We start from the raw sequence: 72,089 nt of genomic DNA, 5'->3' as shown, positions 1-72,089 counted from the left end.
AAACTAATCTTTTATCTTTTCACCACCAATGCTCTGATCCCCACTTGACCTCAATTCATATGACTAGCTCTTGTCTTAAAGAGGTTCCCTATTTTGACAAACTTCTGAGTCTGACCTTTACTCCTGACCTAAAATTGAAGACTTACATCAAATCTGTTGTCAAGGTAGTTGGAAAAATGGTTGCATCATTTTACTGCTCCAGCAGGTATCTACCTCTTGGCACAATCCTTTACCTGTGTAAGAGCCAGATATGTCCTAAAATGGAGAACTATTACCATATCTGGGTGGAAGCTGCTTGGAGCACCCTATCCTGCCTTGACAAAGTTCAAAACCGGCTTCGAAACATAGTATGTAGTGCCCTTTTCTCTTCCCTCCAACCTCTTTTCCACAGAAGAGACATTGCGAGCCTGTCTCTGCTCTATCATTATTTTCATGGCAAGTGCTCGTCTGAGCTCCAATCTATGGTTCCTCGACGTCAAACTTTCATGAAAATCACTCGTCTAGCTGAAAACACTATCAATAATTTTCCCCGCTCTTTATCTGTGCCTAAGCCTAAACGTAGATTCCATGAACAAAGCTTTTTTCTTAGAACTGCACACCTGTGAAACTCTCTTCCATTTGCCTGCTTTCCAGCTGACTACAATATAGTCATCCAAGTCCAGCATAAACAAGTTCTTAATGAGTCGTTCCCTATCTCATTCTGTATCACAGATGGTTACATTTCCGACACGTTCCCCAGACCAGAAAGATCAAGATGCCTTACTTCTAGATCTATTTCTGACCACAGTTCTCGATGATTGTTTAATGAAGGCACACAGCCCACTTGGGAATGCTGATCACACTGTGGTAATGGTAGAAATCGCTCTAAATTCTCAACCCAAAACTGAAGAGCCATTTCTCAAAACAATTTGGTATTATAAAAAGGCTGACTGGGAAGCCATAAGAGATGTCATCTGATATGACCCATAGGGAAATATCTTTTCTCTTTCCACTGAACAGTGTACAAATGAGACCACTGGATGATTCAAAACTACAAATTGAAGCACATGTTCCCACGTGGAAATTCTATAGTAAGCCCCACTCTCTCCAATGGTTTACTTCTACTTGTGCAGTTGCCATTGCTCAAAAGCAGCATGCATACTGCAAATTTAACTGACATAAGCCCAGTTCAAACAGACAGAAGTTTATAGAAGCTAGAAGTAACGTAGCAGAGAAATAAAAACAGCAAAGAGAGAATATACTTAAACCACCAGAAGACGCATCGAAGCACAGAAATTAGGAACCCAAAATTTTTGGAATATATATCATCCACTGGACAAAGCAGGGGAGTGTAGAGCAGTAGCCCTCAATATATCTACAGCTTTTGACAGGGTATGAGGGGCGTGTCCCTGATCCACTTCCTATAGAAGTAGAGCAATGAAACTTGGCACAGTTATTAGTCTTTCTCTACATAGGAACCACCCAGAGTAATGCATTTCTCCCACCGTTTGATGCAGCTCTGGAGACCGCTTTTGTAGAAAACCCCAGGTTGGTCCTCCAACCACGACGTGACTTCAAAAATCAAGGCTGCATCATCTGGGAAACGCTTTCCTTTCAAAAACAACTTCATGGCTGGGAAGAGGTGAAAGTCAGAGGGTGCAAGGTCAGAAGAGTAGGGAGGATAGGGAAGGATTTCATAACCACATGTCCGTGCTTCTGATCTAGTGACATGCAAGTTGTGGACCTTTGCTGATCTTGCCCCGCCTCTTGATTTTGATAGCTTCCCTTAATTTCCTTAAAAGTGAAACATAATAGGCTCCTGTAATTGTGGTACCTTTTGCCAGGAAATCTGTTATCACTACTCCGTCCTGGTCCCAGAAAACTGTGAGCATGACCTTGCCAGCAGAGGGCTGCACCCTTGCCTTCTTTGGAGGTAGTGAGTCCAAGTGCTTCTACTGCATTGACTGGGCTTTTGTCTGGATCATAGTGATGAACCCAGGTTTCATCCTGTGTAATCATTTTTTTGAAAAACTTTGACTCCTCTTCTTGGCACATCTCCAAATTCATTCTTGAGCACTCGACGCGTTCTCGCTTCTGGGATGATGTGAGCAACCTGGGAATCCATCTGGCAGACACCTTATGCATATGCAAATGGTCATGAATGATAGTTTCCACAGACCTTGTACTAATCTTGACATCTTGGGCTATTTGGCGAATAGTAATGCACTGATCTTCCAAAATGGCAACCTCAACTTGACGGACAGATGTCTCATCAATGGCAGAAGGGGGAGGGGGCGACCAAGTCTGGGAGCTGTTTTCACAGACTTCCAGCCATGTTTGAATTCACGATGCCAGCATTTTACATGGTCATATGATGGGGCATTATCACCATAAGTTTCTTTCATTTCATCAAAAGTCTCCTGTGGTGGGCGCCCTTTCAAATACAAAAACCGGATTACTGCTCGACATTCAACAAAGCTCCATTTCACACCTGACTCAGTTCAAACACCTGTAAAACAGAAACCACAATTAGTTCAGAGCTGTAATTTGCCAACCCGTAGAGATATAAATCATTGCACATGCAAAATTTCAGCTAGATCAGACAACTGTTCCTTGAACGCTAACAATCTGCTCCTTCCCACCAAGCCGCCACTTAACTCCTATATTGCACAGCGTTTGTAGTGGAATCTTTAACTTCCAGCCCCTAACCCTCGCATACTAACTGCTTAGTCATCACTAAATATTTATACATTTCTACCTCTTAGATATGCATTAGAGTTCATTCCTATTCAGTTACATATTTAATAGCCAAAGTATGTACTCGGAAACAAAGCGACCTGCAGTACATAACTATGTCTCCTCCTAGACAGTTTTTTTTTTTTTTACATAGGCATCACCACATTATCAAGGCCAAGAGGCCACTCAAGGATAAGGGTTAAAGAGTGTACAGTAGAAAGAAATTGGACATTATAGTAATCATTAGTAATGAAAATTTGGTAAAGTTGATAACTTATATGGAACGGCTCATCAAGAACTTATTTACTTTAGACTTGAAGACAACCATATTGTAGTCAGCCGGAAAGCAGGAAAACGGAAGACAATTCCACAGGCGTGCAGTTCTAAGAAAGAAGCTTTGTTCATGGAATCTACGTTTAGGTTTAGGCACAGATAAAGAGTGGGGGGAATTATTGATAGTGTTTACAGCTAGACGAGTGTTTCTTGTGAAAGTTTGGCGAGGGGGGACCATAGATTGAAGCTCATTCGAACACTTTCCATGAAAATAACGATACATCAGAGACAAACTCGCAACATCTCTTCTGTGAGATAAAGGTTGTAAGGAAGAGAAAAGGACATCTCCTACGAGGCTACGAAGTCTATTTTGAACTCTATCAAGGCAGGCCAAGTCCTTTCTAGCAGCTCCTGCCCAGATGTGGCAACAGTATTCCATCCTTGGACGTACCTGGCTCTTATATAGATAGAGAATAGCATCAGCAGTGAGATATCTACCGGATCGATAGAAAGATCCCACTATCAGTTTTGCAACGAAACTGAACCGGTACTCATCGTTATGCTAAATGTCCATGACTCTTACTTGAAAGCTGAAATTATCTTCCCTCAATAATAGAAACACACTTTATACCTACAACTTCAACTTTATTTGCATCTACTGAAAACCTGCCCATATATCTATTTACCTAATTATACATGACTCGAAACTTACTGTTTTATCTGTACTATATTGCACTCACATCTCAACCCTCCTGTCATCTAAAATATAGCTTGGGCACAACTCGTAGTTCAATTCGTAATACCTACTCATACTGTAACGTTATCCTAGACCTAAGCTAACATAAATAAAATAAAAAGGGAAAGACTCAAACCACATTATCTCCTCCCTAACAAGCCTTCTTACAACCATTTTTGCTTACACTGAATGAGCTCCACTCACCTCCTTTATCCAGTAACAATGAAATAGCAATGTCCTTAAATCACTTTGAGGAGTGTAACTATTCAGCAGATATATAACATCTACAAACTAACCCAGTAACACTAACCAACCACGCAGGGTCGCATAAATACCTGGATTAGAACCCAGGCGTGGAGCAAACCCTCTCAGTGCTGACGGACCAAATAGATCTTCCCAGATCATCCGTCTAGGGGAAGGAAAACTCTGAAACTAAACCAAAGGGGAGGGAGGCCTCTTCAGTCTTGGATGACAACCTTCCTAGAGCTGGTGACTCAAACAAATTACCGGTTTGCAAACCTAAACTGCTTAAGGAGTAAATAGGCTCTGTCTATCGCCCGGCTTCTATACTCCTTCTTAGCCTATTAGTCAGGCGCAGAGATGCTATCACAGTGATTCGACAGAAACACTCAGTGATAGATCTTGCTTCTTGTCTAGGGCAACGAACTCCGTTTTCCCCACACTCGACACAGCCCACCCCTAAAACTGGGCACTTGAGAGAGCTTGAGTACCATATATGCTTTTAGACAAAAATGGATGGTCACATTCAATGCCGCCAAGACTAAACTAGTTTCATTCAATAATTACAAGAAACCTTCTCTACCGCCTCTGGTAATGACCAACGACTCTTTATCTGAGAGTACATCTTTCAAACTCCTTGGCCTGATGTTCACAGGAAACATGAGTTGGAATAATTACATTGAAGGCATTGCCAGGGCCGCTGCAAGGAAGGTGGGCTCTCTCTACCGTGCTAGAAAACTACTAACACCCAAAAGTATCCTGTACCTCTATAAGGCCACCATTCGCCCATGTATGGAGTATTGCTGTCATATTTGGGCTGGTGCATCTGCTACTAGTCTCTCGCTCCTAGACAAGGTTCAAAAGAGAGTCGCAAATCTCATAGGCCCTGAACTGGCATCTAAGCTTCAGCTTCTGTCCCATCGACGAAACGTTGCATTCCTCTGCCTGTTCTACAAGTATTTTAATAATGAATGCTCTGACGAACTGCATACACTTGTGCCCCCACGACGTGAAGACACTCAAAAAACCCGACAGGCTGCTAATTCACACCCCCACACTGTAGAAGTCCCTAGATGTAAAAGATCTTTCTACTCCAGTAATTTCTTCCCCAGAACCGCTAGACTTTGGAACTCCATTCCAGGTCCCTGCTTCCCCAACTGTACTGACGTGCAGAAGTTCAAGTGCAATGTGAACCGACATCTTGCTGCCCAAATCCGTACATAGTACCCCAGTAGTTTTTGCCCTTGATAGTAGCCCCCTACACCAAAGTGGCAATGTGCCTTGTTTGGGATAAAAATGCAATAAAAAAGACCCCAATAAAACCCTTTGTACCCTCTCAATATAAATATCCCTGACAAACCCAACAAGCAGCTAAATCCCACCCCTACACAGATCACCCAATACTAGATCCACCAACATCTACATCGATTTGGTAGGATCATTACCCACTTCAAAGGGACACACCCACATCCTGACTATCGTCAATAGATTCAGCAGATGGCTTACTGCCATAGCCGTTAAGGATACTTCAGCTGCAACAATAGCCAGAGCCATACTTCAGGACTCGATAGCCACTTTTGGAGTACCCACAGTCATTGCGACAGACAGAGGTTCGCAGTTCCAATCAACGCTCTTTGTGGAATTTAATCAATTACTGGGAATGAACCACAACAAGACTATGGCATATCACCCATCCTCAAATGGCTTGGTTAAACGCTTTCACAGGCAGTTAAAAACCTTGTTGCAATAAGTCTGAATAGCACAGACTGGGCAGACAATATACCCTTGATCCTATTAATGATACAGAACTCTGTAAAAGAAGACTTACAAAGCACATCGGTGGAGGTAGTCTTCGGTTCCACTTTGACTCTACCGAGTATTTGTGCTGTCACTCACTCACGTATTCACACACACACACACACACACACACACACATATGCTCATGCGTAATAAACAAACGTTTATGCATTTCAATTTCCCCGTGCATTTTACACAAAAATAAGTTCTTCCAGCAAGGACATAATTTCAAATACGCCAACACGCTTTTCTCACAACAACAAAAGTAAAATGAACATATTTCTGGCAGACATAGTTGAAGATCACATGACACAAGCGACCAATGAGAAAATTTAGAAGATTGTCTTTTTAACGCTTTTCCAAAAACGAAAATATCAGCAGTAGCAATCTTGTTTTGGAGCCGTCCAAAAAGTATTTCAACGCATCAAACATTCTTTCTTCCCTCCTTTTCCCTTCTCGCTCCAACATGACACGAGAACATGCCCCTCAGTTTCATCTCATCTTCGCTTTCAAATCTGTCGAAACCATAATTACACACACCACGCAGGCACCCAAAAATCACACTTATGCACACACACACACACCCATTCCATACATTTTCTATAAGAATTAATAACAACGGACTACTTTCCTCATGGGACTTTTGAATAAGGCGAACTTCGCCAGTTAAAACATAAACCTTGAAATAAGGACATTATTTTCACACAAGACTTTCACCTTCTAATCTTATTAATTCAACGAAGGACTTTCATCTAACATTCTAATCATAATCATTTCTCAAGAACTTTTACCGATCAGACCTTTGCTTATTCATCTTGTTGTTTTTGTTGAAAAATAAATGTGGTGCATTTTAAACGAGAAGGAGGTGTCATTTTGTTTTATTCCTTTTTTTTTATTATTTTGTTTGGCATAGACAAATTTAATTTCACTTAAACTTCTTTCCCCCTACAAACTTCAATAAAAGCTGTCTAACATACAGAAACCAAAGTGCTCAATTTCGATTAATTTCATACTGAAAAGATACTAAAATAAATTACTTACCCTACCATTGACCAATAACCCTAGGTTTGAATGGCACCTCTCCTTAAAAATCCTTCGTAAAATTACATAGAATCGTCTACGCGAAGTCAAACGATTATCTCGTCAGCCATTGTTGCCTTTTGTGTGTCAGTGAGATAGACTTTATTAAAATGAAAATTCTGAAAATGAAATCTTACATTTTATACGCATTAAAAGTATACGAGTGAAGTCGTTAGCAAATTTAAATATACTACGTTTTTTGTTTTTTTTTCAATTTTTTTCGGGGGAAGTCACCACTTATCAAGGCCCAAAGGCAACCCGAGGATAAGAGTTAATCGGTGTAGCACTGAGCAGTCATCGTGACAACAGCGTCCCGTAGTAATCTCGCCTGTACTCTAACTGATAAGATTATATATAATATGTAAACATTCGCATTCTCATTAATAAATATAACATACGCAAACATCAAGTTACATTCCGTTTATAGCTGTAAGGGTGTGCATGTGTGTGTGTCGTGTACGTGTCTATGTGAATGCATGTAAGTGTATGTATATGTGTGTGTGATGAATGTATGTGTGTGTCGTGTACGTGTGTGTGCCTATGTGAATGTATATGTGCGTCTATGTGTGTCTACGTGTGTGTGTGTGTGTGTGTGTGTGTGTGTGTGTACAGAAGGTGGGGAAAAGTTTAAACATAAACAAGGGAGGTGTGGATTCTTACTTACCCCTTTTCCAAGTCTTTTCTCGATTTCATAATTTTTGGTGATATGCGACTCAATTTCTGTTGTCATTCTTTAGAAATAACGAGTATCTTTGTTTTATTGGTCCCATAAATTAAAAATGGTCAAACTGCGTAACTCAACTGTATCGCAGAAGCAGCTCACGCAGCTCGTCAGTTGAGGACGTCTATTTAAATCAACAAAAACTCTTCAAGCACACTCCTTATTAGCCAGCAAATAATCCTTCCTGTGTGCTCAAGATATATTTAGCAAGAACCAATAAAAAAAAAGAAGTTTGTTTTATATATAAAATATAAATAATATTCAGCAAATTTATATCACGCCAACTTCGTCACAACAACGAATCGGTCATGTTAGGGAGAGAGTTTCGTTTGCCTAGCAACGTGTTTTGAAAATCCAGTCAATGTAAATATTGACTTATTTTCTACGGCGTTTTCTTTTCTTTTTAATTTTAAAAAACATTTTCAGGTTTAAATTACAGTTTTATTTTTCTGACACATAAGGATAAAGAAAAATCCCATTAATTTCGATAAATAAGCACCATTTTCATTTCGAATTTCTCTTGTTTGTTGCTATGGTTAGCAACATACCGGTGTTTCAAATAAAAGTTACCCTTGGACATATTGACCGACCTTATCGACCTTACAGAAAATGGCGAGTTTTGACTTTATCGATATGAAGTATTTACAATTAAATTACACTCCTACCAATTTTTGTTTTCATTGTTTAAATATTATATCTTCTACTTTTGATTATCTTGAACTTTTTAGCTTTAAGGTGACTGCCATTGACATCATATTATCTTAACCAAATTAGTTCTGTTTTTAAAACAATTTGGTTAAATTATTAATTTAATGACCAAATGATACCGTAGCTATGGCTCTCTTCTACCATTTATTTTCACGTGCTGCTGAACCCACACAAACTTTATCATTCTACAAGACTACTCTTGTTGACACACACTCTCGACAACACGTCAACACACTGAATACCTTTGCCCTCTCTTTCTCCTGTAATCGGCTTCCTTTGTTCCGGAACTACTAGTTATATAGGAGAGAAATATAGTGCATTTCTCTCCTAAGAATTACTTAAATAAACACAAGGCCAAACGACATTGCTTTTAACAAAACAATAATAAAGGGTTTATTTAAAAAAGCGAGATTGTATCTCAGACTGGAGAGAAAGAAAGTGTAAATGTCTGGCGGAAGGTGTCATCTGCCATCAGACTGCAGTAGTCAACAAGTAGCAGTGGGAGGGGTGAGTGAGAGAGGTCTGTATAGGTCACTTGCTGGCGTCTCTCTGGCGATCACAACTGAGATCCCAAAGAGCTAAAAAATCCTTAAGGGGGCAGCTCAGTGTGGCCGAATCACTTTAGCACCGGGCATTGATCCACTTATAGTAAATAGTTTGTTAACTGCTACATTAATTCTATTTTCAAACAAGAACACTTCAATTTACTAACCTCTCTCTCTCTCTCTCTCTCTCTCTTGTAAATGACACTAACGAAAATGACAAATAAAGTTTGTTTATTAAATGTTAATCTGGAATGAAACTCCATTTCGTCATTTCGTCATTTCTATATTTGGTGACCCGGAACACGTAACTTTCTGAGCTTTGTTTGTTATTTTCGTTAAGCTTAAAAACAACAAATTTTCAGTAACGCTACATTTCACCTTCCCTGAAGAATTTTATTTTCCTTTCAAAAATTCAATTTGCCTGCATACTCATCACGAACAAAACAAAGAGGAGCATTTAAAAAAAATTAAAACCAAAAAAAGCTGAAACATTTTCAAAGACACGTGTCACATAAACAAAGCTAAAAACATTTTATCGGAAATACATTTCACTGCAAATACATCCCACATTTTCACAGAAAATATATAAAACGTTTCAACTAGATATGTTTCCCCTGAAACAATTTTTCTTTCACAACAGCTACATATAAAAAATACCAGCCTACAAAAAGAGTTAACACTTTCTTAGTGTACGAAAAATTCTAATATCTGGCCTGGACTTTCTCTGCTTTTTATGCTTTCGCTATTACCAACTCCCTGCCTCATACGCGCACGGCACATATTACAACAACAACAAAAACATGGGTCAACTCGACTCCATTTACACACATGATGCAAATATTCGCTGCTACAAAAAACATTTCCCTCTCAAAATTATCTTACAAAAAAAATCCTTTTCACAGAAAAACAACATTTTTCCACAGAAAAAATAAATATCTGTTTACTCAACAGTTGAGTCCAACAAAAACGCGTTACTAGCGACGAGCCATCCAAAACACTCTTCACAGAAGAACACACTCGACACATTTATTTTTTCACAACCTCCACCAAAGTAAACTCGTCAACAAATCAATTCATCACTGCCGTTTAGCAACGAGCAACTTAACGACTTCAAGTTCCACAGGAATCGTTCAAATTTAAAGAAATTATATTCGATTCTACGAAACAAATTTGAACACTGTCACAAGCCACAAGCCCCACAAGCCTAGTGTTAACACAAAAACACCCCGGATTTTACAAGCAACTGTCACAGGCGAATATATTACAAAATCCTCACCACTTCGAATTTTCTAAATTACAACTGACACACATAAAAGAACCTTTCTTTTATTTCGATAAACATTTTTGGTTTTCTTCCAAAAACCATTCCAACAAGGGGGTATCTGTAGCAGCCAACACCTGCTACATCACAGGCAGAGACTACTTCTCATGACTTCGAGAGTTGAAATCCATTTCTCCCTGGCTTGTCCAATCACAAACCAGCTCTCAATCACGTGACTGAGTATATAAAAGGCGAAATCACAAACCTTTAATTCTCTTTCTCGTTGCTTTGCCCAGAAGCACACATCGCCTGGGGCTTCAGTCCCAGGCTGAATGTGAGTACTATGAGCTAACAATGGCTCTTTTCTACCATTTATTTTCACGTGCTGAACCCACACAAACTTTATCATTCTACAAGACTACTCTTGTCGACAACCACTCTCGTCAACATGTCAACACACTGAATACCTTTACCCTCTCTTTCTCCTGTAATCGGTTTCCTTTGTTCCGGCGACTACTAGCTATAAGCACGTGTGAACTGAACTGTTCTCTTCTTCAACCAGCTGGCATGATATTAATTCTATCTTCAAACAAGAACACTTCAACTTACTAACACGTTTCTCTCTTGTACACTCTACTAACGAAGATAACAAATAAAGTTTGTTTATTAATATAGAATGAAACTCCATTGCGTTGTCTCATCTCTATATTTTGGTGACACGGACGTGATGTGAACACAACCCCATTTCAATCTTGTTGTCCCATCTCTGCACACAGTTAATCAACTGAGAACCACATCACTCTATATAAAAGCATATAAGATATTAACAGGTACACACTCGAGAGTCAAAACAATGAAAAGAATATGCTGTTGCCCTAGCCTTACTAATGATTAGACATCAAACTTAACTAACCTGACAAACAGCAAAACCCCACCCCTACACTGTAGAGATCCTTAGCCGTCTACTCGAATAGTTTCTTCCTCTTACCTGCTAGACTTTGGAATTCCCTCCTTGGTTCCTGCTTCCCTGGCAATACTGACATGCAGAAGTTCAAGTGTGAACAGACATGTCACTACATAACTCTCTTCAAAGTATCCCTGTTGAATTTATTCTGAATAGTAACCCCTTATGTCCAAGTAGCACTGTGCTTTGGGGTGAAAAAAACTCTAAAATTTTTTAATTTTCAAATATCATTCTATGCACATATAACCCCCCCCCCTCCGTACCATAAAATCTCAAAAGAAACTGAAATTATTAAATATTTATTAATTGATGTCTCCTATTGTTAAAGTTTGTACGGCACAATCACGTTAACACACTGGTTCTCGCCAGATCACTGAAATTAAACGTTGAGCCTGACCAGTACCGGATGGGTGACCACTTGGGAAGGCTAGGCGTTGTATGTACCTTCTAGGAAGGTTGGCCGTGGGGCCAGCACCTTCACCCTGTAAAAAGAACTCCTCGCTACAAAAACATCTAACAAAGTTGTAGATAGCCTATGCCCCTCCAGGGGCTCAAAGGCTATGGATGGATTGTTAAAGTTTGATAAAAATCAGGGGGTATTTGAATTTTCATGAAGGGCTCCCACCCCTTTTTAGCTTGCTTTGCAAATAACTAAATATAGTTCACATTACCCACCTTTACGTCTAGCAGCTATGTTCCAAAATTCATGATCAGTTAATTAGTTTAGGAATTTATCCTATACACAGAAATATATAAGCGCATACACATCCTTTAATATAAATAGTGATATTCACTAGACTGTATGTGACCTGTTGGGTCAATATTTGTTATATACATTATCTAATAGATAATTAGTTTTCTTAAATTACACATTGATTTTTAACCATTTTAATTTGCCAGATTTTCTGCTTTAATGGCGTCTTTCCTTGGATTGCTTACCTTTGACATTCCCCTTTTGCTTCTCTGACAGTGCCAAGAGGAGGTGGTGGTGGTCAAGTGGTTAATGGCATGAATTAACAACCTGGGTGTTCCAAGTTCAAATCCAGTTCGTTCCACAAAATCACTTTCATTTAGGACGCTGACAACCTTAGGTACCTAATGTCTTTCTAAGAAGAATTCTGAGTTGAAAAATATTGGGGAAACCAATGCCAACAATAGAATCTTTGGATTAATGCAACATGATGATGACCAATACGCAGAAATTGAAGCCCAATTCGTGACCTAGACTGTACCCCACCCTATAAATCTGTCCCCTATCATAGTAGGCCCTTGTGCTTCAGTTGGAATATACCTTGTTTGGTGTTGCAGAAAAAAAAGCAAAGAAGAATTTTAAATATATGGCATCATAAACACTGATTGTAATTTTTACAAATGAGTCCCCCAATTATAAAGGCTGAAAACTACTCGAGTATAAGGTTTAATGAGAACTAGCAGGGATGCCCAACGTTGCCTGGATTGCATGATGATCAATGAATATTCTACACATCCAATATTTTTGTCATCAAAAGTGGTGAAATCGCCTATTTGTCAATCAAATCCATTGATTGCCTGTTGCAGAATTTATTTTAAATAAAAAATAAACAATGGCTTATTACATTTAGAATACCCTTGAAAGGTCACTTTGATTAATGTTTGCAGTTTTTTTTAGTATTGTGAGCGAACATTGCTGGTTTTTAGGTAATACTTGAATATTTTGATATCTTCAGAAAATATTTGAAATAAATTATCTCATTTAAAAACAGAAGAAAAGTTTGTAAAATTTATTTTTAAACAGATTTAAGATTTTCTCAAGATGTGTGAATTGGGCGGTTTATTTGAATATGGCAGATGATCTTTTTGGGCCTTCTCATTGGCGGTTTTGGGTCACGTGATGTAAAAAGTAAAATTAGTAAAATTAACAAATATGATTAGATTGGAAAATATTTCTGAGTTGTTTAGTTTGGCCATTTTCTAGTCTCCGGAGAAAGATTTCTACCCTTTTTAAAAATGTTTCTTCGTTAAAATGTTGCAACAGGGCCAGACGATTGATCTCAAAATTGATTTGTTTGAGCCTTGATATCCTTTTGTAAAAAAAAAAAAATAAAAAAAAAACAAAAAAACTTTCTACCCGGATGTGGACCTGAGTAAAGATTCAAAATATTAAACATATGGTATTATTTTACTTTAAGGCCCATTTCGCGTTCGTATATAACAAAATATTTTTTTGTAGATTTCGGTATGCTAAAAACGAATCTGCAAACCGTTTCCGTCACAAAAAATATAAAGAAATTACTTTATCGAAAAGTGGGTGATCACTTTCCCATGTAAATTTAACTTAAAATGAGCACCCACTTTCTGGCCACCTTACAGAGGGGGGCATTTTTTGTGTGTTTATTGGCTAAAAAGTTTTTTGTTTGATTTCTTTGCATGGTATTAACCTCTGAACTCTGGGACTCTTATCCATTTCACAGCCTAGCCTTTGTCTACGCTATGCGCGAGCATAAACGAAGGCTGTTAAATGTGCACTCGCATACCAAACTGCCTTGTCACAGAGTAGTATTGGTGAAAAATTAAAATTTGACGAAAAACAAGTAGTTTTCCAAATATTAAACCATGTAATTCTAAATGTTATCATGGGTGGCCATTTTGTATGCGCAAGCACGCGCATATGGTCGACGCAAGACCAGGAATCAGTTTAAGCTGAGCGTTGTAACAGACGCAGACTAATTTAAAAACAAACTGGAAAAAAAAATACAAATGTAAATAATCAAAAGTAACAAAACCTACCTTTAAAATATTTTTATTTATTTATTTATTTTTTGCAAAATATTTATCAACAAAAAGTTTTTCTTTTTCTTCAAGAAATGAAAGTTTTACTTTTTTTTTTAACTGTAAATTGTTAGGTGTAAGTACAATTTTTTATTTATTTTTTTTCAAGATTTCTTGTTCAGTCAAGTTTTTTCTTGGGTGGGGTGGGGTGGGGTAGGTTTCCACAGAAATTTTTTATCTATTTTTTTTTTTTTTTTCAAGATTTCTTGTTCAGTCAAGTTTTTTCTTTGGTAGGGTGGAGTGGGGTGGGGCAGGTTTCCACAGAAATTTTTTATCTATTTTTTTTTTTTTTAAGTATATACGTAAAAATATGTTTACGAAAAGTGTAAATTGTCCGATGAAAGTACAGGAAAAAATTTTGTTTTTCTTCAAGAAAACTTAATATTTTTATAATTATTATTTTTTTTTTACCTGTTTAATGTCAGCAGAAGAACTTTCTTTTCACTATAGTTGACTGTTGAACGACCATCGATGGCAAAGAGAGAGGAGATAGGGTAAAGGAAATGGAAGGAAAGTCCCCAAGAACCTGGTAGCTTTTGGAAATGTGATTTATGATAGAGACAAAAGGATTGTTTCCGAATTTTTATCTCCACATAAATTCAAGTAAATATGTACCCAGAAGCTCCTGGTAGGTCCCGCATTCTTGCTTGTTCCACCGTTTTGCTTCCTTCCACATCCTCTTGACATGGTTCGTTGTTGCCTTCGTAGCGGGATCTACAAAATGCATACCATGATTCACTCTCAGGTGGTGGAATCCTTCTTCTCCAACTTTGTTATAGGCCTTCCAACAGTCGGATATGACTGTGGTCCCAGACAGAATATATTTATTATTGGAAGGAGGGTTTCAGCATTGTGATTTGGTACGGGCACAAAAAACCCTCCTTTCGCCGGCACCCAGAGCAGTTTGAAAATTCTCCCTACGTTGTGTTTCCTTCAGTTGAAGAAAGACTTGTCTATTTCAACTGTGCACCCCAGGCCCCCGATCTACCAGAAATACCTAATCTAAGGAAATACTCCTGGCAGATTTCTCTCAGAAAGTTCTTCCAGTCTGTGTAAATGTACTGATATAATACTGCATTTCCTTTGCATATTTTTAAGGGTAGCCATTTCGAATGTCCATAAATAAGTGAATTTTACTATTGTTGGAATCTCCAACTTGGATCGTACAAAAAATCGTCCTGTGTCTGCTCTGTCCATGTGTGCATCTCCAGGAGAAATCATTCTTAACACAGTCTTTTTTTAAGTAAGGATTTGTGTTTACAATTGTTGCACCTCATATTTTTGGACAGCAGTTTCTTCTCCTGACAATATGAGATTGTTTGCATTGGTGTTTTCGGTTCTTTTTTCTAACATGCATAGATTTATTTCTGTATCTGTCATTTTCTGTTTGGTAAGTTTGAAAATATATTTGTTAGCTTTTTTTGTTTATTCACTTTCTTCCAATTCAAAAGGTTTTTTCATTGGCTAATCAAACACCCAGCCAATGAATTACAAAACAATAAACAAGAAGAACCCCCCCCTTAACATCACTGAAAAAATACAAAAAAACATTACATAAAAATAAAAAATAAATAAAAAAATAAAAAGTCGATTTAGCGTTTCAACATTTGAACAACGCTCGGCTGAAACCAATGATTGCCAGTCTCTCCTGATCCATGCTTGACGGGAATTCCCAAGAATCCGGGTCAAATTATGCAAGACTGCCATTGAAAGCTTGAAGCATTTTGAGGAATTCAGTAAAAAGATTTGTTAAGTTTAATTTAATGCTGATATTGATTCAAGTAAATACTGAGTTCTCATTCGCTTCGTCTTTATGGAAATGCAGAAGAATAACATTTGTGAATTTGTACTGTGTGCCTCGATGATAAAGTTAGTTCTGACACCTTGCTATTGAGGCTCAAGGTTCTGAACTTGCGTTAGCTCTGCATTACAGTGGCCTATCGTAGTTTGAATATGAATGAAGCTTTGGTTGGATTAACAGATGTAGATGCATCCCAATTGAAGATAAGCAAGAAAAAAATCTGCAGCATCTACCATTAGTTTCTCACTCTCAGACAGGGTCCATAAAGAGTCTCAAATATAATAGGTCCTGCACTATTGACCAAGCTCCAACCTCTGTCCCATGAGCTCAATGTTGCATCTGTGTGCATGTTTTATAAGTACTTTAATGGAACATGCTCTGATAAACTCATAGTACTTGTGTCGCCTCAACATCCACAACCCTGACTGACCAGACATGCATTCTCCTAAGTAACCAGACCAGCAGCAAACTTCCACCTCTGCACTATTGAGATCTCTAAATGCCAGAAAGTCTTCTACTCTAATAGTTTATTCTTCCAGATTGCTGGACTTTAGAATTCCTCCCTGTTTCCTGCTTCCCCGACTGTATAATCATGCACAAATTTAAATGTAATGTGAAGATATCTCACTGCTCAACTTCTTACAGTCCCTAAGTGAAAATATGCCTGGTTTGAGGTGGAAAAAAAGGAAAAAAACAGGCCAAGAAATGACTCGGAGAATCTCAAGCAATGGTAGGTAGAAATCAATGTAAATGATGGATTTTCATGAAGAAAGTAACTTTGTGCTGCCATGGCCAACATGCAGTTTGCATCTGATGTTTTGGATACACGTTAAACTAAGAAGATATTATTTCAAGTTGTCAGGTAATTTAAGACAGGATAGTTATTCCAACACAACTTTACAAAACTTTTCATGATAAACACTTTAGTGCTTCTATATTATACAAAAGAAATATTGAATTTTAAATGAAACAAATGGCACATACACAATAGTCAGGTCTCAAACAGTAACATATCCAAAAATTACAAAAAACAATAAGATAGAAAAATAATTATTAATGAAAAACTATTTTCGATAAAGTTTATATGGAAAATAAATTTTGTCAGCCATTTTGAATTATGTTAGTCAAGTGATTAATCATCTCCCTTGTCAACTATATTTTTTTTTATTAACCCCGAAACAAGTAGGCAGCCTGGGCGGAGAGAGGTGTTAAAAAAAAGTGGTAGAAGGCAAGCAGGCTCGAGCCCGTAACGTGAAGGAGGAAAAGAAGGTGAAAAAAAAAACCTAACGTCTTAGCTGATGTGCCCATCGTGAAACCGGAAGTCGCAAACGTTCGAATTAAAGGTTGTCAATCCAACAGAGATGATGACTTATGAAAATGCTGACGAAAAAACCAACGCCTCCTTGTAGAAAACTACCCAGTTGAGGGTGAAGGAATTAATGTTTTTGGCCAATTTTTCAATATTTGTCGTCCAAGAGATCAGTTTTAAGATGATACCAATTATGTCACGTTCCGACAAGTCTATCGGAAGTTTTTGCAAAGCATACATACACACATTTTGCTTTTTATATATTAGACTATTTTTCTACCTGATCATTTTTCATAATTTTTGGATATGTTCCCATTTGAGACCCGACAATTATGTAAAACCAGTTGTTTCACTTGAAATTCAATATTTTTTGTTTGCAAAATATAAAAGTGCCAACACTGTTTTTGTTACGTGGGTGTCGTCCCATACAACTACAGCATGACTATATTTTTTCTTTTAAAGCTTCAAACCAAAATCACAATCTCATTCTAGAAAAGTGATTAATCTGCAAAATGTATTTTCTTATGACGTTTCAGAGCATAATTAGACATGAACGTCGATGGACAAATATCGCAGCTAAATGGCTTTTCCTGTTGGTGGGTCCGCATATGCCGTTGCAAATCGAGTCTTTGCGGAAAGGCATCTTTACAAAGTCCACAGCTGAACGGGTTTTTTTCGGTGTGTATGCGCACGTGTTGTTTGAGATATGAAAAGCGTGAAAAGGTGCACGAGCATATATCGCAGCTAAATGGCTTCTCCCCACTGTGAGTTCTTAGGTGGCGCTTTAACGGGGAACTTCCGGAGAAGGTTGCACCGCAGACATCACAACTGAATGGTCGCTCGCCACTGTGTGTGCGCATGTGATAAATGAGATGCGAACTCTGTGTGAAACGTGATGTGCATATTGTGCAACGGAATGGCTTTTCACCTGTATGCACCCGCATGTGACGCCGCAAAGGAGAGGAACTGCTGAATGCAAAGCCACAAATATCACATGTAAATGGCTTCTCATCAGTATGGGTCCTTGTATGGAATTTCAGTTCAGAACTAGTTTTAAATGCTGAGTTGCATATCTCACATGCAAATGGTTTTTCTCCTGTGTGTGTCCTTATATGGTTTGTCAGACTTGAACTGCACGTAAAAGATGATGCACAGATCGCGCATTTGAATCGCTTCTCGCCGCTGTGTTTTTGCATGTGGATCTTCAACTGCGAGTTTGTTCGGAATGCTGATGCACAAATCTCGCAAGCAAAAGGTTTCACGCCCAAGTGCATTTGCATGTGGCGCCGAAGATGCGAGTTGCATGTGAACGCATATCCACAAACGTCGCAACTAAATGGCCGCTCCCCGCTATGCACCCGCATATGCACGGTCAGATTGGAGTTCGTCCGGAATGTCGAACTGCAGATCGTACACGCAAAGGGTTTCTCTCCCGTGTGGGTCCTTACGTGATTTTTCAGCCCCGAACGACAGCTGAACGATGATGCACAAAAGTCGCAGCCAAATGGCTTTTCACCGCTGTGTTTTCGCATGTGCACTTTAAGTCCTGATGTCGTTTTGAACACAGAATTGCACAGCTTGCATGGATGGCGTTTTTTACTTGCATGCATTTTTGTGTGGCGTTTCAGAAGTGAACGGCTGTTACAGATGGTCTCACAAATGTTGCACATAAATTTTTCGGCTTTGTGTGTTTGCATGTGTTCATTCAGATTTTCTTTATTCATGAATGTTGATTCACAATGTTCACAGCAGAAAGATTCTGCCATAATAAGAAAGCAATTATTTCTAATAAAAAAAATTTAAGTGAAAAGTTTTTAGAAATGTGAAGGGTTGTTTTTTTTGATGTTGGAAATAGTCATTTAGATTTGATGATTTTATCATAACTTTTTTGTATTCTAATTCAAAATTAATCAGAAACTCTTTATAGAAGATATTAAGATTAATCTTTTTATATGTTTATATGCCAAGTCTGAATTGATTGGATAAGGGATTATTCAGAATGTTTACAACTGCTTTTATAGCATTTAACAAAATATTTAACAGAAATATATATGTGTGTGTGGATATTTACTGCACTATTACATTCCTTAAGTGAGGTGGAGGATGGAATGTAGTGACAGGATGCTGGTGATGAGAAAGGTTTCTATAATCAAGAAACTGAATTAAATCAACAAATTCTTTGGCATTCTTTTTGGTATTAATCGTCATTGCAGTGATCCTCAACATCTTATGCCATTTTTTTTATCAGATGTACTTTGATGAAGAAATCTTCACTTTTCTCCGATAACATTTCTTTAAATCTTCCATTTCAGCTTGGCTTGTCTTCTGCTTCCATATTTACCTGTAAATAAGAAACAAAATTTTAATTAAAAAAATAATGAAAATTCACATTAAACAATCAAGTACTTTTTTTTTTTTTTACTTCAAGCAATATTATAGAATTTATTAGGAGCCAATATTGAATCCCAAAAAATTTATTATGAGCTGTTATCAAACCCCAACAAATGTCCAATCCCAACAAATCTACTAGGAACTAAATTCTAACAAATCTACACGTAATCAATATCTAACCCCAAACTAATCTACTATCATCAATGAAAGTGACAATTTAAAAAAAAAAAAAAATTTGCACTGATATCAAAGTGGTGCTTATGTAAAACATTATTAGGGGTTCCAAAAATTGACAAAAAATAGAAAGCTGTGAGAAAGCTGTGGTGGATTCTGGTGATATATGAACTTCAAATCTTACATAAGTTCAATTGGAAAAGCATTTTTTTTAGTAACAAAATTATATTTTCTTGAAATCAATAACATTATATATATATATATATATATATATATATATATATTAACAAAAAATTTATGTATCCGTTTTCAGTATTTACTTTGACAGTGCTCAATATGCAAGTAAAGCTAGGCAGCTGAAATTCAAAAAAATTTTTATAGCTTAATTACCAAACATATGAATTAAAAATGGAGATTATATGCAATCTAGTTATTTTGAAAATATAAAATAATTTCAAAAAAATTCAAAATAAAATATAAAAAGTGTTACATTTCGGAAAATACTTAAATTCTCATTATACATATCTGACTAGGTATCCCAAACTGGCCTAGTTTAGGTGCGAAAACTAGTAAATAAAGTAAAATTTCCCTTAACTTCAACTTGCGATATCTCGTTTGTTTTTTGGGTTATTTTGATATGGTTTTGATTTAAATAAAATTTATTCTTTTGTCTTTATAGATATATAATTCTTTTTCTTGTGTCTTTAATAGTTTTTTTTTCAGGATTTTTCAAGTTATGCCTCTAATTTTGGTAAATGTCGCTTTATTTTTTACACAAAAAAAATGTTGATGTTTTTCAAATTTGTTGTGCTTCATATTGTGAGTCTCTAAGTATATAAAAATGGTATCATTTTAAAGAAAAAAGGTCACTTAATAACATGGTGAGGTTATTAAAAGGCTATAAGTGGTTTTTCTAAAAAAAAATCCAACTTGAAAACTTCAGTGAAAGAAACATGAAAGAAATTTTATAGTAAGAATTCCGAAAAAGGCATCGTTTTGTAGAGGAATATCTCCTCTTTAATAATCTGTTGGTGTCATGTTTATGGCCCCATAAATCAAGGAGCGCACACTAATAAAAGTTGGGGTACCTACAGAGATTTTCAACTTAATGCCAGAGAGACCAATTATCAACTGTCAGCTAGCCAGTAGCCAGCAGCAGCACAACTACTGACTGACTGAATGGAAAAACATAAACAAACAACTCGTTTCACTATGGACTTACCAAAGTTCTTAAGTGAGTTTGTTTTTTCTTTATTATTTAAAAGTTATAGAAAGATATTTTTTTAATTAATATTTTTAGAACATCATTAAAAAAAATGAAAATTTACAATTTAAAAAATAATGCCAGTCGGTTACGGATGGATAAACTTCAGCATTGTTAGATTATTTTAATTAAATTAATTAATAAAACCCGTGTACAAAACATTTTTAGTTGTGTGGGACTGACGGAAACTTTTATTTTTTTCGGTTGGATAAACTTTAGCATTGTTAAATTATTTTAATTAAATTCCATAAACAAAACGTTCGGCTAGTGACTTATGACGATAAAGTATATGTTTTTGTTATTGTTCAGAAACATAAGTTTTTTTAATTATGAAAAAAAAAAGAGAATTAAAAAAAAATTATTTAAAATAAATTACTTAAAATAAGCATTATTTATTTACTAATTTTTTGTTTCTTTGTTTTGGATTCGTAAAACATGTCAACATTTACGCTTTGTAGAAAAAAACTGACTAAATATAAAAACTCAGTTCCAAGGCTATATATTAGCAAATATATTAAATTATTTTGTCCTAAAATTTGAAAATAATTACATAAAAACTTTTTATGTCAGCATTAACAGAAATTGTGACAGAACGCATATTAATTTTTTTTTTTTGTCGTCACCCGTACATACACTCATAAACAATAAAAGTGGTTGCAGGACAGAATGGCTGGCATTCTGCAGCAAAGAAGGGTACCAATCTCAAATCACAAGTTATCGGGCAAATAGGTTTAATTCTCTATTTGAAAATGCCCTGGCAATATATCACCATAAAGAGCACATAAAATTATTTTTATCTGTGTTTGCAACATCTTGCAATATGAAATTACAGAGTGTTTTGGCTGACATTTCTGATGAGAGACTACATTCCCTACTTGCTGCAGTTGGTTTGCTGAACATTACTTTGACCAAACCTTTCTGGAAACTTGTTAACAGCACTGTTCAGTATGTTGACTTCCATCACTATATCAAGAAAATGGCTCTAAGTTTAGAATGCTGGATCAACAATCCCCAGTTGTTATTAAAATCTGACTGTAAAGGTGTATTTAATGGGGAATTCTTTGAGGAAGGCAATGTGTCTCTCTGTATTAGTCTCACGGCCCCTGAACTTGTTTTAGAATGTTTGCGCAAGATACTCAGTTCCTCATTGTCACTAAGCACCAGTTGCATGACTTTTTAGAAGGAGGTGCTTTTGGAAAAGATGTAGATCAGGAGACGAGAGATGCCTTGAAGAGCTGTCCTTTAACAAATCTGTCAGGTGAGCATGCCTTTGGAGATTTAGATTTTAGCATGCAAACAAAACGACATGCATCATTACATAATCGATCATCTTCAAATATGCTTAAGCGCAATCGGACAACAGCTTGGTTGGAAGTAATACCATTCAACAAAGAGGCAATCCATTCTGAGCATCTCCAGAAAACATGCAAAACATTTGCGACAAAAACATGCACAACAAGAAGCCCTTGTGAAACTTTGTGTCCAAGAAAAAATTGCACAAAATGAAAGATTAAAGAAGGAAAAAGAACGTCAAGCTGCTGCTGAGAAAGAGAGAATTATTAACTCTGTTATTAAGCATGGTGGTTCAGTGAAGTCTAAACAGATAAAAAAAAATTTCAGAAAGTGGTTTGGAAGCACTCAAAGACCAATTGAGGTACCTCAAGGTTGTTTTAGGTGTCAAAATCAACACCAGTGGAAATAAAGTTTAACTGGAAGCTGCTCTCTCTGACTACTTGAAAAGAAATCCAATTGATTCATCTCCACCTCCACCAAAGCAACAAAAAATGTCTTCCCTAAGTGAATCTGCTGAACATTCAGATAACTCCTGCAGTTGTGATAAAGATCCATCTCAGGATATCTTCAGTTATGAACATCAAGGACAATGGGTAGCTGTCTACTATGACACCAACTTTTACATTGGCCAAGTCATTGATATTATATCTGCATCCAGCACTGTAGTAAAATTTTTAATGCAAACAAAAAGTAGAAAAGATTATTTACGATGGCCTTTATCAGAGGACATTGCACAAGTAGAGTCAGCATTTGTCTACAGATGGGATTTTGAGGTAATGCCAGTTTCAAGTGATGGTAGGATTTGGAGGGTTCCTGAGATATCTACCATAGCAGAAGCCTATGAAAGAATTCTGAGAGAAGATCGATTAGAAAGGAATTGTAGTAAGACCTAAAATATCTTTCTTTCTTGTTTTTTAAGTTGAAAGTTTTTCAATGTTTAAAAAATATGATTTGTGCCTTTTTTTTGTATAAAAAATTTCTAAATATTGTCGTCAGTGGTTTTTTGGCGAGTTTAAATTTCCCAAAGTAAAAGTATTTCTGTGGCAAAAAGTTTTGTTATTAGAAACAAGGCAACCATTTTTTTGAATTCCTCACCCCAAAATTAGTAAAGTTGCAAAGTTTCAAGCTTCTAACTTCAATGGTTACATTTTTACAGCAATTTCAGTAACGTATACTTTTGACTCCTTTTTGTTACCTTTTTTGCCCTTTTTACAAAATTGCCTGTTTGACTGCTTTTACATGGTCCACAATTGAGTGGTTTTATCAATTTATAATTAAAATAAAGAATTATCTTGATCTCTAATGTGTTTTGAATCATACTAAGAAGATTCAATACATTAGCTATTAAAATGAAATTGATATGAACAGTTAAAGTTGCCTTTCCGTGTCGTATTTTCACTGTTTTCGCGTTGATAGAGGGATTTTGCCTAGTGTTTAAGTTGGTTTCATCTAATATTTATTGCCTAAATTTGTATTAATTTTCATCTACTACAAGATGACATTACATTTATAAGGAGTTTTCACTTGTTAGTAGCTTACATTTTTAGTTATAGACTATGAAATTTGGCTTCTCGGCCACGATAGCAAATTTCAACTTTCCGACAAACTTTGAATGATCATAACTTGATGGCTAATTGACCTACCAAAATAAATTTGGTATTTTTGTAAATGGTTTACAAAATTCTACATGCCCACATTACTTTTTTTTAGATATGATGAAAATAAAATTTTGGTTTGGGATACCTAATCTGACTTTAAAAAACTTCTAGCTGGTATACCTCTAATAGTTTTATATCATCAAAACCCACTACGGTTTTCTCTTTTGTGTCAATTTTCTAGCTAGTATACTTTTGGTCATTTTTTTCTTTTTGCCAAGTCAATATTCTGTTGTTCAACTTTTGTGCTAGTTGTTGAATTGTGATTAATTTTGTGGATGTCTCTTTAATCTTCAAGTTTTTGCTTTCTTTTCTCTTTCAATTTAAAGCCCTCAATTATATCTTGTGACATAAGCGAGTGATTAGATTTAAAATGGAGTAATGGAAGGAAAGGCAAAATAAAAAGACTGGCAAATATAATAAACAAAGACGTGCTACCACAAAGCTAAGCTTACAAGAGTTAGAGAGTGGGAGAGTAAAACAAGCATAGAGTATTGTGCTGCCTGTTTCTTATTTATATTTATATGTAATAATAATAATAATAGTAATAATAATAATAGTAATAATAATAACTAGTAGGACCTGCTGAAATTCCACAGGTGACTCATTCATATATAATATATTGATGTTGGCATTCTGTAGATGTTCAGTTAAATGGAGACACTCTGGTATTATTGTAGCTTTTTTGTTAAAATTGCAAAATTATTTATCTAAGCTAGCACAAACGCCCGGCAAAGCCTGGTCATAAAGTACACTTAAATATAATATTTTAATTCTTGCAGATGTCGTATACATTATTAAAGATTTAATGTTTTATCAATTTTTATATATTATAAAGTTGCGATTTCAAAAATAAAAAAAATATATCCATATAACTTGGGTGCATTAACTTGAATCGAAACTGAAATAAAAACTTAAGAAAAAATGTATATAACTTGAGTTCCTTCAGCCATAATCAAAACCAAAACTTATGAAGAATTCTTGATAAAATTATTTATAAAAAAATAGATTACTGGAGTGCCATCAGTTATAATTGAAACTGAAACCAAACTAAAATTATTTATGGAAAGAAATTAAATGACAAGTTAATTAAATGACCCGGATGTAAACATGACACAGAAAATAACACACACTATTGTATTAATATAAGGATTAGTATTCAATGCAGTCACCATGATACCACATTTGCTCTACAAATTTGGCATAATGGTGTCATCCACTAAAACAGAGATCTTTTATGATGTCATAAATGAAGTAATGAAAGGATGACATCATTCTTCAAAACAGAGAGTATAGATGGCCTGTACACCAATGGGACATGGATCATCTTACTAAACAAACTGTCTAAACCAAGATGTTTTGTCAAATTGGATGCAACTTTTATTTGACACAAATCACCGCATGATACAAATACAAAAAAATTAAATCGCATTATTTTTGATAAATTTTAAGATAACATTAATTGTAGAGAAACTTTTTAAAGTGCCAGTGGACACTATTTGAAAACAATGCATAAAACCAATAAATTTAATGTTTTTACCGGATAAAAAAAATATGAGAGTTGAATTCTTAATGCTAAAATATATGTATCTTTTCATGTTGAAATTTTATTTGATTAAAATAAATCAAACAGTTATATTGTTTGATGTGTTTATATTAACAATGTTAAAAATCAAAGATGACTAGATGTGTTTTCGTTTTATTTGTGTGTGTGTATGATGTAAATTACAAATTAAATAACCATTTTTTTCAGCAAACACTTTTTTTTTATGCAATAATAAATTGTTTGAAAATGTGCCGAGTAAAATTCTTTAAAAGATCTCCTGAAGTTAATGTTAATCAAATTTATGATTGTTTTTTTTATGTATTGACATATTGTGCAATCAATAACAGATTTAAACATTTTTATCGAAGATAAGTTTTTTTTCCCATAATATCTGAGAATAAACAGTGTTTTAAGCAAGATAAGAATGTTAAAAGTGCTTTTGTCTAAACTCTGTAATTAAAAAACATATCAAATCAAATGACAACTGATAATGATCTAGCACTAGGATCAAAGTGTATTGTGAGAAATTCTACAATTCTAAACAAGGCCTTCATTGACTGATTTGGCCACCTTCTCAACGTCTTTTCTCTTTACAGGCAGTTCCAGATATGCAGCTGAACAAGAAAGAAGGATGAAACTCAACTCTTTCTGGATATGAGGCAATTTGGATGCCTCTTTTTCATCTCCTTGAAACTATTTTAAAGCCTAAATGATTATGTTAAGTTATTATTATATATGTTTCCTAGAAACTTTTTTAAGGTCAGAATTATTGATTTGTTATTAATGACTTTTCCTTCAAATGAACTTTTGTAATGTCAACTCAAGTTGAGAATTGAATCCTTCCATCAAAAGGCATCATACCAATCTCTTCAATGGCTGTAATTAATCTGATCTTCGAATAGTACTGTACCCGGATACCAGTTCCTGATGAAGATAAAAGAACTATTACCTTCAGAGGTTGTTACCAGCTCTATTCAGACGCACATCAGACATTTCCTTTTTGGTAATGAAGAATGAATAAAATTTGTGTCAAATTTTAGAGGTATGCTTTGTTGTAATTGTTACGTTAATTTTTGGCCACCATCTTGGAGCAAAGAAAGAGTGAGATAAAATATCTTACAGTATTATCTGTTTTATCTTTAATCAGAGCCATTTTTCAATTTTGTTCTAATTCAGAATTTCTGTTTTTTGAATCAGTTGGATTTTCCCTGAATTAAAAAAAAAAAAAAAAAAAAGAACTGACACTGTCAAAAACTAAAAAAGAAGAATTCTTTCATTCTTATTTGGCATAATAGTAAAAGTGTTTGTTAATGGTATGGGAGACAGGGGTTCAATACGTGGTTAAGTCATACTAAAGTCTTAAAAAAAAAAAAATAAATAAATAAAAATGGTACTTGCGGCCCCCTTGCTAAACATTCAACATTAAAAGGGGAGTATCAAGGGCAAGTGAAGTGATGACCTCCTTTACATCTCAATATAGCAGCTAATGAAAAAAGGAGCCTTTGGGTTGTTCTCGAATCTCGACCACTTAGCTTTGGAATAACAGTGGAAGGTGGCAGTGATGAAGTGGATACCAATATGGATTAATGACTTGGATGCATCACGTCCAAATCCTATCATATAAAAATCATCAAATTCAGCAGAAATGTTGGCAACATTGTTTCATTTCTGTTAGTATAGGATTTTAGAAAGAACTTGTGAAATAAATGTTAACAGAGTTGTACCAGTCAAAAGCCATGTTGATTCATATGAATATACGTCTTAGGGAATGATGGCCATTTTCATTTTTGGTTTATGAAATGAGACTTTATAACCGCCCTCCCCGCTCTTTGTTTCTAATAACATAATTATCAATTAGGTATTTATTTAACTCGATTATCTATACTATTAATAAAATTCTTAAATGTTTATTTATTTATGTGTATGCGTATATATATATATATATATATATATATATACCAATAAAACTTTCAAATGGATGCGCCGAATTGAAATTCAAATATTCATTTTTTTAAGAAGCGGTTAGCCAAGAAAGATGGCCGCTGACATTCTTCATGTGTCAGCAGCCATCTTTATTGGTATACAAGAATATCAGAATAATAATAATAATAATTAATAATAATAAATAGCTAGAATAACAGAATTCAAAGACAGAATCTACAAAGAGGCTATAATAAATATATACATAAAGAGATAAGTTCGTTGGTTGTTTTATAGTATAGCACATATAGGGTTACTTAATGTCAAATCCAGTAATCTATACTATTAATAAAATTCTAAATGTTTATTTATGTGTATGTGTATATATACAAATAAAACTTTTGAACAGATGCACCGAATTGAACAATTCTTTTTTTCCCCTGAAACGTGGGAGTCCCTAGATTGTCCTTATCTATATATGGTTCATAACGAACAACGTCGAGTCACACAAAAAGCCCAAAATAAGGGCTTTTGGGCAATTGTCGAAAAAGTTACCTGCCCATGTCAATGAAATTTAACAATGTCTGTATACAGTCGCGGTAACATTTTTCGGCATACAGACAGGACTTGTGGCGCAATGGATAACGCATCTGACTACGGATCAGAAGATTCCAGTTTCGAATCCTGGCAAGTCCGTAATAATTTTAGCCATCATTTTATCCAACGTTTACTCATTATCCTTACTCTTAGTTAGGGTATTTTTTGTTTTTTCTGTGAATTTGTTTTGTGCATATGGGAATTTCCCATGCTCCGAGTTCACAGGGTAAGCATTGATGGTAAGACGATGTTGAGTGCTTGATGCTGAGTGTACTCGATTTTGTGTTTAATTTGGCGTTGTGTGTGCCGACATGGCACAGCCGATAGTTTAAAATAAAAAAAAAACATTTTTTTAATTCATTTTTAGTTTGGTAAATGGTAAAATATAATGGACACCGATATTGTAAGAGTTTGTGTTTTATAATATTTAAAAAATATCACACAAATTTCAATTATGATACTGCTGTCAATTTTAGAATTTATCAATACCAAACAGGGCTTTACGTTGCGAGTGAAACAGTCACAATTGCAAGTGATTTTTTTAAGTGGCATCTAGACTATCTTTTGGCATTTGTGTTTTTTTCACCAACAATCTTCCAAAGTTGAGTGAAAAATGTGTTTTTAATCTTTATTTGTTTTAATAAAACAAGCAAATCAAATCATTTAAATGATAAAAGCTTAATAGAACAATATATTGTTTCTTTTTAATGAAGGCTGTTAAAAAAACATCTGAAGAAATTTGAATGTTTATATCTTAAACTGTTGTATATTTAGAATTACACTTATTTAAAAAAAAAATATATAGGAAAATCTTTATAATGTACGTACTCTTCATAGAACGAAGCTATCATATTCAAAAAATCACACTGTTTTGCCTATTAACTTTTCTATTTGGCAAACAAAAATATTTAGTTGTCAAAGGTCAACTAAAGATAAATTTGTCTGTAGAACTCTGCTAAAGATCAATTAAATAGGTTTAATTGATTTCTACTTTTAATAATCAACACAATTGTCATCATCTTTACATTTGTTTCAATGTCCGTGTTGCATGTTCGCATGTGTTGGAAAACTTTAAGAAATTGAATTATAAAGTAAACTTTCTTTGGTCATGGATTTATCCCTCGACTTCATTTTTATCACTTCCTCCCATGCTTTTTGTGGCCTTGCCCTATTAACTGACTTATCTCACCTGTTCTGTATTTACCGACCCAACAACTTTCATCTATTCTTTCAACATGGCTATAGTCACCTAATTCTGAACAAATCTTCTTCAATATAAAAGGCAAAATGTGTGTGTGTGTGTGTGTGTGTTTGTATGTCTGCCAAAAAACGATCGACACACACGACGGATCCTCATGAGATCAGTATCATTTTGAAGCTCGATGTCCTTTTTTTTTTTTTACATAGGTATCATCACTTATCAAGGCTCAGAAGCCACTCGAGGATAGGGGTTAAAGAGTAAAATTGGACAATATAGTAATCGTTAGTAATGGAAATTCGGTAAATTTGTTAAGCGGAACGGCTCATCAAGAACATGTTTACGTTTGTCTTGAAGACAATCATATTGTAGTCAACTGGAAAGATGGAAAATGGAAGAGAGTTCCACAGGCATGCAGTTCTGATGAAAGAAGCTTTGTTCATGGAATCTACGTTTAGATTTAGGCACAGATAAAGAGTTGAGGGAATTATTGATAGTGTTTTCAGTTAGACGAGTGTTTCTTGTGAAAGTTTGGCGAGGAGGGACCATAGATTGGAGCTCAGTTGAACACTTATGAAAATAACAATAAACAGAGACAAACTCGCAACATCTTTTCTGTGAGAAAGAGGTTGCAGGGAAGAGAAAAGGACATCCCCTACTAGGCTACAAAATCTATTTTGAACTCTATCAAGGCAGGATGTCCTTTCTAGCAGCTCCTGCCCAGATGTGGCAACAGCACTCCATCTTTGGACGTACCTGGCTCTTATATAGATAGAGAATTGCATCAGCAGTGAGATATCTATTGGATCCATAGGAGGATCCCACCGTTTTTCCAGAGGACTTGGCAACGGATTTGATGTATGTATTCCATTTAAGATCAGGAGTAAAGGTCAAGCCCAGAAGCTGGTCAAAACATGAGGCCTCCCCAAGACGAGAGCCATTCATTTCAATTGATGCCAGATAGGGATCAGAGCATTGATGATGTAAAGATGAAATCTTGGTTTTATATGCATTAAAAATAACCAGCCACCTCTTTCCCCATTGTACCACACGCTCAAGATCAGAGGAGAGATATTCGGAGAGAACTTGGTTGTTTAGTCTTAGATGTGTTACCATAGATGGTAGTGTCATCAGCATAAATATCTACGAATGATGTAAGGATGTGATTGGAAGACCATTAATGTAGATCAGGAAGAGAGTTGGGCCCAAGATGGACCCCTGAGGGACTCCAGCATTAATACTGTGAGCTTCTGATTTTTTCCCATCAACTACTACTCTTATGAACCTAGCAGAGAGAAAGTATTTAATAATTGAGAAGACATTTCCAGCTATACCATAGCTACAGATCTTATGAAGTAAACCTTTATGCCATACCCTATCAAAGGCCTTTGATATGTCAAGAGCAATTGCCCTAGAAAGGTAGCCTTCGTCGAGAGATTCGCTAATCCTATGAGATATAACCGTTAGCACATCTGCTGTAGATCTAGCAGAACGGAAACCATATTGCGTGTCACTAAGAAGATTCTTTTTGCTGAGATGGTTGATTACTTCTCTATTTAACACAGATTCCAGCAACTTACTCATGACTTATTGGCCTGTACTGAGAGGGAGATGACCAATATCCTGAATTCTTAAATACGGGCATACTAATGAGATTTTACAGGGTGTTGGGAAGCAATTCTCCTAAAGGACAACGTTTAAACAGTTTTGTAAGTATGGGAGCTAGTTCTGGTGTAAGTTTTTTGAGTACTATAATTGGAATACTATCAGGGCCGATTGCTTTTTTTTTTTTTTTTTTACATTTTTTTTATTACATTTTCACCCCAAACAAGACACATTGCCACTTTGGTGTAGGGGGCTACTATCAGGGGCAGCAACTACTGGGGCATTATGTTGGGATTTGGGCAACAAGATGTTGGTTCACGTTACACTTGAACTTCTGCATGTCAGTACAGTTGGGGAAGCAGGGACCTAGAATGGAATTCCAGAGTCTAGCGGCTCTGGGGAAGAAACTACTGGAGTAGAAAGATCTTTTACATCTAGGGATCTCTACTGCGTGGGGGTGGGATTTAGCTGCCTGTCGGGTTTGTCGAGGGTGTCTACATCGTGGGGGCACAAGTGTCTGCAGTTCGTCAGAGCATTCACCATTAAAATACTTGTAGAACAGGCAGAGGGATGCATGCAACGTTTCATCGATGGGACAGACGCTGAAGCTTAGATGCCAGTTCAGGGCCTATCAGATTGGCGACTCTCTTTTGAACCTTGTCTAGGAGCGAGAGACTAGCAGCAGATGCACCAGCCCAAATATGACAGCAATACTCCATACATGGGCGAATGGTGGCCTTATAGGATAGTTTCAGGTGTCAGTAGTTTTCTAGCACGGTAGAGAGAGCCTACCTTCTTCGCAGCGGCCCTGGCAATGTTTTCAATATAATTGTTCCAACTCATGTTTCCTGTGAACATTAGGCCAAGTAGTTTGAAAGATGTACTCTCAGATAGGGAGTCACTGGCCATTGCTATTGGTGGTAGAGAAGGTTTCTTGTAATTATTGAAGGAAACCAGTTTAGTCTTGGCAGCATTGAATGTGACCATCCATTTTTGTCCCCATTCCACTACAGATTGGAGGTCATCCTCTAGTATTTTTGTCATTTCTTTAGTTATGTGTTCATTTGTTTTCCTGTCATGCCTGTTATAGAGTGTGGTGTCATCAGCATATATACCCATTTCAGGCAGTTTTGTCGAGGAGGTCATTAATAAATATTAGGAACAATAGAGGCCCAAGGATAGACCCCTGAGGCACTCCCGCATTTATATCACACTGTTTAGATGTATGACCGTCGAGGACAACCTGGATTTTTCTCTTATCTAAGAAGGATTTAATTATGTTAAGTATTCTACCAGTGATACCATATGATTTAAGGTCTCAAATATTTTGGCAAAAAGTGGGAGGAGGCTAATAGGGCGATAATTTAATGGGTCAGTTCTTTCGCCAGAATTCTTGAATACTGGTACCACAGAAGCAGTTTTCCAACAGCCCGGAAAGCATGATTCATTAAGGCATTTGTTGTAGAGTTTGGAGAGAACTGGAGCTACTTCGGCTGAGCACCTTTTTAATAGCACAGCTGGGATAAGATCGGGTCCACGTGCTTTTGAAGGTTTTTTATGATAGCATGTACCTGAGCAGGGGTGATTTTTAGATTGTCTAGCGTGGCGTCTGTCCGCAAAGGAAAGTCAGGCAGGGGGTGGTTGGAAAGATCCAGTGTGGAGTTTGAGGCAAACCGGCTGACAAGCATATTAGCCTTGTCGGTTGCTGAGCAAACAACATCGTGATTGTTGGTTAGTGGAGGAATTGTTGATTGCCAATTATTTACAACACTGTTGTAGATTTTCCAGAAGTCACGAGTTCCTAATTTTTGTGTTTCGATGCGTTTTTTAGTGGTTTCAGTAAATTCTCTCTTAGCTGTCACTATTTCTTTCTTAACGTTATTTCTAGCTTCTATATACTTATGTCTGTTTGAACTGGACTTATGTCGGTTAAATCTGCAGTATGCATGCTGCCTTTGAGCAATGGCAGTTGCGCAAGTAGAAGTAAACCATTGGGGAGAGTGGGGCTTGCTATAAAATTTCCGCATTGGAACGTGCTTCAATTGCTGTTTTGAACCATTCAGTGGTCTCATTTGCGCACTGTTCAACAGGAAGAGAAAAAATATTTCCCCATGGGGCATCTCTGATCGCTTCCTAGTCAGCCTTTTTATAATATCTCGTTGTTTTGAGCTCTGGCTCTTCAGTTTTGGGTCTAGAGTTTAGAGCGATTTCAACCATTATCACTGCATGATCAGCATTCCCGAGTGGGCTGTCAGCATTTGTTTTACACTCCTCAGGAACTGTGGTCAGAAACAGATCTAGAAGTGATGCGTGTTGTTCTTGCTGGTCAGGGAAACGGGTTAGAAACGTAACCATTTGTGATAGGGAGTGAGATATAGCGAAGCTATGTGTTGTGCTGCCCGCTGCATCTGTGTGAGTAGAGAATCCAAGCCAGTTTTTGTGGTGAACATTAAAGTCACCAAATACATGTACTTGTGCGCTAGTGTCGAGGGAGAGTGCTGTGTCTATGCTGTCAGAGACTTTGCATATCAATGAATTAGTTGCCCTAAGAAAATTGTTATCAAAAGACCGAATGAGAGAATGGGAGCTGAGTTGTTGACAGCTAAGGATACAAGGAAAAAAGGCATGTGGATGCAGGAAATTATTTTTTCTATTTAAATTACAAGTTATTTCAGCAGAAATGTAAAGTTGATGCGACCGAGGCAAGTTCCAATTTAAAAAAAATGTTATGTAATGAAGAGAGTAAATTACAATCCGATTAATGTGTAGTGTGGATTGAAAGTGTTAGCGATGTCTAGCCATGCAGGGAGTGCTAGCTGCGTCTAACCATGCAGAGAGTGCTAGCCGTGCAGGGAGTGCTAGTTGTGTCTCGCTGTGCATGGTGTGCTAGCCGTGTCTAGCCGTGCAGTAGGTGTATCAGAATTTTTGTAGGAATTTTTGACACCCCTAACACGAAACTGCGAATAAAATATAAAAAACTCGTAATTTCTCTTTTAAAAGTGGGTTGTTTATTTTCTTTATGGATTATACTTCCAAAATAAACTATTAAAGTTGTTTTAAAAGTAATAGAAATATTTTTTTTATTTTTTAAAAAACAGTAATGAAAGTAATTGAATTTTATGAGCTCAGTATTTTTCAATTTTTAAACTTTAAGAATCTATCAAAATTGTTCTATTGATTCAATTTTTATGATATTTTCAGGGTCAGTGTGAAATTTTATGCTCTTTCCAATAAACCGAATATAATATTTTAGACAAACGTTTTTTTTTTAATTCATGCCCCCCCCCCCATTTTCAAGTGTCTATTAAAAAGTAAATAATTAATTTACTCACCAAAGTTTTATATATCACAAATTGAAGATAAAAGATCAATAAATAATATATTCAAATTTAAAACAAAAAAATGTAGTGTTTTTTAGAAATTTACCTGTAAAGTTCGAAGTTTAAAACCTTTTTTTTTAAAAACCACGTTGTTTGTTTTTTCTTTTGTTTTCTTTTAAATGAAACCTTGGTCCTTGCTCCTTCAATTGAAAAAATAATTAGGGCTTGAATTACATTTTTCGAGTAGCTATAAGCTTGGAAAGACAGGGGGTCGAATTAATTCACGCCTCTCATTTTGAAATGTCTATTAAAAAGTAAATAATTAATTTACTCACTAAAGTGTTATATATCACAAATTGAAGATAAAAGATCAATAAATAATACATTCAAATTTAAAACAAACAAAAGTAGTGTTTTTTAGAAATTTACCTGCAAAGTCCGAAGTTTAAAACCTTTTTTTAAAAAAAACTGTTGATTCTTGCTCCTTTAATGGAAAAAAAAAAAAAAAAATTGGGGCTTGAATTACATTTTTCGATGAGTTATAAGCCTGGAAAGACGGGGTGGAATTATTCAATATTTTCCACAAAATTTCTGACACAACTAGCCATGCAGGGAGTGCTAGCCGTGTCTAGCCGTGCAGGGAGTGCCAGCCGTGTCTAGCCATGCAGGGAGTGCCAGCCGTGTCTAGCTGTGCAAAGAGTGCCAGCCGTGTCTAGCCGTGCAAAGAGTGCCAGCCGTGTCTAGCCGTGCAAAGAGTGCCAGCCGTGTCTAGCGGTGCAAAGAGTGCCAGCTGTGCCTAGCCGTGCAAAGAGTGCCAGCCGTGTCTAGCCGTGCAAAGAGTGCCAGCCGTGTCTAGCCGTGCAAAGAGTGCTGGCCGTGTCTAGCCGTGCAAAGAGTGCTGGCCGTGTCTAGCAGTGCAAAGAATGCCAGATGTGTCTAGCCGTGCAGGGAGTGCCAGACATGTCTAGCCGTGCAGGGAGTGCCAGACGTTTCTAGCCGTGCAGGGAGTGCCAGACATGTCTAGCCATGCAGGGAGTGCTAGACGTGTCTAGCCGTGCAGGGAGTGCTAGATGTGTCTAGCTGTGCAGGGAGTGCTAGATGTGTCTCGCTGTAGAGCAGGGCTAGCCGTGTAGTCTAGCTGTGCAGGGAGTGCTATCCATGTTTAGCTATATAGTGAGTGCTTGTTGCCATATAGTATGGGCTGTCTAGCTGTGCAATGAGGGCTAGCTTTATCTAGTAGTGTTTGAATGGCTAGTTTTGCCTTACAGTGTGGTCAATGCTAGGTGTACCTAGAAGCCATGGGAATGCAAGTGCTGATCTGGGCATGAGTTTATGTGAAATAGTATTAAGGATCATGAAGGCGTGTAATCTGATATGCATTCATTTGCATATCAATGAATAAGCTGCCCTAACCCTAAAAAGGCGTTATAAAAAGATTAAAGGCCAATAGACAGAGTCAAATAGTTGGCAACGAAGGATACAAGACGAAGTAAAAAGGAATGCTGATACCGTCACTTTTTTTTTAAAATTAGATTACAATAAGAACATTGGGTTTGTATTACTGTACACATAGATTGGAAAAAGTTGTCAAAAAATAAATATAAACAAATAAATGTTATCAAAGGCAAGATAAGTTACTTTTCTACCTAACTGGATAGGTTTTCAGTGTTTTTATTTAATGTAACATGTTTATTCAGCTCGAAAAACATACTGTGTTTACCGATATATTGGAAAATTCAAAATGGCGCCCGACTCTCTCTTTAACACGGTAAGTTTGGGAAAAGGTGCTATATATATAAAACTAGACAAAATACTGCTAGAAATTTGATGAATATATATTACCGTGACATAGGTTGACATATATTCGGTGGTTTTGTAATAGTATTTTGTCTAGTTTATTATTTATAACACCTTTTCCCGAACTTACCGTGTTAAAGAGAGAGTTGGGCGCCATTTTGAATTTTCCAATACATCGGTAAACAATGTATGTTTGTCGATCTGCATAAACATGTTACATTGAATAAAAACACAACAATATATCCAGTTTGGTAGAAATTAACTTATCTTGCCTTTGATAACATTTATTTGTTATATATTCGTTTTTTTGACAACTTTTTCGAATCTATGTGTACGGTAATACAAACCAGCTTTTTAAATAATAACGTTATTATTTCAGCTCGGATCAATAAATGCACTGCGTGAGTACCACTTTTATGAATATATTGCATGTATTTTTTTTTTTTTAATAAATATGTTTGATTAGATATTTTGGCAAACTGTTTTTCTTTCAAATTAAAAACAATTTTATAGCAAGTTTAAACGTGCGGACAAAACAAGCCGACCAAGGAAAAATATGGTTGCAAATAAACATAACTTGTTTACAACCTATCGAATGTAATTCCACTGTACATAATAAGCGACAATATATGAATAAATTACCATTTAATTATAAAAGGGGAAACAGATCCATTCTAATAAAAGTGACAGTAAGAAAACTAAATGGAAATAAATTTATTATCACTTATGAGCTTCCGTAGACAAATATAAAAAACTAGTCTCGGAAAAAAGGTTGGACCGACAAGAACTTTCGCTTAACATAAAAGCGAAATTATTTTAACTAAATAAATATATTAAGAAATCAAACTTTATTACTTATGAATAGTTTTTTTTTTAATAATAATCAGAACGTGAAAACAATGTTTAAATAATATTTTAGTGCCTCGCGCTATTACAAAAAAAAAAAAGCTTTCTGCTAGGATGAAAAACAGACAAATTTAGTTTAACAACAAAAGGACGCCAAATAGTTTTTACACGGCCAGTAAAAGTAGATAATATCGCTCACCTCTAAAATCTCTTCTGCATCTCAATTTTTCTTTTGGTCAATACTAAAAAGCAACAAAAATAAATTTAGTTGTAGTAATTCAAAATATCCAAGCCATTACTTGAGTTAAAACAAAAGCATGTTCATTTCAGCCGGAGGGTCAAAGAGAGGAAACGAGACAAGGGAGGTAATTCTTATTTTCGTCTTTGTTGAGGATTTCAAAAAAGTGCTATGGCTGTTCAAAAACTTTTAAGTTAAGAATTTTTTTAGTTATAAAATAACTGATGAATTTCCAAAATAGGTTAAAAAAAAATGGGGAGGAGGTCTAAAAATTCAATGCTCAACAAATAAATGTTACCAAATGCAAGGTATGTTACTCTTCTACTTACCTGGATAAGTGTTCTATGTATTAACTTTTTTTAAAAGTGTTTTTTAAATTAAAAGTAAAGACAGTATAATTAGAACGAAAAACAAAATGGTGGTCACAGTCAAGTCTTGATAATCATTCAAAAATCGAAAATTAAACAAAATACTGACACAAACACATCCAATAAATGTCATCAATTGTGCTAAAATGCAATGTTCTACCAATATTTTGTTTAATTTTCTAATTTTGGGCGATTATCGAGGCTTGATCATGCTCTAAGAAAATAACCACTGTCATGGACGTGCATCAGAAGCAGAAATGTGTCATTGAATTCCTTACAAAAGTGCAGTGAGAATGGTGGTGATTATGTAGAAAAATAGATTCTGGAGCACAAAATGTCGCTCGTTTTAATGGTACCACTTCTGTCTTTGTAGCTCATCAACTTTTGAAGTTTTGGAACAACCCTCAGACGTATGTTTTTTACCCTTTATTAAGTTATAGTCATAAAAACCGCTACCAATAGGCAGAGGCTACCTAGCTAATTAGGGAACGCATAAAACTTAGGAACATCACGATAGTTAGAGAATACAAAAATTTGAATATGTGACAGTGATAGATGTTCATCTACACAATTCTGAGGCAGTACGTTCAGGACTGCAGAACACAATGCTAAATGTAATCCCTGGTACATCTCTGAGCAAACACGAGTGTAATTATGCAGAAGGTCTACTGTGAATGTATATCCTCGCAGGTTTGGTCTGTTCAGCCGCAGCACAGGATGATATTTGCAGGGATTCACGATGAAAGTAATAAAACTTCCAACCAGATGGTGACTTGTTGATTGCCACAGACAAAGTGTGTAATCACATCATTAAGCATTGGCTCCATGCATCTATCCGGTCAAAAAGAAAAAGATAATAAAAGTTAATTAACCAAAACCCAGGATTTTTGTAAATGAAGAGAGAAGGAAACAAGACACTAACAGGACACAGGTGCAGTCAAACGAGAAGTGACTCTACTTTTGCTGTTAAAGCCAAAAAAACACTCCTTTCTGTAACCGCTATTCGACCAACAAAAAGAAAAAAGGAATAAGTACTCTTTATGAACATTCTCATTTTTGTTCCTTTGTTTCTTCCAACATCTTTGTATTATTTTGAAAGGTGACGACACATTAAAACGAACATTTTTCTATTTCATGCCTTTTTTTATGCTGTAATACATGAAACTACATATGTATTTAAGCATTGCAGTGGGGCAAGAATAAAGTAATCTGTAGGCAACAGATGCAACTGTCACCTTCTTGTGAATAGACAGCAGATCTAATCCAACCAAATCATATACTCTGGATGGAACAGGGTCACAGCAGGGAATATGTAGTATTGTCCCATTGACTACTGTACACTCTTTAACCATTATCCTCAAGTGGCTTCTGAGCTTTGATAAGTGGTGACTCCTATGTAAAAAAAAAGAAGAAAAGTAGATATCTGATAGCACGATGTTATAGATGCTCAAGAGAATTAGAGAACACTCTGCCAAATCTGACAAACACTAGGGACTCGTGTTTCAAGTGGGGACGAATCATTGCCTTGCTTAGTCAGCAAATGCCATTCATGACGAATTTGATAGCTCAGGATATTCAACACATCAAACTCCTTATTAACCTTGTTGGATGCATAAGACAAGTGGTTTTCAAACCTGAGATTGCTAGATATTAGTACTCCCAGATAGTTATGACATTTTGAGAATGGCACAAATATGTTTTGAAAACTAAATCCCATGGATAGGGATAGGAGAGAGGCAACTGTTTTTACTGGTTTGAACAGAATAACTCGGATCTTTGCTCACTCAGATGCAAAAACAAGCAGTGACTGCGTGCATATCGACGTTATGTAAGGGTCTGGATATGACACAGAAACTTGTGTCATCAGCATAAGAGCTTGGTAACACAGTCAAGTGGTCACAGTTAAAATGAAATTTTGCACTGTCCATCAATGTCAGCAGATTCTTGATGAAGACTAAAAATAATATTTGTACAATAACACTTGCCTGCATCACTCTGTAGTGAATGTTGAGAAAGGCAAAATCAATGGACGAACAACAAATAAAGAAATAATGCTCACCAAAATATATAACTTAAAAACCATGTGAATTTATTACAGGCGACTGATACAAGACACATTTATAAGAAAGCAAAAGGAGAGAAATGTCTACACGTCCATAATGCCTGACATCCCATATGAAAAGAGACTGAAATAGAACTAGAAATAGAAAGGAAGTTGATATCTCCACCTACCGGTTTAAACATGCAACTCTGGAAATAAGGAGTGATAAACGTATATGTTTCAAACTTAAGGGTGCTGTGCATTGTGTCCGTGTGTGAACGAGGTTGAATATAGTAGTCTGACAAACGTCCTTATAACCCGACACAGACAGGAAGCTCATCCGATAAATAGCCAATGACCAAAGTTCTCTGCAGCCGATCAGATAGATAGCTGCAGATCCAAGAAAAGAGCCTCAGATGCCAAGCGAGGGTAGTTTCTGCTGCAGGGCCGAGTAAGGAATGGTTTTAAATGCGTTGGTAAGATCTAAAAATGCTGAAATTGTGCACTTCTTAGCCTCTCATTCTGAGGTCAACTTCTGATGAAAACAAGCAACTTGGTCCACAGAAGAGTGCAATTTTAGGAAATCGAATTGAGACGGATGGATTAGCTTATTTTCTATGAAATGTGAAGTAAAGCAGTCGTTTACAATATGCTCCATGATCTTGTCAAGACAAGAGGTCAAAGAAATTGGATGATAGCTAGATAACTTTGATCTGTCACCTTCACACTTGTAGACTGGAGATCTTCCATAGAAGAGGCATGCAACCAGAAACAAACAAGAAGTTAAGCAAATAAGTGAGGGGCTTTGATAATCAGCAAGCACACCGATTGAGCAGAATATTCAAAATATTATCCATCCCCATACTCTTTCCAGTGTTAAATTTGTTCAGTGTTGCAGAAACAATATCTGGTGTGAACCGAATATCCATAAGTAAGAGTGCACCTGTCAATGTTTATGAAGCATAATGCATTGCGCTCAAGGGAATTGTACCTGTATAGTGCCGATTAAGAAGTGTGGTTTTATCAATGGTAATAGTTCCGTCAAACAGGTCGAAGATGGCATCAGACACTAAAAATTTTTTTTAAAATATTTTGGCAAATCGTTAATACTTGCATAACAAGAGACTATCAACAATCTTGTTGGTCTGGTGACGATAACTGTCTTGATTTATTGATGCTCGAGGCAGAAGACTTTCAAGTAGTTTGATGTGTACGCATATGTATGCATATTGTTTAGTTCATATGTGTAGTGAAAAGTTAAAAAATGCACCCATAAAAAAATTTCAAAATCTCGAATTGTAATTAACAATTCTCCAAAAACATGAATTTCGTTAATCAAGTAACCTGCCACAAACAACATCACCGTAATGTTTTTTCTTTTTCTCTTTCTGAACACTTGATATGGTTTCAACTAGTTGCGTTAATTTTACTGTTTCATCAGGAGAAAAATTTCTACTTTTTTTTATTTCAATGAGAATTTGCATGTGTCAAACGATGCTCATTTGCATATGTGAAATCTCATCATCGCACAAAAATAAAATTCTATCTTGTAAGCAGAACACTCTGGATTCAATCCTCAATAAACGACACAGTGCGACCCTCACTCTTTTACATTGTGGGTCTGCATAATGTCTCCTACCATATGGACGTATGGAATTCTGAATTAATTTATGGAAAAACAAATCAGGTAAGATATAGAAGTGTATAGAGTGATTAATTTTTTGTTTTATTTATTGGTTAGTACGTGGTTATATAGAGACGGTTATCAAACTACTATTCAGCTTAGCCCACATGCAGTGCACACACGGACACAATGCACAATACCCTTAAGTAAGAGACAGATGGAGTTATCGTCCTTATTTTCAGTAGTTGCATGTTTCAACTGATAGGTGGCGATATTGACTTCCTTTCTCTCACTCTCTCTCTCTCTCTCTCTCTCTCTCTCTCTCTCACACATTTAGGAAGCCATGCAGTATGGACGTATTGAAAATATTCTCCTCCACACATTCTTATAAAACATATCTTGTATGAGTCGCTTCTAATAAATTCCATGGTTTGTAAGTTATGTGATTAGTGAGCATTGTTTCTTTATTTGTTGTTCATCTATAATTGTTTTTCAACGTCATAGACAGCATTCAATGATGTTCACTACAGTTATTAATTGTTTGTTTTATGTAGTATTGTAAGTTTTGTATGTGTCTAGTAGTACTGGTATTTATGGAGAAAACTCTCTCTTTGTGATGTTTGTTGTGTAGTAACAGCTGTGATTATAAAAGACCACAACATCAGCAACAGTTATTTTGAATCTGCGTAATTTCTATGCTTGACGCTAATTAGTGCAAGCATTTACCTTCCTTTCTGGTTTGCCTTCTCTCAGGCAAGTACATAACCAGATATCATAAAAGGGATCATGCACTGGTTACTTCCTTTGATAGCATGATGGGTTGATCAGATTGTAATGAAACCAAAATCATAAAATTATAATATTACCACCACTACTACTACTACTACTACTACTACTACTACTACTAGTAATAATAATACTGAGAATAATGATGGTGATTTGGACAAAAATAAATAAGTTAAAAAAAAAGCGGCAACGCTTAATTTCTTTCTTTACTTTTCCAATGACTAATCAATAGAGAAACCAATCAGAGCTAACAAACCCCTAAAAATAACAGGATCTAAGAGACAAATCTGGAAAATGAAGATAATGACAAGGGTCTCCTGTCTTCCAATCAAATGACCAGAACCAAAAGAAATAAATAAATAAAAGACGGCAAAAATGAATTCCAGCAATTAGCGAGAAAAAGATGATAAAAACAAACCATAGTTAGTTGCGCTGAATTTTAATCCAACACATTCGACCAGATTTACTTCTTACTCTTCCTAGCCCACCATTGCAATCAGGAAAACCAACAAATGCGAAAGGAGAGAAAAAAATCCCGTATTTCTTTCAAGAACATCAACGTTCCAAAGCGCATGAACAATATGAAATCAACATTTGTCATTTTTATAAACATATGCATACAGAAAGACTGAAAAGAAATGATAAGTACTACTTATCATAAAAACATTATAAATATTTATTTATTTTGTATAAAACCCCAATGATTTTGTTATACTGGCCTTTCTTGAACAGAGGAATTTACACCGATTAGCACTATAAATAGTGCTAGTAATTCCAACACGGGTGAGAGAGATACGACTGCACTTCAACTGCTAGCCGAGTGCCCAGCAGATAAACACGCTTTCCTATCTTTGTACATTATTGTTAATACACTTGTTCCTTAACCGAACCTCGACTTGATTGTTCTTATTTTCACTGTTGTTCCACGACACAACAGTTTTGGAATCAGAAATAAAACATATTTGAATTATAAAAAGTGGTAAATTTTCAATTACTAATGTCAACTCTAATACCACAAAATGATGGGATGTGTAATTCGGGTGGTTCTCTTCTATTTGCATCTTAGTGTTCCTGGCGGAGTAGATATTATTTTCACACCTTCTATCCTTACTGATTGTTTGCCAAGTTTGAATTTCACTTTTTCTGTGTCCTGTCGCGGTGGAAATCACTGCTTCAATATTTTCCTTGTTTTTCTACCTGTCGCTTCCTGCAGCTCCAGCTTCCTGCAACCTCCAGCTTTCCTGCATCTCCTGCCTGCAGCTTCAGCCTCCTGCAGCTTCCTGCATCTCCTGCCTGCTTCCTGCATCTCCTGCCTGCAGCTCCAGCTTCCAGCATTTCCAGCCTGCAGCCTTCAGCTTCCTGCAACTCCTGTCTGCACCCCCAGACTCCTTCTTGCAACACCTAGTCCTGCTTCGCAGTCTGTTGCCTCCCTTTTCCAGTCCCGGACGCCATTCCTAGACCGCTCCTGGGTCTAGCCCCCCGGTTCCTGACTAATCCAGACTAGGTCAAGTCACTCATTCCTGACGTCCAGCCGACCAATCAAGATCAGGACGAGGACTCTCGATCGAACACATCCTCCTTTTTTACAAATAAAAGGGCGATTTTTCGTCCTTTAAACGAACATTCCTTTGTCTGTCATTCTTCTTTGCCTATCCACCGTTTGTCTGCCTGTGTCTACCTTGTTAGTTGTTGGGTCGATTGTCTCCAGACGACCGGCCCCCGCAACAGTCCTGTACCTTGATATCCCAGAATAAAATAATTTTTAAGTTCTTAAACTATTGTAAACATTTTGACCAACTTCGATAACAATTGGTCAAGCTACGTGAATGCTATGCTGTACACAAATATAGTGATAAACTCAGTTGAAAACATAAGCTTTCCTTGACAGAAGTAATAACAAAAATAATAAAAAATTAGTATTTGAATTATTCGGACAAATATTCTCATCTTGATTTTTATATTTACGTTTCAGGAGATATAACCTCTGACCTCCTTCAGATGTATTTTTTCAAACTTAGGAACATAATAGTCAAACTTATGAATCTTTATGTATACCTAATTTCAAACCGAGCCCTTTCTTTGATCCACAATGATAGATTGTTCTCATTCCGTCAGACATAATGCATTGGAAATGTTAATTTTATATTATTTTTAATTGTTACTACCTGCAGTAAAGATCGAATCTCCAACATTCAAAAAAGACATCACATGAAACTGATTATGAATCAACACCTTTTACAGGTTATGCTACATATTCATGGGGACAAAAAGTAAATCACATATAAATTAAAAATAAGTAAAATTACATATAAATTAAAAATAAATAAAATTACATATAAATTAAAAATAAGTAAAATTACATATAAATTAAAAGTAAATAAAATTACATATAAATTAAAAATAAATAAAATTACATACAAATTAAAAAAAGTAAAATTACATACAAATTAAAAAAGAGTAAAATTCTTTCTCAAAATTACTAAGGAAAACCAATTTTTCATTTTTAACAAATTTGTGTTTTTCTAGCAGTCATGAATAAAAAAAAGAGATTTATTTTCTCTTGCAAATAATTTTCTTGCTAGGTGATTTGGCCATATACCGACTAATGAGTTTGCAGGTCATATTGACTCAATCTGTCCCCTAAGGAATCTTTTTAGCCAATTTGTGAATCATCATCGATCAGCAGAGAGAACTCAGTAAGTATTAAATCAAGATATCCTTTCCCTTTCCTGTCCCTGTCCACTGGACATTCCAGCACTGACGATCTTTGTTAAAGATAACTGCTGCCTGATCTTCAACAACCCAAAGAACTTCCAACTCTTCATTTCCTTCACTCAGACACCGTCCAACTTTCTGCCACTGAAATAAACCCCCTTTATTTTGTTTACTTAAATAGGTTTTGTCTTTCCTTCCATGGCACGTTTTCATTTACTATTAATATATAGAGGTGCATCTCACATATAACATATATTGATTTCAATCTTTGTAATGAGACATAATCGAATAATAGATATATTGTATTTTACTTTAATTTCTACAGTTGTTTCGATGAGCACATTATCTAAGACATTTAATTTTGACTGTCCGTTGGGATGATGACTGCGATTCAAGCCATAAATATTTTATAAATTAGGCACAAGGACATTAAAAGTGTGGGATAGTGTCTGCATATTTGGAGGTTATCCTCTGTCGATTGTACGCTTAATCAAACGTATTTTAATTGATTTGTTTAATTTTTTCACAATTAATTCATTACTTTAACTTCAACAATCACCAAAATACCACATTTACTCTATCGACAACTCTTCTTAAATAACACCATAAATAAATAAATGTTCGTAGGATATAAAGCACATTTATTTATATTTTATTTCTCTGACAAAGATAACGTTAGTGGCTTGTTTAATTAAATATACAAATAAATCAATTTAAAAAAAAATTAACTTTAAAAAACTTGCAAATTCAAGGGATATAACTCTTAATTTTATATTCTGAATTATTTCCCTTGGGCTGTTATTTTTTTTCTTCTAATTTCTGATCTCTTTTATGAAAAGTTGTGGCGAGTTAGAAAGAGGTCGAACTTAGACGAACAGATGACTTGTGCTAGAGACGAACAGTCAAAAGTAATTTTTGATTCATTTAATATTCCGAAAAAGAAAGAACTATTTTGCTATTATTCACTATCTTTACCGACGACAGTGAAGACTCCCACTTCAGCACTTCACACTTTCATGTTGAGGGAAGCTGGTGCCAACGTCATTTTGCTCTGCCCCCCCCCCCCCCAAAAAAAACCCACATAGACAAAATAAAAAACCTAAACGAAACTAAACTAAATAAAATAAATAAAAAAATTTAAGGCGGAGTTGTACAAACATCACCCCCCCCTACGTAATTTGTACACTGATAGGTTTTTTGAAATTTTTTTCATTGGATTATTATTGATTGGACACTAATTGACCAGATTATGAAAAAAAAAAAAAAAAAAAAAAATTGAAAAAAAAAAATTGAAAAAAAAAAATCATGAGGGACCCGGTCGTCATCCTGCGAATGTTGGCCAACTTTCTAGTTTCAGAAACTCAAATGCCATGGACGCTGAACAGGTAAGTATAACCTCTAATTTCAGGGAACAAAATGATACCGAACAAACACAACACAGCCATGATAACCATCAAAAGAAAAACAATCTACGAAAGAAATGGACAACAAAAGAGAATAGACTCGTAATGGAATGCTATTATAGAAGTCATCCTAAATATAGATATGGAGGTTACCGGAAATGAATGAAAGAACTATGGGACCTATCCAGTGACTACCATACGACGGAACAAAGAATTGCAGACCAAGCAAGACTGATACTCAATAAAGGCTGGCTCTCTAAACTAGAACTAACAGAAATCCAGCAAAAAATAAATGAGGAAAGTGAACAAGAAGCATCCCCCAACGGAACCACACATAGAGCAACCCCACAAGTTGAAGCCTCACAAGTAAAAACACCAAAGGCTGAGGACCAACAAAAAACGAAGTCTACAAACGTGGAAACCGAGAACAATGAAACAGAACTAACAGAGAATGAAGCAAATGAAATAAATAAAATAATACAGCTAATGAACGAGGAAAAAACAAAGCTCCCATCGTTAAGGAACCAAGAGCAGAAGAAATTAAAAACAGAAACAGAGAATGTTAACAAACTCCTCCCACATATCCCAACAAATACAATCACAGACTTAAACAACCTGATTTACGCAGGCGCCAATGGTAAGTATGAAACTCAAATCAGAAAAACAACCGGGGACAAGCGGACCGACAAAACCTGGATGGGAAATAAGACTAGAAACCCAAATACAGAAACATAAAAAAGAAACCAAAATGATCAACAGGAAGAATGCAATAAAAACATGGAGACTTAAACTGACAAAAAGAAAAGCTGTATTCTAGGTCGGCAGTATTTTTGCATGAGCATTCACCTGAGATGTTGGAAATTTTCTGTTTCTATTTCTATCCTTGTAGCCATGTCACTTATAAACGTGCTGGAGGCAAACGTTTTACTGGGCTGACGTTATCTACCTGATAGTCAGGGGCCCAAAACTTGTTCTAACTACTAAGGAGACCGTTCTATCAGCAAGTGCAAAGTACTGTGGCTGCTGTATTGTCATTTGGTGACTAGATTCTGAACCATGCAGTAGCTTATAGTGGGCTTCTCGATGCCATATTAGTAGGTAATTGTTACGACTTTACCTTATCATGTGCTACAGAAAAAAAAAGATATACATTTCTTCACTGCCTTTTCTCTCTTACTTTCCCTCTCTGCCCTGCTCTAACCAAGTCTGTCAACCTATTTCACAAATCCTAAAACTCCATCATGAAAAGTCTCCAGAAAGAATACAAGATTTAACCCAGAACTCCAACTGGGTAATTCTTATGGCTTTACCTTTTCATGTGCTACAAAAAACAAAACAAAAAAAAAACAAAAAAATTTCTTCATTTTTATTTCTCTCTTACTTTCGCTCTCTGCCCTGCTTCAGGAATGTCTGTCGACCTAGTCCACAAATCCCAAAACACCATCATGAAAAGTCTTAATAAAAAACACATGATTAAACCCGGATCTCCACCTTCTAATGTAGACCCCCACTACCATGTCTCCTCCAACATCAGGGGTCTACGTTCCAACCTTCCAGAGGTTAAAACCCAATTACAGGAGACCAAACCAGACCTATTCTTCCTAAGTGAAACTGGCATTGGACTGACTATTTCCCTAGATGAGTTTGTAATTAAAGGATATTCTAATTTAACATCCAAATCTGACTCCCAAGATCGCCATGGGCATGGAATATGTGCCTACATTAAAAATGGCTTTCCATGTAGTAAGGGCCATCTCCAGAGAAGACCCTAACTTACCCTATATGTGCTTCCTGGTTGCACTTACTCACACTACTGCGTTTATATTTGCTCTCTATCGCTCCCACAACAGTGGAGTTGGAGTTACTATCTTTAAGAGCATATCTGAGAAAATTGACCACATTCTGTCTGCTCATCCTTTGGCTAACATTCACGTACGTGGATATTTCAATGTTCACAATGTGGAATGGTTAGTCCACTCAAACAAGACAAATGATGAGGGGAGGTTCTGTTATGATTTCTCCGTTATTTATGACTTAACTCAGATTCTTCATGAACCCACCCGTGTGCTTGACACTAATTGTCAGAATGCAAGTCTCCTAGATTTTTTTCTCACAACTTTGTTTATCCTCCGTTCTGTCTCCACTGGGATATTCTAACCACTCTGTTTTCTCAGTTAAGACAAAATGTAATAAGTCCTCCGATATACCTTTCCATCATACAGTAAATCAATACTCTATGGCTGAGATAGCTTTTATACATTTTTATCAGATCTACCTCTGCATTCCATATTTAAAAAGAACGTGTCCTCTATAGTATCCGACCTGACAGAATGGTTAATTGTAGGTGTGAACCGCTTCATACCCTCCAAAAAATTCCAACAAAATCTTACAGCAAGCCATGGTTCTTTCCAGAATGTGCTGTTGCCATTGCGCACAAAAATCACTATTTCCATTGCTTCCAATGTAGTAGGTGTACTGAAACTAAAGCCGCTTTCAGCCAGCAATAACTGTAAAAGAGAAATAAAGAATGCAAGAGTTGTATGCTAAGTCTGTCAAGTCTAAAACAGCTGAGCAGCGGCTTGGTTCCAACCAGTTTTATCAAATAAGAAACAGGGTCCTGAATAAAAGTGTGTACTCTATCCCAATCATCAATGGACCTAAGGTAATCTTGTTAGCATTGGATAAAGTCAAACTCTTTGCCAAGAACTTTGCAGCTAATTCTACCATATGCGATCAGGGCTGCCAACCCCTCATATTTTCTCCTGTGTCTGAAAACATGCTATGCGAAATACAAATATCAGTGCATGATGTTGCTAAGTTAATCAAGAATCTCTATTCCAGTAAAGCAACAAGCCCTGACGGCATTCCTATTATAGTGCTAAAAAAGCTTCAACCAGAACTAGTTCCTATACTTACAAAGCTGTTTAAGCATTGTCTTAAGGAGACTTGATAAGGGATGAGCCCGGTCGCAGACCACAAACAGTAAGCATGACCTTTTAGCGCAATTCTGGCTTCGAGAAATGTCGTGGAGCTTTATCGGTATCTAACCACTGAGCTGAGTGTAATTGAACCCCTTGATAGAGCGAACCTGATAAGAGAATTAAAGAAAAACTAGATATAGAAGGATGCATTAATTTAAGGTCATCTGTCAATCAAATTGTAACAGTATCAAACTGACTCAAAATGTACTTTTAACAGCGTGTTGTTATGGTTGAATCAAATCTTATTTGTCTCCTTTAAAGTAGAAACGTGTGACATGAAAGATTAGAGACAGTAGGAAAATAAGAGTTCATTTATGTAGTCCTGTTGTGGCGGTAGCCATGCTGGATTCATTGTCTCTTCGTCTTAGTCGATCCCCGGACCAAAATGCTCCAGAGCTGAGAGTTGCTAGGGGTTGGTCTACACCACCTGATGTCTTCAGTCCGAGTGCCAGGAAGAAAGAGAGAGGAAGTTGCCGGTTTAACCATTAATAAACATGAACACATGACTAATAGCTTCTGATTCGACAAGCCAGAAAGGAAGTTGTCCTGGGATAGTTAAAACCCCTATACCCATGGACAATATGGATTCGTCTGGCTTATATAATACCAGACATTTCTACCTTCAAGCAGAGAGTACACTTGCTCGACCTGGTGGCTGGGTTGTGGTGTCTGCTCTGATGCTACACTCAAGTTTATTTGTTCTTAGTCAATAGTGAACAAATTTAACTTAGTGACAGCCAAATTAGACGTATTTAAATACTGGAACCTGTAAAAACCAATTACATATAACCATTTACAAGTAAGACGAGGAACTAAAACCACTTGAAATAATTATAAACTTTTATTTAAAGAGGGAAAATACATTGAAAGAGGAGGGATAATAATAATAATAATAATAATAATAATAATAAAGTCTGAAGTTCACCTTTTAACCATATAAAAGACTGTATTTTGACTGCCAAAAAATGTCCCCTTTTGGCTAACCTTGAAGGTTCTAGTAACAGTTCAGGAGAGAAATAAATTAAAAGTTAAGAAAAGATAAGAAAAGATTAAGAAAAGATTAAGAAAGAGGCAAAACTTACTTTGAGGTAAGAATAATTTTTTTTTAGAAGCAAGGATAATTTATATGGAACACGTATATAAAGTTTGTTGCCCGGGCCGCTGAGAAAATGGTAGGATCCTTCTACTGCTTCAGAAGATATCTCACTACTGACGCAATTCTCTATCTCTATAAAAGCCAAGTATGTCCAAAGATGGAGTACTGCTGCCACATCTGGGCTGGAGCTTCAAAAAACAGCCTATCCTGCCTTGACAAAGTATAAAATAGACTTTGTGGCTTAGTGGAGGATGCCCTTTTCTCTTCCCTGCAACATCTCTCCCACAGAAGAGACGTTGCGAACCTGTCTTTGTTTTATCGTTATTTCCATGGCAAGTGCTCGTCCGAGCTCCAATCTCTGCCCCCCCCCTCGCCAATCCTTCATGATAAATACCTGTCTAGCTAAAACCACTGTCAGTAATTTCCCCCACTCTTTATCTGTGCCTAAATCAAAACGTAGATTCCATGAACATAGCTTTTTTCTGAGAAGTGCACGCCTGTGGAATTCTCCTCCGTTTGCCTGTTTCCCACCTGACTACAACTTGGATGTCTTCAAGTCCAACATAAACAAATTCCTGATTAATCGCCCCCTTAAGTAAGACGCTTTATCAAATCTCCAATACCAACTATTACTACAATATTATCCCATTGATTATTGTACAGAAAATAACCCTTATCCCCGAGTGGCTTACGGGCCTTGATCCCCATGTAAAAAAAAAAAAAAATTTTTTTTAGAGAGAAGAATTGTCATTCCTGCTTGAGATAGCATAAAAATAAAAAATGTCTCCTTGGATTTCCTTCTTTTTTTATCAAATAAATCTGCATCTTCAACTTTCTTTTACTCATATTTGTTGGCTTTTATTTGAGAAAAAAACATTACTTGACCTGATGTAGCTTCAACAGCTTAGCCGAATGAAAACTTTTTTCTTATTAGAAAAGGCTCTTTCTTCTTGCTGCACCATTGAAGATTATACACTTTCCTTTTCACTTCGAATATTTCCTGAGGAACAAACAAATTATTGTTGTTTGCACCGTCACTTTTTTCACTCGTCTGAGGTTTAACATTTGCACTTTATTTCTTTTCCTCTAGACAAGACTTTTGATTCTGACAATGGAGGGGGAAACCCTTCTATACTAAGGCAACTTTATTTTTGCATACTGCCAGAGTGCTCCCTTTTGGGGGAGCTGTTTTTCTCCCACATTAAAAACGACCTTGTGTCACATTTTGTTTTCTTTGGGAACCAAAGAGATACCGAGAGCATACTTGTAGTTTAACCACTTGCTCAATAGTTACTAAACATCTTAATCTGCACATTATTGTTGTTATTATTGTTATTATTATTATTATTATTATTATTATTATTATTATTATTATTATTATTAGTAATAGTAGTAGTAGTAGTATTTTTGTATTATATTTTTCATTTTAATGTAAAACAAATCAATCTAATAACCGGTCAAATCTTAATAATTGAAATGAAAAATATGAACATTAAAGAAGTCACAGAATAATTCACTCCCCCATTCTCATGTTAAGAATGATTTTCTAAATAGTAACATTATCCTTTATAAAATTATTTTAATATGAGGAGAAGGATTTTGTAAACTATTCTCTTTCCACACCGTTTTCTAATTGTGAATACACATCGTCAATTATTTTCTATTTTGAAAAAAAAATTCAAATAACATTAAAGACGAACCTTGCAAACTTGCTTTGCTTTAAAAGAAATATAAATCGTTTATGTGTATCAAAACTTTCACTTCATTACAAGGAAAATATTTGAGGAATGTTTTTAGAAATATTTACTTCTCACCCCAGTGTACATTTTAGGATTTGCAAAAGTAAATACGGACATCACACAAATTTTACAGTAATTAAAACATGTTGTTGCACACAACAAATTTCTAATTTAATATTGAGAAACTTTAAAAGAATTGGAATCAATACTTGTATTGGGAAGTTAAAACAGAGTCAGCAATTGTATCAGAAACAGGAAAAATTTTGAAATCGTCCCATCACTAATATAAATTATATATATATATATATATATATATATATATATATATATATATATATATATATATATATATAAAATAAAGTAAATATTCCTATCTATCAAATATATCAATCAACCTACACTTTCATATGCTGTATATATTTACTTAAATTTACTTATATTTTTCTATATACATTTACTTATATACTTACTTGCTTTATCCGGAATTTGTTGATACCGACCATCCTCTCCCCTTAATATTTTTTTAGTGTCTTTTATTAACTTCTGCTGATATTTTCTTAAGTAATAACCTGTACCTTTCAGTTGACCTCTTTTTTCCCTATATTTTTGGTGCCTTTTAACGTCGTCTTGTCTGGGTCATTTTGACATTTGCTTTTCTATTTCATATTTAATTATATCACCATTCAATCTTTTTTTTTTCTTCTTCACTCATTTTTTTCTCTCTTCTCCTTCATCCATTTTTCTTAACTACACCTTGTCTCAGCAGCCGAGATAACGCATATCTTATTTTTCTTCTAATAATATTATTTGAATTCTTTCCCCTTTTCCTTGTACCTATTTGTGAATTATTCCATGGATTTCGGCCTTTTGGATTATTTTGGACCATCTTCCAATTACGCGATTTCCTTGGATTTTACTTGTGCGAATGGAAATTTAACTAACTTTCTTGGATTTGCTTTTTTGGATTTTACCATCATTGGATACTTTACCTTTCACCAGACTATCCATTCACGCGAAATCACCTTTTTCTTCACCATATTCCCTATGCTTCACTTTTTGTTATCAAGTAAGATCTTTGACTTGCTTACAGTTTTGCATGCAAAAAAAATCCGATCCCGCATTTTGCTAATTCCTACCCTCTGATGAGAAGGAAAGTATTTCTTCAAAACTCTGCACATTAAAGACTATTCACTTATTTTGTGTTTCCTTTTCAAATTAAATATGTCTTTAACTCTTTTTCAAAGTGTTTTTTAAACATATTTTATTAACTATTTGCTCTTATATATATATATATATATTTATATATATATATATATATATATATATATATATATATATATATATATATATATATATATATATATCTGTTTAACGGTACAAAACATATACATTGCTTTAAGCAAAATGGCCTGTAAAACCTGAGGGGCCCCTTCCATCAACAGACTCATCAGGAGTTAATCGTTGATCATAAAATAAACAAATAAATGAAATAACTCGCAAGAACAGACTTATGGGGTATACGTGTAAATTTTACTGAAGGAGAGGGGAGAAAAACGGGTGGGAATAAGAATAAAATAAAATATTTACAATTGTATAAAATATATCCTCAAATAAGTCTAATGATCTGACGAACTCCTTCTGTCGACAGAGAGACGGTCTGCATAGGGGAATAGAGACTGACTCCAAAATCCGCAAGTGATTTTGAGAGTCAGCTCAACGCAAAATCCTTTCTTTTTTTTTTTTTTTTTTTTACATAGGCATCACCACATTATCAAGGCCAAGAGGCCACTCAAGGATAAGGGTTAAAGAGTGTACAGTAGAAATTGGACATTATAGTAATCATTAGTAATGAAAATTTGGTAAAGTTGATAACTTATATGGAACGGCTCATCAAGAACTTATTTAGGTTAGACTTGAACACAACCATATTGTAGTCAGCCGGAAAGCAGGAAAACGGAAGACAATTCCACAGGCGTGCAGTTCTAAGAAAGAAGCTTTGCTCATGGAATCTACGTTTAGGTTTAGGCACAGATAAAGAGTGGGGGGAATTATTGATAGTGTTTACAGCTAGACGAGTGTTTCTTGTGAAAGTTTGGCGAGGGGGGACCATAGATTGAAGCTCATTCGAACACTTTCCATGAAAATAACGATACATCAGAGACAAACTCGCAACATCTCTTCTGTGAGATAAAGGTTGCAAGGAAGAGAAAAGGACATCTCCTACGAGGCTACGAAGTCTATTTTGAACTCTATCAAGGCAGGCCAAGTCCTTTCTAGCAGCTCCTGCCCAGATGTGGCAACAGTATTCCATCCTTGGGCGTACCTGGCTCTTATATAGATAGAGAATAGCATCAGCAGTGAGATATCTACCGGATCGATAGAAAGATCCCACCATTTTTCCAGCAGCCTTGGCAACAGATTTGATGTACGTGTTCCATTTAAGATCAGGAGTAATGGTCAAGCCAAGAAGTTTGTCAAAACTTGAGGCCTCCTGAAAACGAGAGCCATTCATTTCAATTGATGTCAGATGTGGATCAGAATGTTGATGATGTAAAGAGAGAAGCTTGGTTTTAGATGCATTAAAAGTAACCAGCCATTCTTTACCCCATTGTACTACGTGCTCAAGATCAGAGGAGAGAGAATTGGAGAGAACTTGGTCGTTTACTGTCTTAGATGTGCTACCATAAATGGTAGTGTCGTCAGCATAGATGTCTACAAATGATGTAAGGATGTGATTTGGAAGATCATTAATGTAGATCAGGAAAAGAGTTGGGCCCAGGATGGGCCGCTGAGGGACACCGGCATTAATACTGTGAGCTTCTGATTTTTGCCCCTCAACTACTACTCTTATGAACCTATCAGAAAGAAATGATTTAATAATTGAGAAGACATTTCCAGCAATACCATAGCTAGAGATCTTATGAAGTAAACCTTTATGCCATACCCTATCAAAGGCCTTAGATATGTCAAGAGCAATTGCCCTAGAAAGGTTGCCTCCGTCGAGAGATTTGCTAATCCTATGAGATATAACTGTAAGCACATCTGCTGTAGATCTAGCAGAACAGAAACCATATTGAGTGTCACTAAGAAGGTTATTTTTGTTGAGATGGTTGATTACTTCTGTATTTAACACAGATTCCAGCAACTTACTCATGACGCACAGGAGACTTATTGGCCTGTACTGAGAGGGTGATGAGCGATCACCTGAATTCTTAAATACAGGGCATACTGATGAAATTTTCCAGGGAGATGGGAAACTATTCTCCTTAAGACAACGTTTAAACAGTTTTGTAAGTATGGACGCTAGTTCAGGTTGAAGTTTTTTGAGTACTATAATTGGAATACCGTCAGGGCCAGTTGCTTTACTGGAATCAAGGTTTTTGATTAGCTTGGCAACATCACGTACAGATATACATATATCACATAGCGTGTTTTCTGATACAGGAGGAAATATTGGGGGCTGGCAGCCTTGATCGCAAAGGGTAGAATTAGCTGCAAAGTTCTTGACAAAGAGTTTGGGTAAAACACCTCATTTTATACACATTGGCACACGCTGGATTTTCATGGAGGTGTTGGCCAATTGCAAATTCCAAGATGGAAGAAAGGGAATAAGAGCGACAAGGCTTGCCCAATCTTATTTTTATATATCATAATTTAGTAATTTAAATTTTATGATGCATATTGGTAAATTTCAAATCTAGAATGTTTATTATATGCAAGAAAAAGAATACCTTTAAATAAGTATATTTCCTTAACCTATAGGTTTTCGATGTCTACACATCTCCTCAGAGGAAAAAATATTAGCAAATGTTATAATGGTTTATACCTAATTTGCTAAATACAATAAATATAAAAAATCATAATTAAAAGTTTTTAAATCATAGAATAAAGGAAATTATATATTGGTTCAAAATGAAAAGAATATTGAAATTCATATCCAAATTGTATGGTAAATTCGGAAGTGAGAGTCTTTGGTAGCAGTAAGGTAAAGGGATCCAATGCGTATTTTGAATCTTCCACGGCACAAGGTAACAATCCGAAGTAGGCATAATTCCTTGGTTTCTCCTTTGTTTAAATGATGAGTCCAGTAAATATATTATTATATAAGTCTGGTGAAGCTGTATTTTATGAATCCCTTTAAGCATTTATACCCGATAATTATAAGGTTGAAACTAATAAATCTCAAGTTTATACTTAAAATAATTAACAAAAACATGTATATAAATAAATAGTTGTTTATATAGAAATAAGTACAATCTATCCCGGAACAAAAAAATCAGTATTGACATAATAATAACTGATTGTTCTTGCGTTACAAAACAGGTGCTGTAAAAAATTTTGAAATTGTGAAATAAATAAATGATAAAATGAATAAAACTTGGAATTTTGAATATAGCTGTTCTGTTATCCATTTGTATGTGATACTATAAAGATCTAAATCACTAAGTGCTGAGCTGGGGACAATAGATAGATAGGAAGTGTCTTACAATACAGAGAGAGATGGGAAATAGCAAACAATGAATCTGTAGGTATTTTAGGTCGAGCCTTTTAGATTTGACAATGACAACAGAAACCTACAGAACAGATAACAAACGGGACCAATGCCACTTTGGGGTATCAATGAGATGCTTAAAGAGGGAAGGGCAGATAGCGACGCCGAGAACAGTAGTTGGCCGAGCTGCTGTTTGCGATGGATGCGAGCTGATAGTGAGTAGCATTGGACAATGGATGAACAGTTTTGAGAGCTGACAGCGAAACAGAGATAGAGACGAATTGCGACTGGCAGACGAATGTAACATCTAAAGAACGAGGAGAAGACACACACACACACACACACACACACTGACAAGTCCAACCGTCAAATATATGTGAAACATTGGTGTCTGTGTTTTTCCTGTTTCTTTTACTTTATGACTTTGTGGATCCATTTGTGTTCTAATCGACAGTCACCAGCAAGAAAATGACGATCCAGAAATTAGAAATATAGTTGAACAAGAAATTCACAGCACACAACATTGGGAGCCGGCCGTCTGCCGGTGGGGTCATGCGTGTGATCACATGTATATGCTCTGTTGTCAAATTTAACATATATCGAGCTTTATGAATAAAAGGATTGGTAAAAAGAGTGAAATATAACTGAAAAAGCATATATATATACACACACACATATATATATACACACACACACACACACACACACATATATATATATATATATATATATTGTAACGGGTTAGTATATAATAATACACCAAACCGCTGCAAAAATATACAATGAAACAAACAGAAAATGAAGGAATGAAAACGCTTGTTGAATAAATTTGAACACGTTTATTTTTCGTAGAAAAATAAAAAGCTAATGTTCATCTCAAAAGATGAAAAATCCAAACGTGAGGAGGAAATGAAAAGGCACACATAAAGCGACTGCTGCTTTATGAAAACGGGGGAGAAAGAAAGGGCGAACGTATGCAGGTCGCTAACCGTCCGCGCACATGTTTTGACGAGGAGTGGCCACTGGTAGTCGGGAGGCGAAATCTGGTGCGACTGGTCAGCTCAAAAACCACCCGATGAAAGAGGAAGAAAAAGGGGCTGCGCGTGGGACCTTGGTTTTCTGCGCATGCGTTTGGAGAAAAAAAGGAAGTGACCTCACGCTCGTATGTGTGTACGTATGTGTGGTTAATGCGTATGTGTGCTTACGTGCGTGCCTGGGGTGTATATACGTAGTTGTGTATATACGTGCGTGCGTGTGGAAAACAAGTTTGGACAATATATATATATATATATATATATATATATATATATATATATATATATATATATATATATATATATAAAAATTTGACAAATTAGAAACTCGAATAATGTTACATATATTTTTTTATTAAATGATTAAAATCATTTTTTCGTTGTTAGAACATTATTTCATAGAAGAAAAACTTGACCCCTCGTGTTAATACAAACAAAATGTAAAAAAAGAACAAAAAAAAAAAAACAAAGCAAAAAAACAAAACAAAAAAAAAACAAAACAAAACAAAAAAACAAATAAAAAACACTGAGTCCTTTATGTATATGTTATTTTAACAACGTAAGTTTCAGCATAAATAAAAAGTGATTTTAATCATGTAATAAAAAAATTATAACATTATTCAGTTTTCTGGATTTTCAAATTAAACTTCGGAAATATTTTCAAAGATGTACCAATTTTTCTCTTTCTCTCTCTCTCTCTCTCTCTCTCTCTCTCTATATATATATATATATATATATATATATATATATATATATATATATATATATATATAGTCTTGGAAGTTTTTAACCTTAAAAAATAAAATAAAAATTTATTTTTATCATTCGTTAGAAAACTATTTAATCAGTAAGACATTGAATATCCTGCAATCACTATATATATATATATATATATATATATATATATATATATATATATATATATATATATGGTCGTTCCAAAAGTAAGGCCTCCTAATTTTTAACTCCAAAACTAAACTATTAAAGAATTACGAAGAATGAAGTGGTACCATTAAAACGAGCGACCTTTGTGCTTCAGAACTTATTTTTCTAATATTCACTATCATTTTCAATGTACTTTTTTCCAGCCTCTTTTGATGCCTGGATAGTAAAATTCAAGAGCGCACTTTGTCACCCATATTTCTGTCGCCATTTTGAAATCAATGAACCCATCAATGAACTGCATCTATTTGTAAACGTTCAAGAGACACCGGTAAATGTTTATCGGCTCAATTATTTCTGCATGGAAGTATTCGATGACGTATTTCGGCTTCTGACGCACGCTCATGACAGGGATTACTTTTTTTTTTTTTAGAGTTTCACACCGTGAATATTTGGAATGCCACTACACACCCTCCTCAGCAATGAAGAGGTTTAAGATGCAGGCAACTATATTAACTAAATAATAATAATAATAATAATAATAATAATAATAATAATAATAATAATAAAATCATTAAAGGAAAGAAATTGTACACCTTTTACTTCTTAGTCGGTTTAAAGATGGTTTTAGCTAAAAGCTTTAATCGTAGGTGCAACATGTGCATGAAGGAAAAAATAAGAATTATAAAATATGAATATATTAACCTCAACAAAGTGAGTTAATTTTACAATTACAACGGATAAAATACCACAATGATATGTATACAGCATGTTTACTCTTTTACTCTATATCTGTGCATAAATCAAAACGCGGATTCCATGAACAAAGCTTCTTTCTTAGAACTGCACGCCTGTGGAACTCTGTTCCGTCTGCCTGCTTCCCGCCGGACTACAACTTGGATGTGTTCAAGTCCAACGTTAACAAATTCCTAATGAACCGCCCCTTAAGTAAACACTTCATCAAATCTCCACACTAACGTAATGTACTTGCAATAACCCTTATCCCTGAGTGGCTTCCGGGCCTTGATAAGTGGTGATCACTGTGTAAAAAAAAATAAATAAATTTCCTATCATTTTAAAATTAATAGCAGGAAGATCGCTATGTACTTGTCCACTATACTCATATAACCATGTTATTTTTTGTTTTAATACACCTTCTTCCCGTTCAGACCTTTTCCTAAATTTTTCTTCTTTTTTATATTATATTTATTCATATTTTTTCTTGGATTGGGGCAGTCGTTGAATTCGGTTTCCAGCATACTTTTGCAGAGTTTAAACCGTACGAAAATAATCAGAGATTTTTTTAAATATTGCGAACTTTCAGATAACATTTTCAGATAGTAGCAGTAGCATATACAGTTACATTTAAATTCATAACAAATAGGACGATCCGTATTATGCATAAGTACATGACGCTCATTGCTTTACTCCAGCTTTCAACAATACGCCACATTGATCATGTCCGTCACTGAAGGACAGTTACAGCCAGAGGGCGCCAGTTGTTAAGGCAGCGAGTGCCCGCCAATGTAAGAGAGACAGAAATTGACAGCAGCATCCAGGGCTATAAATGGACAATACCCAACTTAAAAAAGATAATATCCACCACTCCATGACAGTACCTAACAACTGAGGATAGACGATTTACCGGCCAGTTCCCGACAGTTCCTGCTTCTATCAAGAAATGGCAGTAACCACCTGAAAATCGATGTCAGTCACCATCATAACCACCAGTGATCCACCAGTGTCCGCCACTAGATAAGAAGGCCATACAATAGATAACAGTGCACGAATATTGAAGACAGGTCATTTCTTTCCATAGCGATCCAATGGGTTTGACACTGGTTATGATCGATAGTGACTGACAATGACCGACTATGATCAAATACAAGTACCTGCCTATAAACTCCAATGACGATCAACAATGAAGAGAGGCTATTCAATTTCAGAGCACACAAAGTATCCAGTAAATGCTTCTGTCCAACATCGCCCAAAAGATGAACACACACGCTTTCAATTCAGAGCAGTCCAATAGAGGTGGACACTGATCACGCCTTTCAGTGACTAAACTCGCAAGTAATCGCCCCAAAACACGAGTGAACCTCAGTGATGACAGTGACAGCCAGTGACTTCCACTACCTTACACTACCAAACAATGCCCGACAGTGGAATCCAGGCTTTGTGTCATACTTCCACCGGGCAACGCCGACACACAGGTCCTGCTAGTATACATATATATATATATATATATATATATATATATATATATATATATATATATATATATATGTGTGTGTGTGTGTATGTGTGTGTGTATCTCTGCACACACACACACATATGCGTGTGTGTGTTTTGGTTAAAGCCTATTTTTGGCTAGAACAGATATATATTGTTGAATGTAAATATTTTTTACACAATTTTGTAGAAATCCTGTTTAGGTGACATTTCCTATTTACGTAGGCGCTGATGTGAGCTTATTACTTTTGATGTTTCCGCGAAGATGCGAGTTTAATTAGTCACGATGCGTTTTTGCTTGTGAATTACCCTAAGTTTCAATTGAAAGCAGAAATCGTACTATTAGAGAATGAAAAACGAAACAAAAACCGAAAAGATGGGAATAGATAAGTGATTGGATAAACCATAACAAAGAAATATCCAAATGAAAAGTGCTTCCGATTTAATAATCTGCTCATGGCCTTTTCACATTTCCGGAATTTTTTCATATTTAATTTAGCGACGTAATACTGTGTTGCGTTAAACAGAAGAAACTGTTTAAAACCGGTGAAATAAATTATTACCTAAAAATTTATTATGGTTTTACTTCATGTTTTTAAACTATTTACATTTTTTCATTCTCTCGTACAGACACACAACATGCGTACACACACACACACACACACACACACACACACACACACACACACACACACACACACACACACACACACACATATATATATGTTTATTTTTTATTACCGTATCTTTCTGTTAAGTTACATTTTTGTTTCGGCTACATGGCCGTTTTTTTTGGCCGTCTATAGCGTCCTCAGACTTTTACAGAAATGTTCGCTATTTTGGGATGAAAGAGTGGAAGAGTGAATGAGGTCGGGGGGGGGGGTTGCGAAGAGGGCGGAAGAGGAAGAGAGGAAGGGAACAAGGAGGGAAGGTGGGGGGCGTTTGGTATGTCGATAATGTTTTAGTTTTGGGGTTTAAGGAACTTGTGGGGGAGGGTCTGGGAGGTTCATTTCTGGTGTGGCTGAGGGCATAGGGATACATGAGAGGAAGGGGAATATGTGAGGGTGGGAGGAGGGGGTTACTTTAAAATTCGAGTCTTAGTGTTAAAGTTTTTAGCGTCTCGTTGGTGAGGTGATTTCTTGGTAAGTATGTCTTGAGCTGTTGGTTGTTCGCTTATGTTTGGAGGCGGGGGGGCTATGATTCGGTTTATTTATTTTTAGTTTTTATTTTGTTGTTAATTGTTTGGAGAGGGTCAGCGAGCGGTCGCGGCCACGGGTACACACATGCGCACGTACATACATATATACTTAAAAGAAACGGTCACAGGTACACATACATGCCCGTCCTGGCGTGCAAATATATGTGCATATGTGCGCCTGCATGCATAGACATCTGCGCTGTTCTCGTTTGCGTCAAATTTTCTTTAAGGTGCTAAGATTGGGTGCGCGTGCGTAGGCATGGATGCGCGCATACACAGATACATACATACATCGACGCCCCCCGCCCCAAGGAGGCGGTTATACGGGCTCATATGCGCATATTGATTCAGGCATACTAGCACCCCACGCATACGTTCAAGCGCGTGCGCGCATGCAGATATCAATACTCGTGAGCACATACATCGACATATATACACAGCTGCACGCTCTCACACACTATGTGGACAGCAGGCAGCGGACATCTAAACTCTCACATCCACACACGCATACACAGGCACGTGCACACACACATCGGTACCAAGTGTACACACGGACGCCCACGTAGATGTACACGCGCGTGCATACACACATATACACACCCAGTTATACAGGCAGTTATTAGTATAGACATATTCGTCTGGATAGATTTAGATCTAAGTTCATTTGTGGGTACATAGGTGCAATACTTTCGTTCGATGTATATCTGGTTATACATAGATATGAGCATAAGCTCATCGCCAGGGTTCTGTACATAATGTTTTCATTTTTATTTGTGGGTTTTTTTTTGGTTAGATGTGGGTGAACACGGGCGCGCCGGCGTACTCCTCCGCATACAAATATAACCCACAGATGCACGCTCCCAAACGCATGCATGTACACAGATAAGTATACATACACGCATACACATTCGCACGCACATATGCTCTCGTTATATACATCTGATGGCCAAAAACAAACGCCCGTGTAGCCGAAACAATAATGTAACAGAAAGATACGGTAATAAAAAATAAAATGCATATTTGCTCTACAACAGTATTGAGCACTGTCTTCAGTTTTTATTAATTACCATCTCCACTATATATATCTTCTATAATATAAAGCTGAACGTCTGTGTGTGTGTCTGGTCACGAATAGGCTGCTATATGGTTGGCTATTATAGAAAACTGATCACATATAATGATACAAGATGTATCGAGACACAGAAATGGATATGTTTGATCTGGCATAATGATGATTCATAAAAATTGTGGGTTCTGCGTACGCGCCTGGTCCACAAAGTATGGAAATAAAAAATTAAAAAATTAAAAAAAAACACCTTTACAAGAGTTTTTGATATAGATGTACATAATAATACTTTGATAAGTATGTTTAAACTTAAATAGGGATGATATAATAAAATTGTGGGGTCTGCGTTCGCGCCTGGTTTCCATAAAATGGAAATAGGCACAAACTTTAATAAAGACTTTTTATATCTTAATCTAATCGTAAGTATACTTTGATAATTATGTTTCAGTTTGAAGAAATATGGTATAATAAAATTATGGGGTGTTCGTTTGCACCTGACCTCCATATGGAATGGAAATATGTCACAAAGTTTAACAAGGTTTTTTTAATATAGATCCACAGCATATTGTGATAAGTGTTTCAGTGTGAATAGGTATGGTATAGTAAATTATGGGGTTTATCTATTTTATTTTTACTTTCATCATATTTTGCTTTGGTTTTAATACCACCAAATTCAACCCAAATTTACAACCCTTCTTTTTCATAACCTATCATACTTTCATAAATCAGAGCCCATTTTCTGTAGGCTGTTTTTGAACACAGTCAGCGACGGGTAGTTTTGCTAGTATATATATATATATATATATATATATATATATATATATATATATATATATATATATACACACACACACTTATATAATATATATGAACTATCCACGAATTTCTTTCACATGCTGCTATTAGATGACAATTTTTCAGACATTTTTATTTAGATGGGATCATACTTATAGAATATTACTGCTAATAGTATATTGTAAGACCTATAATCACAGGTTTCGATACCAGTTGATTCTTAGATAATTTTATTTTATATATATATATATATATATATATATATATATATATATATATATATATATATATATATACAAGCATGGGTGCCCTGCGTTGCCCGGGTGTTTGGAGGTGTGTGTGTTGAGCAAAAAAAAAAAAGTTGTAGTAGGAAGGCAGGCTCGAACCCGTATCGCGAAGGAGGAAAAGAACGGGGGAAAAACATGAAATCTTTGCTGTTACGACCACAGCCAAACCGGAAAAGACGTAGGGTTAAATTCAGGCTAGACAATCGAAAAGAGGGGATGACTTTCGAAAATATCGGCGAAAAAAGCGACCCCTCCCTGTAGAAAAGTGCTCAGTTGAAGGTGAAGATATTAATGTTTTTAGCCAATTTTTCGGTATGGTCGTCTGAAGGGCCGACTTTCAAAACGATGTTGATATTGTGAAAATCCGTCGCTTCTGTCGAAAGTATTAGGCACACATGAAAACATACATACATACATTTATATATTGGTAGCTCAAATTTTCGACTCAAATCGATAAATCGATTAAAAATCTTGCCCTATCTCTGAATACCCTTTATTTCAAATTTCAAATGTTTAGACCAGAAATTGTCTGAGTAACTTGATAGAGACCGCAGAGGTCAAATTTTTAAAAATTTGACCCCTTTTATTGCCCCTAAATATTTATTGTTTTGGGCTCAAATCAAGTTATTAAGTTAGATCCATGTCCAAGAAACCTATATCTAAAATTTCAATTGTTTTTACCCAAAATTGTCAGAGGAGTTTGGTAGAGTTCTCAAAGGTCGAATCGTTGAATTTTGACTCCTTAACAGCCAAATTTCTGGCCGAAAACAGATTACAAAGATTTTCCCAAATCTCAATACCCTGTATATCAAATTTCGGGTCTGTAAACTTAAAATTGGCAGAGTTATTGCGTAGGAAATGTACACACACACGTTCACTTTATATATATATATATATATATATATATATTCCTACTTGTTACATGTGAGACATTGGCTGGGTTATTGTTGGTTGGACAATCACACCCCCTGTTCGAGACAAAGTAGGTTCATTCCATAGTCGGCTTTTGCCGCGGTTTGCTTGATCAGTGTTAGTTGACTTTCTTGTGTGTGGCACGGTAACTCATATGGCAGAGTGGTAACCTCGTATGCAAGAGGCTCGGGTATTGATTCCCGAGTTCGGATATGTCTAACTGATGAGCCCAAATGAGGGCGAAACTCGATTATTGGACTTACGGTTTGTTGCTGTGATGGCTCTTGTGAGCTGGGAGGTGTTTGACTATATATATATATATATATATATATATATATATATATATATATATATATATATGTGTGTGTGTGTGTGTGTGTGTGTGTGTGTGTGTGTGTGTGTGAGTGTGTGTGTGTGTGAAAGGCTTGGATTCTCTACTTACACAGATGCAGCGGGCAGCACAACTCATAACTTCTCTATATCTCACTCCCTATCACAAATTGTTACGTTTCCAACCCGTTTCCCTGACCAGGAAGAACAACATGCATCACTTCTAGATTTGTTTTTGACCACAGTTCCCGATGATTGTATAACGGATGCCCGACAGCCTACTCGGGAACGCTGATCATGCAGTGATAATGGTTGAAATTGCCCTAAACTCTAGAGTCCAAACTGAAGAGCCAGTGCTCAGAATAACGAGATATTATAAAAAGGCTGACTGGGAAGCCATCAAAGATCTTATCAGAGATGCCCTCTTCCTGCTGAACAGTGCGCAAACGAGATCACTGAATGGTTCAAAACTGCAATCGAAGCGCGTGTTCCCATGCGGAAATTTTATAGCAAGCCCCACTCTCCCCAATGGTTTACTTCGACTTGTACAACTGTGCACGAGGTCGCCAAGCTAATTAAGAACCTTGATTCCAGTAAAGAAACTGGCCCTGATGGCATTCCAGTTATAGTGCTGAAAATCTCCAACGAGAACTTGCCCCCATACTTTCAAAACTGTTTAAGCGTTGCCTTAAAGAGAAGTGCTTTCCAACACCCTGGAAAACCTCATCAGTATGCCCTGTATTTAAGAATTCAGGTGAAAAATCATCTCCCTCTCAGTACAGACCAATAAGTCTCCTGTATGTCATGAGTAAGTTGTTGGAATCCATATTAAATAAAGAAGTAGTCAACCACCTCAACAGAAACACCCTTCTTAGTGACAGGAACTATGGTTTCCACTCTGCAAGACAGCAGTTGTGCTAACGGTTATATCACATATGATTAGTGAATCTCTTGACAAAGGTTTCCTTTCCAGGGCAATTGCTCTTGACATATCGAAGGCCTTCGATAAGGTATGGCATAAGGGCCTACTTCACAAGATTTCCAGCTACGGTGTTACTGGAAATGTTTTCTCAATCATTAAATCATTTCTCTCTGATAGGCTCATAAGAGTAGTGGTTGATGGGCAGAAATCAGAGGCCCACAGTGTTAATGCTGGAGTCCCTCAGGGGTCCATCCTGGGCCCAACTTTCTTCCTGATCTACATCAATGATTAAATCATTCGTTGACATCTATGCTGATGACACGACCATCTATGGCAACACATCAGAGGCTGTAAATGACAAAGTTCTCTCTAATTCTCTCTCCTCTGATCTTGAGCTCGTGTTACAATGGAGAAAGAGGTAGCTGGTCACTTTTAATGCATCCAAAACCAGACTTCTATCTTTACATCATCAGCACTCTGATCCCCATCTGGCATCAATTGAAATGAATGGCTTTCGTCTTGGGGAGGCTCCGTGTTTTGAGAAGCATCTGGGTTAGACCTTTACTCCTGATCTGAAATGGAACACGTACATCAAATCTGTTGCCAGAGACGCTGGGAAAATGGTGGGATCCTTCTACCGCTCCAGAAGATATCTCACTACTAATGCAATTCTCTATCTGTATAAAAGACAAGTACGTCCAAGGATGGAGTACTGCTGCCACATCTCCCACAGAAGAGACGTTGCGAGCCTGTCTTTGTTTTATCGTTATTTCCATGGCAGGTGCTCGTCTGAGCTCCAATCCCTCGTCCCCCCTCGCCAATCTTTCACGAGAAACACCCGTCTGGCTGAAACTACTGTCAATAATTTTCCCCATTCTTTATCTGTGCTTAAATCCAAACGTAGATTCCATGAGCAAAGCTTCTTTCTTAGAACTGCACGCCAGCGGAACTTTTTGCCGCTTGCCTGTTTCCCACCTGACTACAACTTGGACGTCTTCAAGTCCAACATAAACAAACTCCTGACAAACCGCCCCCTTAGGTAAGACACTCTATCAAACCCCCCAATACTAATGATTACTACAATACTATCTCATTGATCACTGTACACGCAATAACCCTTATCCCTGAGTGGCCTTCGGGCCTTGATAAGTGGTGACCCCCATGTAAAAAAAAAAATGCCATTGCTCAAAGGCAGCATGCATACTGCAGATTTAACTGACATAAGTCCAGTTCAAACAGACAGAAGTACATAGAAGCTAGAAGTAACGTTAAGAAAGAAATAGCGAAAAAAAATGCCATTGCTCAAAGGCAGCATGCATACTGCAGATTTAACTGACATAAGTCCAGTTCAAACAGACTACATATAAGCTAGAAGTAACGTTAAGAAAGAAATAGCGACAGCTAAGAGAGAATTTATGGAAACCACTAAAAAACGCATCGAAGCACAAAAACAAGGAACTCATGACTTCTGGAAAACCTACAACAGTAAATAATGGGCAATCAACAGTTCCCCCACTGACCAAAAATCACGAGGTGTTTGCTCAGCAACCGAGAAGGCTAACATGCTTGTGAGTCGGTTTGCCTCAAACTTCACACTGGACCCTCTAAACCACCCACTACCTGAATTTCCTATGCGGAGAGATGCCACGCTAGACGATCTGAAAATCACCCCTGCTCAGGTGCATGCTATCATAAAAAACCTTGACATTTCAAAAGCATGTGGACCCGATCTTATCCCAGCTGTGCTATTAAAAAAGTGCTCAGCCGAAGTAGCTCCAGTTCTCTCCAAACTTTACAACAAATGCCTTAATGAATCTTGCTGTCCGGACTGTTGGAAAACTGCTTTTGTGGTACCAGCATTCAAGAATTCTGGCGAAAGAACTGACCCATTAAATTATCGCCCCATTAGCCTCCTCCCACTTTTTGCCAAAATATTTGAGGCATTAATTAACCATGCTCTAGTCCATCACCTTACAGATGCTAAACTTCTGACTGACAAACAATATGGATTTAGACAAGCCCGTTCCACAGCAGACATCCTTACTGTAATCTCTGAACGTATATACCATTCACTGGACAAAGCGGGGGGGGGCAGAGCGGTAGCTCTAGATATATCTAAGGCTTTTGACAGGGTATGGCATGAGGGTCTCCTCAGGAAAATTAGATCATACGGTATCACTGGTAGAATGCTTAACATAATCAAATCCTTCTTAGATAAGAGAAAAATCCAGGTTGTCCTCGACGGTCGTACATCTAAACAATATGATATAAATGCGGGGGTGCCCCAGGGGTCTATCCTTGGACCTCTACTGTTCCTAATATTCATAAATGACCTCCCCGACAAAATTGCCTCTGAGATGGATATATACGCTGATGACACCACACTCTATGGCAGGCACGACAGGAAAACAAATGAACACATATCTAAAGAAATGGCAGAAACATTAGAGGGTGACCTCCAATCTGTAGTGGAATGGGGACAAAAATGGATGGTCACGTTCAATGCCGCCAAGACTAAACTAGTTTCATTCAATAATTACAAGAAACCTTCTCTACTACCTATAGCAATGGCCAACGACTCTTTATCTGAGAGTACAGCTTTCAAACTCCTTGGCCTAATGTTCACGGGAAGCATGAGTTGGAACAATTACATTGAAGGAATTGCCAGGGCCACTGCAATGAAGGTAGGCTTTCTCTACCGTGCTAGAAAACTACTAACACCCGAAAGTATCTTGTACCTCTGTAAGGCCACCATTCACCCACGTATGGAGTATTGCTGTCATATTTGGGCTGGTGCATCTGCTGCTAATCTCTCACTCCTTGACAAGGTTCAAAAGGGAGTCGCCAATCTGATAGGCCCTGAACTGGCATCTAAGCTTCAGCCTCTATCCCATCGACGTAATGTTACATCCTCTGCCTGTTCTACAAGTATTTTGATGGTGAATGCTCTGACGAACTGCAGACACTTGTACCTCCACGACATGAACACCCTCGACAAACCCGACAGACAGCTAAATCCCACCCCCACACTGTAGAGATCCCTAGATGTAAAAGATCTTTCTACTCCAGTAGTTTCTTCCCCAGAACCGCTAAACTTTGAAATTCCATTCCAGGTCCCTGCTTCCCCAACTGTACTGACGTGCAGAAGTTCAAGTGCAACGTGAACCGACATCTTGCTGCCCAAATCCCTACTTAGTACCCCAGTAGTTGTTGCCCCTGATAGTAGCCCCCTACACCAAAGTGGCAATTTGCCTTGTTTGGGGTGAAAATGTAATAAAAAAAAAAGAAAGAAAAAGATGTATGAATTTCCCAAATATTTCGAGAATATATCTCATCGTCAGGAAAGGAGATGAAGCACAAACAGTTTGTTTTCATCGGCAGCGGAAGTTGATATTGGATTCAAGCGCCAGTTCCGCAGTCAGATCAACTCGCATATTTGTAAGTTTTTGAAATATGGATTTTGAATTCAATGAGCCTTAGAAAGAAAATGTGTATGTTAATATGCACGCACATACTCAGAAACACGTATACTTGCATGTATATATCTACACACGTGCACACACGCATGTGCACATACGCATGCTCGTGCACTTAATATATAGTTTTTTCTTTATATATATATATATATATATATATATATATATAGTATTATTTATTCAGTAGTCTAAGATTGTAATGGTAGTTAATTATATTCTTGGTTTATAGTTGTACTATTCCCTATTGTATATATCGAGCATATCTACTGATGTCATGGGTGGCAAGTATTGCATGTAGTTGTCTAGTCTAGCGGATTTGTGATATAGTTATCCTGGCGTATCAAATACTCGAAGTGTGCAATAATTGTTGTTAGTTATAATAAGTATAGAATGTTTGCTAAGACTGTTGATCATCTGATTATATAAAGAAACTGCAATTTAGCACGACTCTGTTTTTTATTTATGGTTTAATTTCCTTATGATTGAGCAGTGATTCTTGAGTCTGAGATTTCCATGGTCTTTTCTAGTGGCTAGTATTTTATTTGGTGAGGTTGTAATTATCAGATAGGTGTTTACGGAATGAAGACGTCGTGGTTGTGGTGTATTCTTTCATGCATACATGTAAACGCCTAATTCTATGATTGATTGGACAGTTTGGTAAAGATTCTAGAAAATGGGCAAATTCTAAAAAGTTTGTCTACTTCACTAAAAATTAGGAACCACGAAGCATGACAAGTTCCTGGACTAAATTTTTCCCAGAAAAACAAGCGACTTGACTTTTAGTTGAAGCTATCAAACTTCTAACTGTTCAGCCCTAAAACATCCTTGTCCATAAAGGTAGAAGTTTCTGAACCTAAAACATCCCAATAAAAAAGGAAAAATTATTAACTAGTACCTAGTTGTAATTGTAGTGCTTTTCTTTTGATTAGAGATTGACAATACCGTTTTAAAATTTGTCGGAATTACAATAATGTCTTAAACAGAACTATTTAGCTCTAAAACTTTCCTGTTCCATAAAAGATGGAAATGTCTAAACATAACCAGAAAAAAACAAGGAAGACTTCTCGATGTTAGCATCAGATATGAATAAACACTGTGCCGAGTTCAAGCTTTCTTAACTTAGCGCGTTTAACTTTAAATGCTGAATATTTCTGCAAGGACTTGTATCCGCGTAAAACGCAGAAATTAGTTGAATAATGCTAACCAAGTTGAAAATAGAACCAAATTTAATACAAAAAATAAGCTAATGACTGCCAAAGACTTATCAAAATCAAGCAAGACTGTAAAAATATTGAAGAATCGGCCATTGTTTACATAAGGAGGGTACGCGGTACGCCAGAAAACACAAGTAAAACCTTCTTCAAAACCAAGTTAAACCTAAAAGAAAAATCATTTTCTAGAAAGACAACCACGCCAATAAAAATATATGAAAAATTACCGTCTAGCCTCTGTAGGGAAAATTGTGACTTACCATTAAAGCGTCCACGCGAGTGTGTGTCATGTGGAATGAATCTGTCAATGATCAAGATGGCGGCGCACACAAATTTCATAATTAAGTGGTTTTGCAAAGTACACGCAAAATCTTGCGACTCGTGTGCAGAATCTCACAACTCAACTACATAAAAGAAGGCCGCGGAGAGAATGCAGACAAACGGTTACATTAATCCTTGAAGACAGTTACGACAAAAATATAAGAAAGTATGTACAAGTAAATATCCTGGATAAAAATGTTAAATTGCAATTAGACTCAGAGTCTAATTGCAATTTAAAAAGGTTGAATAAAATAATGCTAAAATTTAAAAAAAAAAAAGGTTTAATAAAATAATGCTAAAATCTAAGAAAATTGCCAGATCGGTTACTGGTACAAAAATTCAATTCAAGGGTGAAATTATTGCCAACATTACGTTAAAAGGAACTACCAAAAATGTTTATGTTAATAAACTGCAATTATTGAACTTGTCTTTTTTTTTTTTACAGATTTGTTCAATTTTTAGATGTGTAGTTCAATTTCCTATCTAAGTTTAACATAAATTGATGGAGTTGAGAGGAACCTTTAATATTTTTGACATTTAATGATTTTGAAAAAAAGGTTTAGAATTGAACACCTACTTTTCAGATCATTAAATTATTGTTTTTAAATAGTTCAATTTTTATAGGGTTGAAGATATAAATTTCATATTAAATTATACCTGAATATTATTTTAATATTTATAGGGTTGAAGATATAGTTTTAATATTTAATTATAATCTAAATATTTTCAACGTTAAATTATTTCCGTGCTCGAAATTCTACAAAAGTAATTGTAAACTGGATCAATTTTATTAAAAAAAAAATCATAAACATGAATTAAAAACTGTTAAAATTAAAAACATATCTTTAAATTGATATAAACTGCCACCATTTTAGACTGTTTTGAGCAGACAGGGGAGCTCGGGTTTCCTTTAGCAGCCTTGTAATACTCGCACCCCAAGTTATGACCTTTAACCCACACATTGTCCTTTGTCAGAAACATCACTTATTAGTGATGTTTCTGACAAAGGGGAAGAATTGCTATTTTGGAGTGAATTGTGGGTAGAGAGGTCACTTTATTATATAAGTTTAAGGTTAAATTATTTATTTGTTAAACATTGTGAAAAACCGTTTGTAAACGGGATTATTTTTTTTTATTCATGATTCATTCAGTTCAATTTTGTGGGATTTATCAGTTAACACTTTTTGCCAGAAAATATCCAAGTTGAAATTCCAACAAGTGATAAATTACCATGCGAAATCCCTTCGAAATCAAGTTGTCCATAAAAAACAACAACCGGAGCTTTATCAAATAAAGTACATTCGGCAAATCAAGAAAAACGCTGTAAAGAATAAAACATGTCATTTGAAACAACATCGAGAATAACGCAATTGCGA

General features: G+C 36.1%; 2 protein-coding genes and 1 non-coding gene across 3 annotated transcripts in view; 1 reads left to right on the top strand and 2 right to left on the bottom strand.

The window, feature by feature from the left end:
- The window catches only part of LOC145279621 (extracellular signal-regulated kinase 2-like), a 97,195-nt gene extending 89,076 nt beyond the window's left edge, over window positions 1-8,119 (bottom strand). The window contains exon 1 of the mRNA XM_080130831.1: window positions 7,506-8,119. Within this exon, the coding sequence (XP_079986957.1) occupies window positions 7,506-7,571 (66 nt within the window). The 5' untranslated portion in view covers window positions 7,572-8,119. The remainder of the gene's footprint in view (window positions 1-7,505) is intronic.
- Window positions 8,120-15,570: 7,451 nt separating this feature from the next.
- Window positions 15,571-36,937, bottom strand: LOC145279620 (uncharacterized). Its single transcript, XM_080130830.1, has 2 exons — window positions 36,764-36,937; window positions 15,571-19,299 (listed from the first exon to the last, which is right to left on the bottom strand). Exon 2 carries the CDS (start codon window positions 18,722-18,724, stop codon window positions 17,459-17,461), a length of 1,266 nt encoding a protein of 421 aa, XP_079986956.1. The 5' UTR covers window positions 18,725-19,299; window positions 36,764-36,937; the 3' UTR covers window positions 15,571-17,458.
- Window positions 27,825-27,897, top strand: Trnar-acg (transfer RNA arginine (anticodon ACG)). The gene has a single exon. It is a non-coding gene; the product is annotated as a tRNA-Arg (tRNA).
- Window positions 36,938-72,089: the final 35,152 nt, after the last annotated feature.

The sequence above is a fragment of the Euprymna scolopes genome, chromosome 7 (assembly GCF_053919585.1).
Source record: "Euprymna scolopes isolate OS-2025 chromosome 7, ASM5391958v1, whole genome shotgun sequence".
Classification (NCBI taxonomy): Eukaryota; Metazoa; Mollusca; class Cephalopoda; order Sepiida; family Sepiolidae; genus Euprymna; species Euprymna scolopes.
Note: the sequence above shows the minus strand (reverse complement) of the source record. Positions and strands in the feature narration are given on the sequence as shown.

What these genes read in the sequence shown, in the direction of transcription:
- LOC145279620 (XM_080130830.1), bottom strand. Translation starts at nt 18,724, where the DNA reads ATGGCAGAATCTTTCTGCTGTGAACATTGTGAATCAACATTCATGAAT.